The 60,948-nt window shown below is 42.8% G+C and overlaps 2 protein-coding genes across 4 annotated transcripts; one reads left to right on the top strand and one right to left on the bottom strand.

Moving 5' to 3' along the window:
• The first annotated feature begins 533 nt into the window (after positions 1-533).
• On the top strand, positions 534-17,241 carry LOC140486853 (claudin-16-like). 3 transcript variants are annotated; one of them, XM_072585908.1, is made up of 6 exons: positions 534-786; positions 892-1,014; positions 7,418-7,553; positions 11,527-11,691; positions 12,665-12,729; positions 16,317-17,241. In XM_072585908.1, the coding sequence occupies exons 2-6, from the start codon at positions 922-924 to the stop codon at positions 16,548-16,550; spliced, it is 693 nt and encodes a 230-aa protein (XP_072442009.1). In that variant the 5' UTR covers positions 534-786; positions 892-921; the 3' UTR covers positions 16,551-17,241. The 3 variants fall into 3 exon arrangements, with proteins under 3 accessions (XP_072442009.1, XP_072442007.1, XP_072442006.1); XM_072585906.1 differs by having other exon boundaries at positions 867-1,014; XM_072585905.1 differs by having other exon boundaries at positions 535-786; positions 887-1,014.
• Positions 17,242-22,522: 5,281 nt separating this feature from the next.
• Positions 22,523-55,513, bottom strand: LOC140486852 (claudin-16-like). Its single transcript, XM_072585904.1, has 5 exons — positions 55,230-55,513; positions 45,555-45,657; positions 26,561-26,725; positions 24,970-25,161; positions 22,523-22,893 (listed from the first exon to the last, which is right to left on the bottom strand). The coding sequence occupies exons 1-5, from the start codon at positions 55,341-55,343 to the stop codon at positions 22,805-22,807; spliced, it is 663 nt and encodes a 220-aa protein (XP_072442005.1). The 5' UTR covers positions 55,344-55,513; the 3' UTR covers positions 22,523-22,804.
• Positions 55,514-60,948: the final 5,435 nt, after the last annotated feature.

The raw sequence follows: 60,948 nt of genomic DNA, 5'->3' as shown, positions 1-60,948 counted from the left end.
TGAGAGAAATCATTTAAGTGCTGTTGAAAGTATTAACATCGATGCAATTTTTTCAGGTAAGGTATGAAGATTTAAAGAATTAAAGCAGGTTAGATAGGGTTCATGTACTGATCAGATCTGATTTAATTGAATAACTGAAGAGGCTGAATGATCTCCTCTTGTTCCTGTGAACACTGTTTTAGCAGCTCTTTATTTACAAATACACGTAGGTTCCGTTCAAATAGTGGGATATTTTAGATATTCCCAGCAAGCTTCTCATGTTCTGAAGTCGCCATAACAAGGGTGACCTCTTCCCTTCATTGCAGTGTGCTGCTAGGGGGCTTGAGGATTGAACCCAATATTGTCAATTCTCAAAGCTCAGTTCGCATCTGTCAAGGAGTGCAAATTGTAAATCTTGGCCAATGAGCCCTGCTGTGTTTTGGCCTCTCGCTCCCCCTCCTGAGTACACTGTACCTCTCACTGGAATTGTTCACAAATCTCCCTGCTTACTCGCATTTTCTAACGACCTTTCAGGTTTGCTTTGTTTGGCTGTCGTGAAGTACCATCATTTGCCTGGTATGCCCCTAATGGCTGGCTCCAAGAGGAGTGCATGAGGTGAAATGTCAAGCTGTTCTCTACGTTATAAACCATTGGATGCAGAGAATGACATTACGCTTCTGATCTCCAGTGTATTTCTTTTTGTTTCTTGGAGTTAATCGCGCGAAATACTCTTGGAGTCTAGAGAACGCCAGAATTACAGCAGCATTCCTTAACCCAAGAAACCTCCGAGCAGGCTGAAGGTGCCAGGTGAGGTGATAAGTGAAGCAATTTTAGCACATTGTTCCCGATATTTATTGTACTGCCACTTTTTGTTTATTTTAACGCAGTGTTTTACACTTTGTTGCAGGATAGGCTTCACAACAGGGTCACGGAAGGTTAATTATGGGGGTCACAAGCCTACAGGTCTCTTCTTTAGCTCTCGGAATGTCTGCTCTTGCTCTGCTGATTATCTCGAACCTTACAGACTGCTGGAGGGTGAGACACTTCATGATTTGGTTTAACACCGTCATTAAATACAACAATAGCAGTCAAAGCTCTGGATGCTGAAACCTTATTATAAAGGGCAATCTGTATTTTTTTCATGTTTAATTAGCTTAAAGAATGGTCTCAGTTTCTTCTGGTCATAGAGTCATACAGCACCGAAACAGGCCCTTCAGCCAAACTCGTCCATGCCAACCAGGTTTCCCAAACTAAGCTATTCTCATATGCCTGTTTTTGGATCATATCCCTCTAAACCTTTCCTATCCCTGTACACATCCAAATGTCTTTTAAATGTTGTAGTTGCCTCCATCACATCCTCTGGCAGCTCATTCTATATACTGTACAGACAATCCTCTGTGTGAAAAAGTTGCCCCTTAGGTCTCTTTTATTCTTTCCCCTCTAACCTTAAACTGATGCCCTATAGTTCTCAATATCCCAGCCCTAGGAAAAAGACTGAATGCATTCACCTTATCCATGCCTCTCTGGACCTTAAACACCTCTATCAGGTCCTCCCTCAGTCTAAAGAAAAAGGTCCTAGTTTGTCCAACCTCTCCCTATAACTCACATCATTGAGTCCAGGCAACATCCTTGTAAATTTCTTCTGCACTCTTTCCAGGTTAATAACATCCTTCCTATAGCAAGGTGGCCAAAACTGAACACCATACTCCAAGTATGGCCTCACCAACGTCCTATATAACTGCAACATAACTTCCCAACTTTGAAACTGAATGCGCTGACTGGTGAAGTCATTTCAAAGACATTTGGACAGGTGGATGAATAGGAAAGGTTTGGAGGGATTTGGACCAAATGGACTATATAACTTAGGAAACTTAGTTGGCATGGACAAGTTGAGCTGAAGGTTTATTTCCTTGCTGTATGACTTGATGATTCTATATGTTAATATTCTGACTGATATTGAGCTCAGTTTTGAAAACTTCAGTTGCCCCATTAGCCCTAATTTTAACACAAAAGTTCCAGACTTCTGTTATCCTCCATAGGTACAAATTCTCCCTAGTTTCTCTCCCAAAATGGCCTGACTCTCGTTTTAAGATTATTTCTTATTGTTGATTTGCCCACCAGAGGAGACACTTGGGTCAAATCACCCTATTTATCCAAGAGTTAGTTCAATGTTTGCAAAGTTTTCCAACCCACCCACTCACTTTTTGTTTGAAGAGCTGCTGGATCTCAGATGTAAATCTTCTTTTTGCTAGTTGGAACTTTAGTCCTGTTGTCACAGCTTAGCTTTAAGTCATAACCCAGAGTTTTTCTATTTGGAACAGCGTGGAACTATCTCACAGCTGCTCCTGGGATTGCAGGCTTAAAGATTTATAGATTTGGATAATTACATGAATAGGAAAGGTTTGGAAAGATATGGACCAGGAGCAGGAAGGTGGGACTGTATTAGTTTGGAGTTATGTTCGGTACGGACTGGTTGCACTGAAGAGTCTATTTCCATGCTGTATGACCCTATGACTCAATCATGAATTGATGCTGTTCAATTGAACTACTAACAGATTTAAAAAAAAATTCTGCATTATCTTTAAGGCTAATCCTGATGAAGTGACTCTCTTGAAGAAACAAATGCTGATCAGCAATTGAAAAAAGTCCCTAATTTATGGAAACAATATTAAGCTAATTTTAAGCTCAGTTCAGCCCCTTGAACCTACTGGTCTCAGCATTGAACTGACAGTCTCCTGTCTTAACCCATTCCTTCCCAGGACCTCAAATCTGTGGAGTTTCTCATTAAACACAGTATATTATCCCCCGTAACATGCTTACTGTTACAGAATCAGTACTTTCCAATTGATGCGCATTCTGTCATACAGTCATGTCATAGATGGTGTCCTGCTTTGTAGGTTTGCCATTTGCTTATATTTGTAATATTTTAAGAAACAATAAAAAGGCACATGCCATCTCTGTTCTGGAATGCAATATGCAGGAGAGTGTTCTGGGCATAACTCTGTCAATTCCCTTCCTTCAATCATCACCACGATCTACACCAAAACCACCATGGGCATCATAGATCCATCGAGAAGAGTAAGTCATGCAAGTGGCATGATGGCTCAGTGGGTCGCACTGCTGTTTCGCAGTACCAGGGACGTGTGTTCAATTCCACCCTCAGGTGACTATCTGAGTGGAGTCTGCCATGTTCTCTCTGTGTCTGTGTGGATTTTATTCAGATGCCCTGGTTTTCTCCCACAATCCATTGATTAGCCATAGTAAACCCTCCAAAGAATATCCCATCCAGACCCACTTCTGGATGGGATACTCTTTGGAGGGTTGGTAGTGCCTTGATGGGTTGAATGGCCTGCTTCCCCATTGTAGGGGTTCCGTGAAGTTCTATTGAAGTGCACAGAATTTAAGTCTCTCACCAATATATTGAAATCATCTTCAAGCTGGAACGGGTTCCAGCAGCAGCTCAGTTTTATACGATTCTGCTAATGTACTAAGACATCCAAGGTGCATTGTCAAGCAGCTTTTAACACTGAGCTGAGTAAAAAGATGTTCAGGCAGGTGATCGAAATCTGTGGTTGCAGTGGTTGGTTTGAGGATTATTTTAAAGGAAGGCAGAGAGGTAGAAAGGCAGAGGGATTCAGGATCAGAATTTTAGACTCTGGGAGCTGACGGCAAGGCTGACAGAAGTTGAGGATGTTGAGCGGACTTGAATTGGAAAAATGTCGGACTCTTGAAGAGTTGTGGAGCAGAATAGAGATTGTAGAGACAAGATGGGATTTGAATACAAGGATAAGGTGTCAAAATTTAGAAATAGAAAATGCAGTCACAAAACTGTTGCAGCAATGCTACAAGTCAAGCTCACTAAATGAAAAAAAAATAACTGCGGATGCTGGAATCCCAAAACACAAACTGGAATTGCAGAAGAAACTCGGCAGGTCTGACAGAATCCATGGAGAGAAAGCAGAGTTAATGTTTTGGATCTCGTGCCCCTTCTCCAGAACTCTTCTGAACAGATCCTACCCAGCAGCAGCCCCTTTCTTTATCATTTAATTTATCATTAATTGTGCAATTTATGACTCCAAACAAACAAAAAATCACAAGATGCTGTCCTTCTGTGCAGCTGTGTAGCCAGACAGTGCAACCACATGTTGTGTATCAAGCCATACATTCCAAGAACAACCTAGATTCAGTAGTATTCAATTTGTGAATGGGTCTCAGTGCAATGGAAAACCTCCAGATTCCTCACTCCTAATGGCTAAATGATGGAAAATGTAGATATTGGCAGAGGACAGGCTTAAGTCAAGGTTAAACTGCCTCACTGATGGGCTTATGTCTGATAAGTAGCTACTTAGAATCCCAAGAGCGTGGAAACAGGCCCTTTGGCCCAACAAGTCCACACTGATCCTCCAAAGAATAACCTACCCAGACCCATTTCCCCCTCCTCTATATTTACCCCTGACTAATGCACCTAACCTACACATTCCTGAACACCATGGGCAATTTAGCATGGCCAATCCACCTAACCTGCACATCTTTGGATTGTGGGAGGCAACCAGAGCACCCGGAGAAAATCGGAGATTGTGGGAGAACGTGCAAACTCCACACAGTCAGACGCCTGAGGCGGGAATTGAACCCAGGTCTCTGGCGCGATGCCACCGTGCCACCGTGCCGCCCACATAAGCGAGGTACCAGGTCTTCAAGTTCCTGCTGGAGAGCACGCCCAGCTAGACATCAGGTGGGAACAGCCATAAGCATTATTGTGATGCCATCCACAGTGGGATAGCCAGCAGACGCTCAGACCCACAAATGAAGGACAACGCAGGGGTTCTAGGTATTTGTATAATCCGTTCGACAGTCGGCGTACTTGGTAGAGGGAGGGAGGCAGGAAATTACCAGCACGAATTCTTCCAAAAGCAGAAACTTTGCATTTATGCCTGAAAAGTTTCAGAAGGATCACAGCCTGCCTGGAACTGCCATCACTCACCAATAGAACAGCAGGTGGACCTTAAGCACTTTCATCTTCATTGGACTGTGAAATGGAACTAAAGAGACAGGAAAGTGTTGCAAGGCTCCCCCCGTGACTGAGGCAGAGCAGAAAATACTTCATTTTATGTATTTCCCCGAATTGCTACTTAAATCTACATTCCACTGTAAATCTAGAATGGGCCCATTGTGCAGCAGGATGCATTTACTTAAATCTCCTCTAGGTGAGGCTAGAGCTCGGAATTTATTTAACGATTAGATTTCTCTCTTGGAAAGGAGGAGACGTTTTCTCTCTGAGTTTGTGGATTTCTCTTCCCCTGAAAATAGTCAGGGCTAGGTCATCAAAGTTATTTGAAGCTGAGATGGATTTTGATAGAGACGGGAATCAAGGGTTAAGGGGTACATACTAAAGTAGAATTTCCAAAACAACCAGATTATATAATAACTTATTGACCAGGTTCAAAGAGCTGAATGACACTTTCTCCAATGTCCTATGTTTCTATATCTGTTGCAGATCTGATATGATTTGATTTGATTTATTATTGTCACAGATACTAAGCTTTCTAGGCAAGTCATACCTTCTGTAACTACATCAGGGTCTTACAGCACAGGATGCAGAATATAGTGTCACAGCTACAGAGAAGGTGCAGAGAAAGACCAACTCGAACATATGAGAGGTCTGTTCAAAGGTCTGGTAACAGTGGGGAGGAAACCGTTCTTAAATCTGTTATAGAGTCATATTGGTATATGTTGGTACATGTTTTCAAATGTTTGCATCTTGGACTTGACAGGAGAGGTTGGAAGAAAGTGGGAAGGGTCTTTGATTATCCTGGCTGCTTTCCAGAGGCAGTGGGAAGTGTAGTCAGAGTCAATGGATGGAAGACTGGTTTGCGTGATGGTCTGGGCTGTGTTCACAATTCTCTAAATCGTGTTCCAACCTTTTCAATGACGTAAATTTAATTTCATTATAAACATATATTGGTGTATTTTCAGCTTATTGAGCAGTTTATTATTGCTGAGCATTGCTGGGACCGGCTATTACTCTCAGTTTGGATTAATTGCTGTTGGGTGTAATGTGGATATATCAGTTTTAGCCCAGGAAAGCATTGCCTAGTGCACAAGTCTCATATTTTGTCCCATTTCCCTTTCTAGCCAAGTGTAGCTATTCTGAATGAGTTGGTGCTGTTTTTTTCTGCTATAATCCCATGCATGATAGGAACTGAACCGAGACAATCTGCGCTTGCATTATTACCCCGTACGGTCAGGTAGATGAAGGAAACTTCTCTCACTTTGGTTTGGGAATGTAAATTCATACTGGAGATTGACAGTCGGCGTACTTGGTAGAGGGAGGGAGGCAGGAAATTACCAGCACGAATTCTTCCAAAATGCTGGAAATCTGAAATAACAATTTAAAAAGGCTGGTGAAATATAGCAGGTCAGGGAGATGCTGCCTGACCGGTTGAGCTTTTCCAGCCTTGGTTCAGCCTTAGATTATTATTGAATTTGTTTCCCAGGTAGAGTCAAGGACTGATCACCATCCAGCTGGAGTGGCATGTGCCAGCAGTCAGTGAGTTCATGGGTCTAATGATTGAACCCGACCATTAAAACAGTCTGGCTTCCTCCAGGCCCAGGTGATGCCAGGATCATGCACCTGTTCAACCTGACCCACCCCTCCAGACTGACCCACCTTTCTGAACTGACTCACCCCTCCAGACTGACCCACCCCTCCAGACTGACCCCCCTCCCCAGACTGACCCCCCTCTCCAGACTGACCCACCCCTACAGACTGACCCACCTCCCCAGACTGACCGACCTCCCTAGACTGACCCCCCTCTCCAGACTGACCCATCTCCCCAGACTGAACCCCCCTCTCTAGACTGACCCACCCCTACAGATTGATCCAACCCTCCAGACTGACCCACTTCTCTGGATTAACTCCAGCCTGTAGTCTTACCCATTCCCCTACTGTCTGACTGTTTCACATAGTCTGATCCCTCCCCCCAGCCTGAGCCTGTCCCCACAATCGGACCCCTCCCCACAGCCTGACTGTCCCCCATAGCCTGACCCTGCCCTGACAAACTGACTCCTCCCCCACAATCTGACCTGTCCCCCACAATCTGACCCATCCCCCTCAGACTGACTCCTCCCCCACAGCCTGACTCCTCCACTATAGCCTGAGCCTCCTCCCCCCCCCCCCCCCCCCAAACACACACAGCCTGACCCCTACTCTCAAAGTTTGACCTCCTTCCCCTGCTGTCTCACCCTGACCCCATGGTCTGATACCTCCTCTTGTTTCTGAGGAAGAGGCAAGATTTCCACTGTCCTAATTTGAATGGTAATTATGAAGTTGATTTGATGACTACAAAGTCAATAACTGGGGTCACGCATGACATATAACAGTGCCTGAGCAAAAGTCAGAATAATGAAAAGCCTGATTTCATGTTATGTTCCTCCCCAGAGTGATGCAAAGGATCCTCATTCTTCTGTTGGCTTGAGTTGGCGTTGCCGAGGCCTGTGGGGTGAATGTATCTATGACATCACAGCAGCTTACTGGACCTGTGATATGCCAAACTCCGTTCTCGGGCATCTTCCCAGTAAGTCAGCTACTCTCTCTAACCGTATCCCCTGTGCTACACGGTGGGCCTGGGCCTGATATTCCTGTGACACAGGTTCAAATGCTCAGAGCAGGTTTGAAGGGCTGAGTGGCTTACCATTGGTTCCTGTATCCCCGTGTTTAGAAACAGCAGACAGGCTGCATTAACACTCCCTGCCCATTGGTAAATAAATTGGTAATTGGAGTCTGTGACCTCTTTAAATGACCTGTGCTCTTCAGTGCAGCTCTGCTATCTGTTGCTGAATTATCCATTTTTTTCTAATTAGGTAAGTGTGAAGTGCTGCATTTTGGAAAGGCAAATCAGGGCAGGATTTACATACTTAATGGTAAAGTTCTGGGGAATGTCGCTGAGCAAAGAGACTTTAGAGTGTAGGTTCATAGCTCCTTGAAAGTGGAGTTGCATGTAGACAGGATAGTGAAGAAGGCATTTGGCACGCTTTTGATCAGTGCTAAAAATCACACAACACCAAGTTATAGACCAACAGGTTTAATTGGAAGCACTAGCTTTCGGAGCAGTGCTCCTTCACCAGGTGGTTGTGGAGTAAAAGATTGTAAGCAAAAGTTTACAGTGTGATGTAACTGAAATTATATATTGAAAAAGACCTGGATTGATTATTAAATCTCTCATCTGTTAGAATGACCATGTTGGTTCCAGTTCTTTGTCAGTGCATTGAGTATAGGAGTTGGGAGGTCATGTTACAGCTGTATACAACATTGGTTAGGTCACTTTTGAATACTGCGTTCAGTTCTGGTCTCCCTGCTACAGGAAGGATGTTGTTAAATTTGATAGGGTACAAAAAAGATTTACATAGATGTTGCCAGGGTTAGAGGATTTGAGCATAGGGAGAGGCTGAATAGGTTGGAGCTGTTTTCCTTGGAGCATCAGAGGCTGAGGGATGTCCTTACAGAGGTTTATAAAATCATGAGGGACGTGGATAAGGTAAATAGACAAGGTATTTTCCCTGGGGTGGGGGAGTCCAAATCTCGAGGGCATAGGTTTAGGGTGCAAGGGGAAAGGTTTAAAAAGGACCTAAGGGGCAATCTTTTCACTCATAAGGTGGTGCGTGTGTGGAATGAGCTGCCAGAGGAAGTGGCGGAGGCTGGCACAAATACAACATTTAATAGTTATTTGGATAGGTACATGAATAGGAAGGGTTTAAAGGGATATGGGCCAAATGCTGGCAATTTAGGATATCCAGTTGGTATGGATGAGTTGGACTGAAGGATCTGTTTCTGTGCTGTCCAACTCAATGACTCAATCTTTTAAACTCTTAAAATTTAAACAAGTTCAGTTAACTGAATGAACCCAAATCCTCAGAGCAATTATTTCAATATTCCTTCAAATATTTTTCTAAGTCGTGACTGCAAGATAACTTGGAATGACAGATTTGATCCAAATCTTAACTAGAGATATGGGGCTTGAACCCACAATCCTGAGATTATGAAATCCATTCTTTACCAGTTAATTGAGCCAGGCTATAAAGAGAAAACCTGCACAAAGCTTTTTCAATTTGACAATTTGTTCAAATCTATTTTTATTTATTTATAAAATAATATGCATTGGTGGTTAAAGTCCAAGTTAAACTGGCCATTTTGAAACATTGAACTGGCCTGGAGGAGGCCACCGTCTCACTATCTTGGGGAGAGAAGTTGTATAAGAGTCACTGCTCCTGAGGCTTCCCGGTCAATGGGCAAGAACACCCAATGTTTAATCTTGCTGTGACCAATAGTATCATAACGGTATCATAATATTCTAATTCCCAAGTGCAACATTAATATTGCTAGGTCTTCTCTCGATATTGTCCAGCCTGGAAAATTTTCTTTCCTTTTTCCTTCTTAGAAATTATAGAATTACTACAGAATGGAAACAGGCTATTTGACCAATCATGTTCACACCAAACCTCAAAAGAGCATCCCATCCAGTAATCCTGCATTTCCCATGGCTAATCTACACATCTTTGGACTGTGGTAAGAAGCCAGAGCACCCAGCAGAAGCCCACACAGACAATTACCCCAGGCTGGAATTGAACCCAGGACCCTGGTGTTGTGAGGCAGCAGTACTAACCACTGAGCCACTGCACCACCCTGTTCTTGTTCACACCTGGCTATGGAATTGATAAATGTGTTGACTGTAGCTATACCTAGAGCAACCAGAGCAGTATTGAAAAAACTCTATTGCCCCAACTGACCTACTCCAGCCCCTATATCTTGTGCAGTTTGATAAATTTAAAGTTTCTCTCTCTCTCACTCTGGGTAGTATTTTACCATCCTATAGGACGTTCTGGTGTTGTGCTAGAAATGAGACCACCAGGTCACGAGGGTGGGTGCGAGGAAGGGAGGAAGTGCTGAAATGGAGGTACCATGTTTACAGGGCTGGCAACACGTGGGTTAGAGGTTTCACACATTGAGGAATCAGAGAGGCTCAATAAGCATGTCTTTGAAGACATGACTGCAGCTCCTGGACGGGTGCCATCTTTTGCAGCCATGTGCTTGGTTATGTGACCCTGTCTCTTTTCCTTTTCCATGTCCAATTTTACCGTCAGCCTACTGCTCTTCTGGGTGTGGCTTCACTTGTCTCCTTCTCTCATTAGAGAACTCAAAATCTGAGCCCGTACGACCTAATCTTAAATGAAATGAAGAGATAGAGTCCTACAGCACGGAAACAGACTCTTCAGTCTAATTAGTCCATGCCAACCCAAACTAATCTCAAACTAAACTACTCCCACCTGCCTGCGCTTGGTCAATATCGCTAAACCTTTCTTGTTCATGAATTTATCCAAATGTCTTTTAAACGTTGCATCTGTACCCATATCCACCACTTCCTCTGGAAGTTCATTCCACACACAAACCACTCTCTGTGTTAAAATAAAAATTGCTCCTCATCTCTTTTTAAGATTTTCCCTTCACACCTTAACAATATGCTTCCTAGTTTGGAAAGTCCCCACCCTCTGGAAAAACGCTGTCATTCACCCTATCTATGCCCCTCATGATTTTATGAACCTCTATAAGGCTACCTGTCAACTACCTATGCTCCAGTGAAAACTTCCAGTCAATCTAGCCTCTCCTTATAATTCAAATCTTCCATTCCCAGTAAGACATTGTGGTAAATCTCCTCTGAACCCTTTCCAGCTTAATATAATCCTCCCTATGACAGAACTGGATACAGTACTCCAGAAAAGGCCTCACCAACATCCTGTACAGCCTCAACATGACATCCCAACTTCTCTACTTAACCTACCCTTGGACTCAACATATGAATTGCCTCTGAGAGAGAACCTTCCAGTATCCTGGAAGTGTGCACCAATTTTGATGGTCCTCTTAATATTTTGCTCCGATTTCTTGGCCTCTGTGAGTTGCTATGTTGCTAACCTGAGTGTATGGTACCTCTAGCCAACAGCTATCAATTGCAATCAATTGGCTCATTAACAAACCCTATTCCCATCACCACTGGGCGTACTCCCAACCCTAAGGCCTCCAGGAGAGCCTTCAACTATGAGGGGAAGATGTTGTGGTTCCTCTCCAACAGCTCCCCTGCCATTTTACAGACCATCCACTTCCAACCCCATTGTTCTGTAGGTGGTAAGATGCTACCCTTTCCATTTCTCTGAGGAATGTCATGATGTACCAACATTGACTTGGTGTGAGTTCCTTGTACGAAGGCCGGAGGTTAAGGTCTCTAGGCCTTGTGATCTATTTCTTGTTGAAAATTGTCCACCTGGGTATTGTAATCGCTCATGAAAATTGGCACAATAAAGAGGACAACATAGAAGACCATGAGTACCCTTACACTGAAACGATTGCAGCGGTTCAACAAGGCAGCTGCCTACCACCTTCTTGGGCAATTGGTAATGGGCGATAAATGCTGGCTCAAACAGCAAACCCACGTGCAGTTATGATAAAGAGCTAACACATTCTGTGCGACAGATTGACTGTTTTCTGTTTGATGATTCTAGCTGATGTGGTGATCACCCGGGTCTTGGTAATCGTGCCTGGTGTGGCATGTATCGTGGCTGTGCTGTTCCTTGTTGGTGGGATGAAATGCACCAAGTTTGTTCCTGATGGTGGGACAGAGAAAGACAAACTGAGTCTCTGCGCTGGAGCCATCCTCTCCTTTGGAGGTGCGGTTAATTGTATGATCAAATCGCAAACCTGCTGATATCTGACCCAGTGCAAAAACTGCCTGGAATGGGCACATGCCAGGCTTTCAGTGGGTATATCTGCCAACAGGTAACAATCACAAGAATGGAGGTATTGGGTTGAATGACGTACAAACTACAAAAGAAGTCTGAAATGTACGCAGAAATATTTATATAAGGACATCCAAAAATGCTTCACCAATTGACTTAGTTTCAAAGTGTGGTCCCTACAGTAATTATGAAAATGCTAGTACTGCAGCATCAATGTAAAAGTGGCCAACAGGAAAACCTCCATTAATACATGTTTCCCTCAAAATGTGTTTTAAGTGATCCAACTAACATTCCCAGTGCTATAGTGCAGTTGTTGATCACATGCAGGCTGGCAGTCAATGGGTAAGATATTAAACACAAGCCCTGCTCACTAAGAGCCACTGGCCAATCTGCGGTCAGCAGTTGCTTTGTTGCTCAGCAGCACCATTGTGGAAATGGTGGCTGCTGCCGGTATAACCATGAGGTCCAGGATCTCTGAGGGATCACGCACAGGTGAGTGATCGGTGGAGAGGGATGGCAGGGTGGAGACGTATGTCTGTAGCAAGGTACGTGGTCTCAGAGGGCAAAAACCCATTCATTCTCAAAGCCCAATCCCTTACTGAGGGACTTTGAAGAAGGGAGCTCACTGGTAGACAACAATCTCCTGTCCCTCAAGATTCCCTCCAACAACTCGCCTACCACCAATGTCAGGCTCACCAGTCTATAGTTCCCTGGCTTCTCCTTACTATCATTCTTAAACAGTGGCACCACATTAGCCAGGACTTACCCTTTGGGCTTTCCACATGGTGAGATCCTCCACTGCCGCTGGCAGGATGAGGGCCTTCCCAAACCTAGGAATCTGATGCGTGTAAAATATTTCAATATATTTTGTTTAATGGGAAGCTTTCCTTTTCTTTCCAAGTAGGTATTGTCGGCAGCATTGGCATGACTTGGTACGCAGCTGAAACTATCGTTAAGTACAGGTTTGAGGTACGTTTCATCTCTGGAAGCCATTCTATACTTAACGTTCATGGACAGCCATTGTCAATGCCCCAAGAATTTGCAAATGGACTTGCTGTCAAATTTCACGAGTCTGTCAGTCATAGAGTCATAGAGATATATACATGGAAACAGACCCTTAGACCCAACCCATCCATGCCGATCAGATAGCCTAACCTAATCTAGTCCCATTTGCCAGCTTTTGGCCCATATCCCTCTAAACCCTTCTGATTCATCTCCCCATCCAGATGCCTTTTAAATGTTGTAATTGTACCAGCCTCCATCACTTCCTCTGGCAGCTCATTCCATACATGCACCACCCTCTGTGTGAAAAAGTTGCTTCTTAGGTCCCTTTTAAATTTTATGCCTCTCACCCTATGCCCTCTAGTTCTGGACTCCCCCACCCCAGGGAAAAGACTTTCTCTATTTTCCCTATCCATGCCCCTGATTTTCTAAGCCTCTAAGGTCACCCCTCAGCCTCCGACGCTCCAGGGAAAAGAGCCCCACCCTGTTCAGCTTCTCCCTGTAGCTCAAATCCTCCAAACCTGGCAACGTCCTTATAAACCTTTTCTGAACCCTTTTAAGTTTCACAACACCTTTCCGATAGGAGGGAGACCAGAATTGCACACAATATTCCAAAAGTGGCCTTACCACTGTCCTGTACAGCCACAACATGACCTCCCAACTCCTTTACTCAATGCTCTGTCCAATAGAGGAAGGCATACCAAACGCCTTCTTCACTATCCTATCTACCTGCGACTCCACTTTTAAGGGACTGTGAACCTGCACTCCAAGGTCTCTTTGTTCGGCATCACTCCCCCAGGACCTTACCATTAAGAGTATAAATCCTAATTTGATTTGCCTTTCCAAAATGCAGCACCTCACATGAATTTAACTCCATCTGCCACTCCTCAGCCCATTGGCCCATCTGATCAAGATCCCATTGTACTCTGAGGTAGCCTTCTTCGCTGTCCATTACACCTCCAAATTTGGTGTCATCTGCAAACTTACTAAGTATACCTCCCATGTTCAAATCCAAATCATTTATATAAATGACGAAAAGCAGTGGATGTAGCACCAATCCTTGTGATACACCACTGGTCACAGGCCTCCAGTCTGTAAAGCAACCCTCCACCACCAGCCTCTATGATTAGATTAGATTAGATTCCCTACAGTGTAGTAACGCCCTTCAGCCCAACAAGTCCACACCGACCCTTCTTCGACCTTCAAGCCAGTTTTGTATCCAAATGGCTAGTTCTCCCTGTATTCTGTGAGATCTAACCTTGCTGCCTGACCTGCCGTGTTTTTCCAACACCACACACTTGACCCTGATCTCCAGCATCTGCAATACTCATTTTCTCCTAACCTTGCTAACCAGTCTCCCACGGGGAACCTTGTCAAACAGCTTACTGAAGTCCATATAGATCACGTCTACTGCTCTGCCCTCATCAATCCTCTTTGTTACTTCTTCAAAAAACTCAACCAAGTTTGTGAGGTTGACTTCCCACGCACTAAGCCATGTTGACTATCCTTAATCTGTCCTTGCCTTTCCAAATGCCTGTAAATCCTATCCCTCAAGATTCCCTCCAACAACTTGCCCACCAGCGAGGTCAGGCTCACCAGTCTATAGTTCCCTGGCTTGTCTTTACCACCCTTCTTAAACAGTGGCAGCACCTTAGCCAACCTCCAGTCTTCGGGCACCTCACCTGTGACTATCGATGATACAAATCAAACGGGATTTTGTTAAGGTACTGACACCCATATGTAAAAGTGTGTAACATCAACATTAGAGCATAGGAGATGTATTTAAAGAAAGAGGTGTGTAACCAGCCATGTTTTACTGTAGAGACACTAACACAAACAGACTTTTGCAGAATGCAACTCCTACCTGCACCAACACATTCAGGGAAGGGCAGCAGCCACTTGGTTCCAACAGCACTGTTCAATTTCCAGCAGCAAGTGTAGCACAGGAAAGCGATGCAACTGATTCACTGACCCATAGTCCCATCAGTAACGGTTTACTGATAGTCTAACCTTTCATATCAGGTCAACCTGAATACAGGACAAGATTCATTGGCACCATCCCTAAACATACCCTTACTGCCGTACAGGATAACACTCTTTCAATGCCCAGCTGTTTTCTACTTGCTGCAGTTTCATTGCAGCTTCTCAAAGACTGATATTTAACAATGAACAGCCTTCCCCTTTAAGTTCATGCCTCCTGGCAACTGGATGCACAAACTCAGTTTGTTTTGGCATTGTCTGGGGCTACAAGCTGCTGCAGGGAAGGAGTTCGATCTAGCTCAGTTTCTGGACCATGGCAAATGCAGTGTGTTAAAGTACGTTTTTAGTCTGCTCTGCTTGTTAGCATTATTCTTTTAAGCTTCTCTTTGTTCATTGCGACAAAAAAATTCTGTGTTTGCTTATTTATTCAGTCCTTTATTCCTGGCCACAATGGCATTGGGCAAGTTTTATGAGCCATTTCTGGAAGTTACAAGTGTACAGATTTCAGACCACAGGGTCGAACCTTTATTAATATACAGCTATAAATTGGTGATCCTGTACCCTTGTCCAATTCGATCTTAAAGAATTTTACATAGAGCAGCAAAATACCGCAGATGTTGGAAATCTGAAATAAAATCAGCAGAAAGTGCTGGAAATGCTCAACTAGTCACACAGCAGCTGAGAGAAAGAGAATTGATTTTCCAGCTCTGCATCCTTTTATCTGTATTTGATATGATAATTGTTTAAATAGTCACACATTTTGACACTGCTGGATCTCTGCAAGTTGCTGGCTTTGTCTGTGCCACATCTGCTTCCTTTTGCTGACCTGAACCGTGCACAGCTCCTGAAAGTCTGTCACAAATTCATAGAGTCATACAGCATGGAAAAAGACCCTTCAGTCCAACCAGTCTATACTGACCATAGTCCCAAACTAAAGGAGTCCCACCTGCCTGCACTTGCCCCATATTCCTCCAAACGTTTCTTATTCATGTACTAATCTAAACATTGTAACTGTACCCACATCCACCACTTCCCCGGAAGTTCATTCCACACACGAATCACTCTGTATGTAAAACAAATGCCCCATATGTCTTTTATAAATCTTTCTCCTCTCACTTAAAAATGTGCCCTCTCATCTTGAAATCCCCTACCTTAGGGAAAAGGCAGCAGTCTTTAACCTTATCTATACTCCTCATGACTTTATAAACCTTTATGTGGTCACCCCTCAATCTCCTATGCTCCAGTGAATAAAGTCCTAACCCATCCAACCCCTCCTTATAACTCAAACCCTCCATTCTCCGTAACCTACTGGTAAGTATCTTCTGAACCTTCTCCAACTTAATAATATCCTTCCTCTAACAGGATGATCAGAACTCAACACAGTACTCCAGGAGAGTCCTCACCAATGTCCTGTATAATCTCAACATGACGTCCTAACTCCTATATTCAAAGATCATCGCAAGACCAATGTGTCAGTTTAAATGGTGCTGATCTAAGAACCAAGGCTTGTTTTTGATGGAGGAGTTAGTACTCACTATTTCTGTGACGAGCTTCTTTTTGCACCCTCTCTGCAGGTTAGCTTTGGGGTGCCTGGAATCACATATGAGCTCGCCTATTCTTACTGGCTGGCCTCTACTGGAGTGTTGTGCATGTGTCTAGCTGGAGTCCTGCTCGTGTCAACGCACTGTCCCAAAATCAACAGATCCAGCGAAGGGAAGAAGAGAAACCCCACATTCCGATTTCTAACTGACCAGAGCAAACATGCCTTGCCAGCATCCTTACCTGATATTGGTAAAACATACGTCTAACAAGAGGTTCAGTAAGGCTGAAATTTCCAGAGATCTCACTGTTTGCAGTATAATGCTATGCTTGTGTTTATCTGGCCACTGAGAAATATGTAGTGGAACTTATTTTGCATTCAGTCATTGACATAGGGTTGTACAGACATTTTGGTCCAATTAGTCCATGCCGACCAGATATCCCAACTTAATCGAATCCCATTTGCCAGCATTTGGCCCATATCCCTCTAAGCCTTTCCTATTCATATACCCATTCAGATGCTTTTTAAACGTTGTAATTGTACCAGCCTCCACCACTTCCCCTGGCAGCTCATTCCATATGCTCACCCTCGGTTCCTTTCATACCTTTCTCCTCTCACCTTAAACCTATGTCCTCTAGCTTTCAACTCCCCTAACTTGCAAAGACAACCTTGGCTATTCACCCTATCCATGCCCCTCATGATTTTATAAACCTCTATAAGGTCACCCCTCAGCCTCCGACAATCCAGGGAAAACAGCCCCAGCCTATTCAGGGTCTCCCTATTGCTCAAATCCTCCAACTCTGGCAACATTGTAACTTTGATTGTACTGTCAGGTAACAAACCAGTTCTAGTAAATGCACACTTCCTTGATAAACAAACTGGTTTGGCTAACTAAATGTCAACAGTCTGTCTGGTTACAGTGCTGTAGTTTGGAAGGAGATATGGTATCTAATAAATGTTGATCACACAACATTCATTTAGTATTCCAGTTTGTTGTATTTATATGAAACCCCAGGTTTCACATATGTGCTGTATTGCCTAACAGCCATGCTGAAACTGAGACCAGCAACCTGAGAGTTATTTTAACACACTGGTTTTACAAAGACCTCTGACATCAAGATAACATTTGCCTCAGAGTCCCTGGTAGTCACTGGAAATCAGGGAAAATTCTCCAGTTACTGGGATCACGTGGAAGCGGAGAGGCTTGGGTGACTGGAAGTCAATCATCTCAGCCCCAGGACACCACCATCGCTCCTCAGGCTAGTGTCTGAGAATGAACAATTTCCAGCCCCTTCAACAACCTCATAACGTCATCCCCAGGACACTGCAGTCGCTCCTCAGGCTAGTGTCTGAGAATGAACAATTTCCCGCCACTTCAACAACCTCATAACGTCATACATGGGGATGTTCACCAATGATTGCACATGGTTCAGTTCCATTTGCAACCCTCTGGCTATTGAAATAGTTTTTGTCTGCGTGAGGCACATCCTCGACAACACAACAGGTTGAATTGATAAAAAGCAAGTAACATTTAACAGGTCAGTATCAGCAACGAGCATCTAACCATTTCCCCCAAAGTGAAAATAGCATTGTCAAATCCATCTTAAACACGGTGGGTATAGAGACTGAATTGGACCAGCTATATGGTTGCTAGAACAGGTCAAAGGCTGCAAGTTTTCCTGTGAATATTTCAATTCCTGACTTCCCAAAGTCTATTCACCATCGACAAGGCACAAGTCAAGGTCGTGATGGAATTCGTGTTACTCGCCTGGATAAGTGCAGTTCCGAGAGCACCAAGAAATTGAACCAGATAATGAGTGAAGTACTTTGACACAGTGGCTGCATTATCACTGACAAATTAATGTGTCAATATTTGTTTTTAAATCACAAGATATGTATGGAACTGAAAGAATTTTTATTCAGAGGGATTAACTTTAGCTGAACAATATTCTGTTCAAGTGTTAATTGGTGCAAGTGTGAATAACAGTGGAATTGATGTCACATTAAGGGAAACCATATAAACACAGAAGTTGTAACAACACACCTTCCCTCTGATGCCAGTTGCATTTCCCCCCCTCCCCCCCCGCCCCGTGCCCCTCCCCCCACCATGGCCTGGTGGGTAAATGCATGCACCATTGCCACTCTAAAACATGAGTACAACATCTTGGGATCACTTCCAACTGAGACATTAGTAGGGAGAGGCCTGTTTTGAACTTTTGTACAAAGCAAGCTCAGGGCATCAACAATTTCCTGAGAACATGTGATGAGAGGCACAAAGAGTGTCTTCTGAACCGAGCTAGAAATCGATCTGCCAGCCGTTCAGTCGGAGACTAGTGGCATTCTTCACACACAGGCCAAGGAGAGGAACAACCAGCCCGTGTCAGCATTCCCAGTGGCCATCCAGTGACCCTCATTGAAGAGAAGGCTTGGGTTGACATCACAAGTTCAAAGACAAATAGCTTTAGAGTTCAGACTTAACATTGAGGTCGTTGTGAAACCAAACACAAGGAAGAGCTAAATCTGATGGTCAGATGAGTAGAGGCCAATTTTGTAATGAATAATAAAAGTGGGATGTATCATTTGTTAGATTGGAAATACACACTCCAACAACACAGTTTCTTTGGCTGCCATTCCTTCACAACAAACTCTGATGCTTGGAAAAAAAGTGTAGAGCAGGAAAATTCACATCAATCCTTACTTTAATCTTCATATCTGGAATCTGTCATTGCTGTTACATGCACATGTTTGAAAAGTATTGCAAAAATCACTTTCCTAATCTATCAGTACAGGAGACATGTCGTACCAAAAGTCAAAATAACATTTCGCTTTCTAATCCACAGGAAATTTACTGGGTCACAAAGACATAGGTCAACCAGTCAGTCACACAGGGAAAGGAAGCTAAACAAAAACTTCCATGATTAAGTTTAATGCTACGCGGATCGGTTGACATAGTCTTTCCCCAGACAATACTCCGTAAATATTTTCCAGCATTCCTTTAGATGGTGCTTCTTTTACACACAATTCTAATCCCCTGGAAGGCTATTCTCATCAAATCCCATTTCCGCTGGGTGTTCTAGTTTCTTCCTACGGTCCAAAGATGTACAGTTTTAGTGGATTAACTGTGGTCACTACATGAAGTGGATGGGATGCTCTTCAGAGGGTTGGTTCAGACTTGATGGGCTGAATGGCCTCTATCGGCACTGTAGGGATTCTAACATGGGGTACTGATTGGTTTTCCAGAGGACGAAGACATGTATCTGCAGGACAAATGGGTCTCATTAAAATTACTGAGTCCTATTGTCCTAACGACTGTCTGTTTTATTCCTGCTGGAATGGCACAGTTTCTGAAAGGTATCCCCACCTTTTTGCTCACTGTTACAGTCAGTGAATGAACAGCGATGACCGTGCCAGGCAGAGAGGCCCTCAGACACAGGAGCAGGTTCGCTGTGGGTCACCAGTAGAAATGCAGCATACACAGTTCCCATCGGCTCTGCAGCAAAGGAACACATTTGTCCCACATTTCATCAAATGAATTTTGGCCTACTGTCCCCCTAAATTTCCTGCACGCCTCTTTGAGTCACAGTCCTCAATCTAAAGGCTAACCCCAGGGCATACTGAGGATCATAGGCAAAGGAATTCTTCAGAAACACCTTTCAGATTGATCTGTCAGTCTGAGACCAATATAGATATCCCCCGCTTTTTGAAAGTTTGCTTTACGTCACTTCACCTTTACAGAAGACCAACATTAGTACCTGTTTTCGCTAACTGAAAGAAATCAAAAAGGATTTTTGCTTTTATGAAGACAGGCAAAAATAGCATTCAATGCTTGTTCTGCAGAGAGCCATTGCTTCTTTGCTTTACACCATTTTGGCGTATGAAAGGTTTCACAGGAACGCTCTACTTTTGGATAGCGTGGGAGTCCTGTAAAGTCATAGTGTCATGCAGCACTGAAACAGACCCTTCAGTCCAGCTCATCCTTGCCGACCATGTTTCCCAAACTAACTTAGTCCCATTTGCCTGTGTCTGCCCCAAATCCCTCTAAACCTTTCCTATCGTGTACCTATAGAAATGTGTTTAAATGATGTATCTGTACCTGCATCGATAACTTCCTCTGGCAGTTCATTCCAGATATGACCATTAGTGGTTTCACACCATTTGTGTGAAAAAGTTGCTCCTTGGAACCTTTTTAAATCTTTCTTCTCTCACCTTAAAATTATGCCCTCTAGTTTTGAACTCCCCACCTTGGAGAAAAGACTTTTGCTATTCAACTTGTCAATGCCTCTCATGATTTTATAAAACTCTATCTGGTCATCCCTCAACCACCTACACTCCAGTGAGAACAGTTCCAGTCTATCCAGCCTCCTCTTATAACTCAAAACCTCCAGTACCGGCAACATCCTGGTGAATCTTTTCTGCACCCACTCCAATTTAATAATACCTTTCTCATAGCAGGATGACCAAACTGTACACACAGCTGGTATTCTCCAGCAAATGCAAGGCATGCCTTCCAGGATATAAATAGTAGTCACTCAATTTGCATTGAAGTTAAAATGTACTCCTGGGAAGCAATAACAGAGTTGATCAAACATCTCCAAGCAGAGTCAGGTTTCCTGAGGTATATGCTGAAAATGTGTTGCTGGAAAAGTGCAGCAGGTCAGGCAGCATCCAAGGAACAGGAGAATCGACGTTTCGGGCATAAGCCCCTCCTGTTCCTTGGATGCTGCCTGACCTGCTGTGCTTTTCCAGCAACACATTTTCAGCTCTGATCTCCAGTATCTGCAGTCCTCACTTTCTCCTTCCTGAGGTATATCCCTGGCAAGGCTGTTCTCCCTGTAAGCATGGAATCAACACTAAAACCTCACAACAGGACATTTCTCAAAGTCCACCACTCTGCTTGTAAAGAATTCGGCTCCTGCTGGGGGTAAATTTGCAGAAAATCAGTCACCTTTTCAAGGCACTTCTGAGAGCCTAATCACTGTGTGAGCCTAGACATTAAAGGTACTCATGTATTTGGCCTTGAAAATAAGTCGAACTCCACCTCTCAGACCCATGCACTTCACAATAGGAGAGCTGGCTAAGTAGGGATCAGAAACAGGATCTCTGGCCGAATTGTTATTCATTAGCTCAAGGATACTGGAGATCTTCACTTTGTCTGAAAAATGCCCACTGACTGAGGGTTACATTTAAAGACTGGGAGATACCTGTAGCTCAGTACAACAACAGGTGGTGTATTTACCCACTGAAGCATTGAGAGGATCCAAGGGATGAGGAAGAGAGAAGCAACCACTAATGGTGAGTTTACAGAGCTCTCTGTGGACAACACAAGTGTTCTCTTGAATTAGCAGCAATTAATAGCGCAACATGATCCACATTACCTGATATTCTGGATGTAGGTTTTTCTCGCTGAGCTGGAAGGTTCATTTCCAGATGTTTCATCACCCTTCTAGGTAACATCTTCAGTGGGCCTCCAGGTGAAGCACTGTTCACGATTCCTGCTTTTTATTTATATGTCTGGGTTTCCTTGGGTTGGTAATGTCATTTCCCAAACATATAAATAGAATGCAGGAATCATGAACAGTGCTTCGCCCGGAGGCCCACTGAAGATGTTACCTAGTATGGTGATGAAATGTCTGGAAATGAACCTTCCAGCTCAGCGAGAAAACCTACATCCTGTACCTCAACCTGAGTTACAAATCTTCTCAAAACTCACTGTTACCTGATATTTTTTAACTCTCTGAGAAAGTCAAAGAACCCAATAATAGAAATATATCCTCACTTTATTGAAATCAAGTCTCAATATACTGTTGCCGATATCAACTCTTTTCATAGCGACTTAAAGAACAATGCACCTTTTCTGAGTTGCTCATTCCATCCTCCTGAAGTCTACAGAGTTTGGCATTGCATAGTTACTGCTAGCAGATTTACCCTCCTACTCTTTTCAGCCTTTACTATATTTGTACTTTCAGAGAAAAGTCTCGAAGTAGCATTTTGCAAATAGTACAGATTACTTACCAGTCAAATCTTTGCCCTTGACAGTGATTGGCATCAAGGTTCAAGAGACCCTTTCTACCCTATGGGCAGCAGTTTTCAGGATATTTCTGCTTCATTACCTTCCTTAACATTCCATTGAACAATTAGCATGTCCATTCATTTACAACTTACTTCAGGCACTACACAGATGTGAAGTATAAAACTCTGACACTTTCCAAAGGTTTGTTTTATTCTTTTTGTCACGTGATATCAGGCTTTTCATCACAACTACACGGAAAGGATTTACTAAAACAATTTATTCTTCTAAATAGAAATTTGTGATTTCACTTGATGATTGCATTTGACTAAACTACATCAGGGCCTCCACTTGGCGATTCAGTGTTACACAACGAGACAATTCAATAGCACTGACAATTAAAACCAGCTGCAATATGTAGCCTTTCACCTTATTTTTAAGGATATCATATGTCCTTGACAGACAGGAGAAGCTGCTGTATGGAACTCTGGTAGACAGTTCTAGAACAGAAGCTTCTAGACACGCGAATCCATGGCGTACATTTTGCCAGTGGCTGTTCTCCCATACTGATAGAAGGATAGATTGTATCGGGCCGTTCTCAAATCTGTTCGAGGAAATAGAAAAAAATAGAAAGAGTGCACGGGGTTAATTTTCCTCTTAGGTTAGGCCAGTTCCTAATAACCTCAAAAGGTGCAAGCAGAAAATTGCACAAGGAGCTGTCCCGATTATTGAAAAACATGTCCCGAATCTCCCATCAGAAGTCCTGTCTAATGTCAGTGACTCCCTCTAAATAAGCATGGGCAATAATAATATGAAACTGCCTTTGAGTATTTAATACAATGTCTTTCCCATAATTTGTGCCACAGTAATCATGAGCTCAGAAACGGTAAGCACTTCTACTGTGCAGAGTTGCTCTGTGTACTGAAGGGATGAATTTAGATTATAAGGTCATAAGAATCAAATATGGAGTAGATCATTCAAACCTTAAAGCTGGATTCACCATTCAGTGAAATCATGACTGATCTTCCATTTCAACTCCACCTTCCCATAATAGGTACGCTTAATACTCCAAAGTGGATGGATAATTGTCTTCAATATGGTCAACTCCATCTCCAGGTCGGAGAATTTCAAAGATACACAAGACAATTCTCCTTAGCTCGGCCCCAAATGGCCAAGTCCTTTAAATTTTAAGTTTCAAAGTGTCCCAACGAGAATTGAAACAACAGCAGGAAAATGCAATATTTTCTTTTTCTTGACAATGTCGCAAAATTTAAAGACTTAAAACAAAAACAAAGAGTCCCTCCTTCAGAAATGTAATGAGCCAGGCAGCTAGGTAAGGTTACAGGTACGTTTGAGTTTTCTGATACCAACTGGTATTGGAGTTGTAACCATGGTCTGGAAGAAAATGGGGAAAGAAACAACACGAGTCTGTATCCCTGACTGTAATCCAATGACAACAAGTGTAGATTTTTTTTTAATCCAACTGTTCAAATGTGTTATAACACACATCTGGAGCAAAGCGAGATTTGAACCTTCTGAGCCAGTGATAGAGATATAAACACTGCACCACAGGAGATTTCCATGACTGTGGCTGTAAACTGTGAGTGTGCCTGCATGTGTACGTGGGTAAAGCATCTGATTGTCTCTTGTTAAATAGCCTGTTGACAGTTATCGTCGCTGGTTGTCCCATGAGGAAAGGTTGGACAGGCTGGGCTTGTTTTCACTGGAGCTTTAAAGAGCAAGAGGTGACTCGATCGAAGTTCATAAGATCCTGGATTGTCATGTTTCCTCTAATGGGTGAATCCCCAGAACTAGGGAAAATTGTATTAAAATTCACCCTTTTGAGGATAGAAAGAGGGGTATTTCTTTTCTGTCACGGAGATGTGTGTCTTTGGAACTCTCTCCCTTAGGAGCAGGGTTCTTTCAATGTTATTAAGGTAGAGATAGCTAGATTCTTGTTAGGCAGGGAAATCACTGTTTATTGTGGGAACTGTTGGGAATGTGAAATCTGTAACACAACTCAGGTAAGCCATGATCTTAAATAATGGTGAAGCAAGTTTAAACAACCAAACACTCTGCTCCTGGCCCTAACTTGAATCCCTACAGCGCAGAAACAGCCCATTCAGCCCATCGATTCCACACAGACCCTCTGAATAGCATCCACCCAGACCCACCCTCTTATCATATCCCTGTAACCCTGCATTTCCCATGGCTAATCCACCTAACCTGCACATTAGATTAGATTAGATTACTTACAGTGTGGAAACAGGCCCTTCGGCCCAACAAGTCCACACCGCCCCGCCGAAGCGCAACCCACCCATACCTCTACATCGACATCTACTCCTTGCCTAACACTATGGGCAATTTAGCATGGCCAATTCACCTGACCTGCACATCTTTGGACTGTGGGAGGAAACCGGAGCACCCGGAGGAAACCCACGCAGACACGGGGAGAATGTGCAAACTCCACACAGGCAGTTGCCCAAGGGTGGAATCAAATTCAGATCTCTGGCACTATGAGGCAGCGGGGCTAACCACTAAGCCACCATGCCACCCAGAGCAAATGCTAACACGTGGGGAATGTCTCAAAGATGAGTGGTGCTTGAAGAACAAGACTCAGCACTCTTAACAAAGAAAGAGGGAACATTAACGTGGACACGGTACATTTGGTTCAGCTTACCTCTGAAAAGATAAAGGCAACAGGTTAACATGATAGAAGCCAAGAAGCAGCCTGTTGACCCAGCCATTCCCAACCAGCAAGACCAACCGAATTCATACTGGATTCCTAAAAAGACATTCTGCAGTACCAGTGTCGCTCTCTCCACATACACATCCACGGCATACCACACAGAACCGATCATTCCTGGAATTCCTGCAGATAGACAATAACCATGTCAGTACAGTATATCCCATCTGATTGAGGGCTTACCAATGACAAGAGGCAGTTTTTGGATGACAAGAACCCCATGTTTCCACCCCACAATCTTCTACTGCCCGACCAGGTGGAATTCTAACTGTCAGCCTCATTGTCTTTCCATTAACAACCACATTTTCTTTTCATAACCAATAATCTGTCTTCTTACGACAACTGGGTACATCTTTTCACCTGCTGTTTCTTCAATGGTGATCTTGACCACCCTCAACACTGACAGAATCTTAACAAGCTTAAAAAACATCAGGAAGGGCTCTTTTGGTGCAGTGATAGTGTCCCTCCCTTTGAGCTTGTTGATCAAGGTTCAAACTTCAATTGCTCTAGAGGTGCATAATAATATCTCTGAACAGGCTAATTAAGAAAGTAGCTGGAAACTGAAAATGGCAACCATGACATTTTTAAAAATTGGCTTTGAGGAAACTAAGTTATAACAATGGAATAGCATTTTAAGGTCTTACTCCAAAGCCTGATCATTAGATGGACAAGTTTCAAGTCAACCAAACTGCTCCTCTCTATCCAATTGGTTTTAACTTGCTGTTGATGCTTGTACAATAAATCGAAGGGTAATTTATGTCATCACATCAATTGTTTTGGCTGTTACATAAAAATTCTCACAATGTCTTTTTCAGGTAATAAAATATATATATAAACTATTTCCAACAATTTCTTTCCCTATCTCCCCAAATTGGTATCTTCTGCTGGATTATAATCCTAACAATTTGGCCATAAAACCATTCTGACTCCTATCAAGAAAACTTAAACTTTCGGATTGATGTTATTTTAATGCATCAATCATAAAAGCCAGGCTTGTAAGCCATTACACTATTTGACAATTGAGGTAAAGCTACCGTAGTCTTACCAAGGCTGCACTCTTATTACAGAAAGGCATCCTGTGGTAGTTTAATTTGAAGGTCACCACACCTCAAGCAAGGGGAGAGGTCGAGAGATCTTCATGGTAACCTCAACTAGTTGAGGAATTGAACCCACATTGCTAGCATCCTTCTGCACTGCATCAAGCCAGCATTCAAGCTAACTGAACGCCCAGTTGTCAATTGAGGACATAGCCACAAAACTTAATGGTGTCTTTAACAAATGTCTACAGTGTGCAGGAGGGATAGAAACCAAAACTGACTGCTGTTACCACTCACTATCTAGAATAGTTGCATACCTATAACCCAAAGCCAGCTCACCAAGCATAATCAGTAACAATACAACTTCCTAGCCTGTACTGCACATTCCTGCCCAGACCAGCTGCACTACTAGGAGATTACTCTGCAATTATACGATCGAACACCTTTAAAAAATATGTTATTAAACCAGTCAAATTAATTAGACTTACCTCCTATTCCAAAAATGAATCCTGCCATGTAACAGATCCTTAATTTGATCTGAGGTTCATCTCTTAGAATCTTCACACAGTCCAATCCAAACATTAATATAATAAGTGCAAAGCCTGCCAGAATGTCTGCTGTAATCATTAACGCTCGAGTGAGCACTATCTTTACTGTAGAAAAGGGAGGAGATAAAGAAAGAAATATACGTGTGTTAGTAATCACAAATGTCTCAAAAAAAGCAGACGCGGGTGGGCTCATTCATAGAAGAGCCATACAAACAACTGTGGGTGTTATTCCACAGCAGTGTCTTGCACATTCTTAACAGAGTTCTGTCTCCTGGCTACAGATAACCTTCTCTTTCTTATCACTCATTCTCAGCCTGTGCTGGCATTGGCAACATTTATTGCCCATCCCTATTTTGCCTGAAAAGGAGCTATGGCATTTCCTTCGGGTACATGTCCTGGTTGGGTACAGCTAAGGGTTTTGCTAGCTCACTTCAAGGGACAGGTAAGAGTGAGTTAGGTCAGTGATAGTTTGGAATCACTTATGGTCCAGTTTCCTTTTCGAAAGAACAGAGGTGAAGTGCCATGACAACAGATCAGAATCCCAAAGTACTTACGGACGTACTGAACTTTCCATGCCAACATGGGGTCTTTAAAAGTGAAAAAATAGCTGTCGATGTAAGTTCTGTGACTGATAGAATTGTGTGTGACCCCATGGAGTGTCATACCTTATTCAAGCAAACCTCAAGAGACAACATGACGCTGACTATCCTACATCCCCCTCCTCCTACTGCAGAAAACCATCTCCTGCATCATTATATTTGTTACCCTTCCAGAGATAAACTAAAAAGGGGTTAAAGGCCTTGGTATGTGTGTGTTAATGAGGCAAAAATGAGGAGTGCAGATGCTGGAGATTAAAGTGGAGAGTGTGGTGCTGGAAAAGCACAGCAGGAAAATCAACGTTTTGGGCAAAAACCCTTCATTCGGAATGAGGCTCATGAGCTGATGGGCTGGAGACATAAATGGGGGGTGGGACTAGGGGCAAGGTAGCTGTGAGTGTGATAGGGAGATGGAGGTGGGGGTAATGGTGATAGGTCGGAGTGGAGGGTGGAGCGGATAGGTGGGAGGGAAGTGTTAAGTGGGTGCATTTGTGTGCTGAGAAAGCCACAGCTTTAGAGCTGCCGTTAAACACCTCTACACCGCAGGTAATAGAGAAACAATTCTCTCTGGCTCTGGGAGCTGCCACTTTTGAAAGGAACCAGATCAAGAAATGTGCAAACTATCTGCAAATAAGCCAAGGATCTCAAAATGGATGTTCAATGACCAGCGTTAATGCTATGAGTGCTATCCACGGTAACTATCATAATGTTCTACTATCTATACTTCATAAATAACACTGAGACTGAGCCATATAGCTTTTCTAAACCTTCTTTTTGGACACACGTCTTCTTTCTAAACTGCATTTATGTTGTTGCATTATGATTTTATCTCACATTTAGTCATTAATAAACACACTCTTGTTAACACAAGATGGCCATGTTAAATCGGTTCCTTTTAAAATATAAATTAATGCGGTCTAGGAGGGTGTGTTGGTAACAATAAGGATGTGATCTTTCTAAATGAACCTTGTTGCAACTATCTAAGAGAGGCAGTGAATGAAGACAGGTAGTCACTTTACCTCTCCTCAGCCAGGAGTTTAACCATTAGGGGTATCCCATTTGGAATTGTAATCTTTTCAGAATCCTTGTCTGGGGTCTGGTCATAATCTGATTTGATTTGATTTGATTTATTATTGACACTTGTACCTCAGTACAGTGAAAAGTTTTATTTTGTGTGCAGTTCAGGCATATCATAACAAATAAAGATCATAGAGTGACTGAACAGAGCGAGGAATACAAATTTACAGCTCCAGAGAAAGTGCACAAAAAGCAAGATCAACACTAGATTTGAAATTTGAGAGGTCCATTCAGCAGTCTAATAACAGCGGGGAAGAAGCTGTTCTTGAACCTGGTATGTGTGTTTAAAGCTTTTGTATCTTCTGCTGGTGGAAAATATTAGAATAGGTTATAACCAGGATGGAACAGGTCTTTGATGAGGTTGGCTGTCTTTCAAAGGCAGCAAAAAGCATAGATGGAGTCCATGGATGGAAGGTTGGCGCGTGTGATAGACTGGGCTGTGTTCACAACTGTCTCTAGTTTCATCTGGTCCGGGGCAGAGCTGTTGCCATACCAGGCTGTGATGCATCCATACAGAATGCTTTCTATGGTGCAACTGTAAACGTCAGTGAGAGTCCTTATGGACGTGCCAAACAATAAAGTGCCCACGTCTTGAACCCACAGACAAGAATTAATCATTAGAGTTGGTAAATTTTAATTTAGAAGAATTATTAAAAGGGGAAAGTGCACAAGGCTTTCCACTGGTACAGTATAGAAATTCCCAGTGCATTTTTAACTCAATTAGAGAAAGCTACTTTTGAAGATATGGGAGTTCTGTACTTTGAACAGTGAAAAAAAATCCAACAAGGTACTTGGAATTATAATTCTACCCAAAAAGCAGGGAAACCCCAATTTTAAAAGAGATGGCTGATGGTATACATGTGGAAACTGATAAACCAGATGGAGTAGTGATGGAGGGATCAAAATAGTAGCGACAGAAATTAGAATTTCAAGAAAAAGAGAAGGAACGAGAAAGAAAGAGAAAAGGAGAAGAGAGAGATAAATAAGAACAATAAGAAAGAGCAAGGAGAGAGAATTTCTGGAAAGGGAATTTGAACTAAAACAGCTTGAACGGAGGAGTAGGAATCTTAATGAAATCCGGATTTAGTTCCTAAGTTTAAGGAGTCAGCAACAGGAGCCTTCCTTTTATGAATGGAAGGACAGGTTCAAGGGCTTATTCCTGCTCCTTTTTCTTATGGTCTTATCCCTTCCAATCAGCTGGCTAGTCTAATATTGTCCTTTATTTCTGCAGCATAAACCTCGCAAAGATTATTCCATCTTGCCCAAGGAAAGAGACCTTGCTAACAAGCCAATAAGAAATAGCTATCTAAGCAGGTACCAGTACTGGAGGAGCACCATCTGAAATTCTGTCCCCTCAGGAAAGGGCCTGACCAGACAAAGCTGGAAGTTGAAAGGCTAAAGCATTTTCTTTTGACCAATGGGTGTGGACATTTACAACAGAAAGCACTTGTGTGAAATAAGTCTCCCTCAGGAGTTCAACGACTCCATTCCCTTCAATAAAAAGCACAACAGTGAATAAAGAGACCTTGGAGTGCAGGTTCATAGTTCCTTGAAAGTGGAGTTGCTGATAGACCGGATAGTGAAGAAGGTGTTTGGTATGCTTAGCTTTATTGGTCGATGTGTTGAGTATAGGAGTTGGGAGGTCATGTTGTGGCTATACAGGACATTGGTTAGGCCACTTTTGGAATATTGTGTGAAATTCTGGTCTCCGTCCTATAGTAAGGATGGTGTGAAACTTGAAAGGGTTTAGAAAAGATTTACAAGGATGTTGCCAGGGTTGAGCGGTTTGAGCTTTAGCGAGATGCTGAATAGGCTGGGGCTATTTTTCCTGGAGCATCAGAGGCAGTGGGGTGACCTTATAGAGGTTTACAAAATCACAAGGGTATGGATAGGGTAAATAGACAAGGTCTTTTTCCCAGGGTGGGGGAGTACAAAACTAGAGGACATAGGTTTAAGGTGAGAGGAGAATGATGCAAAACAAATGATGTGATCTGTATTGACTTCATTAAGGCGCTCAACAACCTTCCTTCTGGGAGACTGGTTAGCAAGGTTAGATCTCGTGGAATACAGGGAGAACTAGCTAGTTGGATACAGAATTGGCTCAAAGGTAGAAGACAGAGGGTTGTGGTGGAGAGTTGCTTTTCAGTCTGGAGGCCTGTGACCAGTGGAGTGCCACAAGGAACGGTGCTGGGTCCACTACTTTTCATCATTGATATAAATGATTTGGATGTGAATATGGGAGGCATGGTAAGTAAGTTTGCAGATGACACCAAAATTGGAGGTGTAATGGACAGCAAAGAAGGTTACCTCAAATTGCAATGGGATTTTGATCAGATGGGCCAATAGCCCAAGCAGTGGCAAATGGAGTTTAATTTAGATAAATGTGAGATGCTGCATTTTAGAAATGCAAATCAGGGCAGGACTTATACCCTTAATAGTAAGTCCTGGGGAGTGTTGCTGAATAAGCAGACCTTGGAGTATAGGTTCAGAGTTCGTTGAAAGTGGAGTTGCAGGTCGATAAGATAGTGAAGAAGGCAATTGGTATGCTTTCTTTTATTGGTCAGTGTATTGAGTACAGGCGTTGGGAGGTCGTGTTGTGGCTGAAAAGATATTGGTTAGGTCATTATTGGAATACTGTGTGCAGTTCTGGTCTGCCTGCTATCAGAAGGATATTGTGAAACTTGAAAGGGTTCAGAAAAGATTTTTTTAGATTTTTTTTAGATTACTTACAGTGTGGAAACAGGCCCTTCGGCCCAACAAGTCCATACCGACCCGCCGAAGCGCAACCCACCCATACCCCTTCACTTAACACTACGGGCAATTTAGCATGGCCAATTCACCTGACCTGCACATCTTTGGACTGTGGGAGGAAACCAGAATGCCCGGAGGAAACCCACGCAGTGTTTACATGGATGTTGCCAGGGTTGGGCGGTTTGAGCTATAGGGAGAGGCTGAATAGGCTGGGGCTGTTTTCCCTGGAGCATCGGAGGCTGAGGGGTGAACTTATAGAGGTTTGTAAAATTATGAGGGGCATGGATAGGGTAAATAGACAAGGTTTTTTCCCCAGGATAGAGGAGTCCAAAACTAGAGGGCATTGGTTTAAGGTGAGAAGGGAAAGATTTTGAAGAAACCTAATGGTGACATTTTCACAAAGAGGGTGGTGTGTGTTTAGAATGAGCTGCCACAGGAAGTGGTGGAGGCTGGACAATTACAACATTTAACAGGCATCTGGGTGGGTACTTGTTTAGGATCAGTTTAAAGGGATTTGAGCCAAATGGGACTGGATTTATTTTGGATGTCTGATTGGTATGTATGAGTTGGAACAAAGTACCTGTTTCCTTGGTGTGTATCTCTGTGACTCTATGACCATAAATGTGGGGATGTGATTATACAGCTGAGACCCCAGATGGGGAAAATGCAAAGGCTGTGTCACATCAACAGCACAAAGTAATACCACTGCTGAACAAGTTGGGACCCTATCTAGAGGGTGAGGGTGGCAGTGAGGGGTTGAATTGGAGGGTCATATGGATAAGGCACAGATTGAACTTCCCCCATTACCTGGCTCAGCTATCCAGCAAAAGTGGACTCTTAATGCACTGAAAAGACTAAAGAAGGCTGCTGACGGAACTGAAGGTTTTTAGATGGTAATCAGCCAGGCTGCACCACCCTGGGTCTACATGGTGTGGATGGGAAAGAGGCCGGGGTCCCATGGGGCAACATTACTATAGGCCAGACCCTGAGAAGCTGACCCAGATTTAAGAGGAGATTAACCTATTGTCCGAGGACGCATGGATAGGGCCCAGCAGCAGTAGGTGGAGTTCCCCAGCTCCTTATGCCAAGCCAGCTGGTTCCACATGGCTGTGCATTGACAACTGGAAAGTTAATACAGTGTCCAGAGCTGAAGCCCGTGATTATACCGACTGGCTGATTGCACTGATTGGATGGATAAAGCAACCTACACATCAAGAGAGATTTACTCAAGAAGTGCTGGCACATTCCCTTTACTGCCCATGGAAAGGAAATTTCTGCTTTCATTAACTCTAGACAGGTTATCCCAGTGTCAAGTCAAACCATTTGGATTTGAAGTGGCTCATCCACCTGTCAAAAGCTGCTGGTCCAGACAGTGACAGGTTTAGCTAATAGTTTAATGTCCGTAGATGAATTGCCAGTGTACAGCAGTACCTGGGAAACTCACTTGGAGCAACTGAAAGGGCTGGACAGGGTGAGTCCAGGATGAGTACGTCACAGGACTGTGCTGGGTAAAGCACTGCTCCCTATTCCCACAACGATATGGGAATTCATGAAGATGTTGGAAAAGTGCGTGGATTCTCCTGAATGTTCACCCCAAACCTCAGCAAAAGTAGTAAGGACTGAAAAATTCCAATTAGTTTGGAATAACTAGAGACTATTTTAAGAAGTGCGATGGGCTCGGAGATCCAACCCTAACTAAACATTTAAAGTAGCCATTTACACAAGAGACATGATGTTAAAGGCTGTCTCACTTTAGGAAGACAAGTCTAGAATGGAGAGATTTAAATGCATTTCTACAAAAAAAACTCAGGTTTGGTGCTCCACAGTGGAGAAGGAAACATTTGATATATTGCTGGCTGATAACCATTTTAAGATTTATCTTCAACATTGGTGTAGGAGACCAGAGTCTAAACTGACTACAGCCCTTTAACTTTTGTGAGCAATATTAAGAGCCAGGATTCCAGATTATTTCACTGATGCTTGTTCCTTCCCACCAACACATTACCCACATTGATTGTAATTGCAGACAACCTGTCCAAAATCTCTTAGAACTGAAAGGATAAAATGGCCAAGACAAAGAGAATAAATGTGTATGTGTGAGCCTGCTTTATATATTTAAGTAATTTTCATCCTTTGAAATGAAATGTGAAAGGATCTCATTTTATTCATCCTGCCAGGAGCAATGCAATGATAACACTCCAGAACCCCAGAGTACTAATGGACATGCTGAAATTTTAATTCTGACATCTATTTTTTAAAAAAGGGATTAGCTACAGCCAAAAGATAACTGCAGGTGTAAATTCACAACGACTGTCTGGTCAAATCCTTCCTGAATCCATTGAATGTCGCACTTGTGCCAATTCAGGGAAACTTCAAACAGAAAGCCTAACAAGGAGGAGATACAAGAGGCTGATTACCATCTCCCCTCTCCTGCAGACAGGTTGACACTTTACCCTTCCAGGGATATACAAAAAAGCAGAGTTACAAAGTCAACTGCAAATCAGGTCAGTGTGTTAGTGCTGAAAATGTGTTGCTGGAAAAGCGCAGCAGGTCAGGCAGCAACCAAGGAGGAGGAGAATCGGCGTTTCGGGCATGAGCCCTTCTTCAGGAGCCCTGAAGAAGAGGCTCATGCCCAAAACGTCGATTCTCCTGCTCCTTGGATGCTGCCTGACCTGCTGCGCTTTTCCAGCTACACATTTTCAGCTCTGATCTCCAGCATCTGCAGTCCTCACTTTCTCCTCAGTGTGTTAGTGGCCTGACACACTAATATGGTGACTTTTGTGTTATAAAGGTCACAACTTCCAAACTGCAATTAGACACCCAGACATTGCAGGTAAAAGAGGTAAATATTCTCCCTCATGTTGAGTGGCAGCTACCATTGAAAGGAACACGGGCAAAATTATTTAAGTCGACCTGTAAATGAGCCAAGGACCTTAAAGTCAATTTTCAACTATGAATATCAATGCTGCCAGTACCATTCAATGTAACAGCTCTAATGTTCTATTAGGCAAAAGGTGAGGACTGCAAATGCTGGAGATCAGAGCCAAGATTAGAGTGGTGCTGGAAAAGCACAGCAGGTCAGGCAGCATCTGAGCGGCACGGTGGCACAGTGGTTAGTGCTGCCGACTCACAGCACCAGAGACCCGGTTCAATTCCCGCTCAGGCGACTGACTGTGTGGAGCTTGCACATTCTCCCCGTGTCTGTGTGGGTTTGCTCCGGTTTCCTCCCACAGTCCAAAAATGTGCAGGTTAGGTGAATTGGCCATGCTAAATTGCCCGTAGTGTTAGGTGTAGGGGAATGGGTTTAGGTGGGTGCGCTTCGGCGGGTCGGTGTGGACTTGTTGGGCCGAAGGGCCTGTTTCCACACTGTAAGTAATCTAATCTGAGGAGCAGGAAAAACGATGTTTCGGGCAGGATCCCTTCATCAGGAATGTTCTATTGTCTACTCTTCACAAGGACTCAGAAACTAATCTGTGTATCTTTTTAACTTCTTTTTTGGACTTTGGTCTTATCCTTAAAAACCATGTCCATGTGGGTATTGTGCTATTATTTCTGCTTGCATTTACTTAGCTCACCCTTTTGTTAACTCAGGAAAAAAAAACTGCCTAAATTGTTTCCTTTTAAAACATAAATTCACTTGGTCTGAGAGAAATGTGAACACGAGGGAAGGGGCATTTTCAAAATAAATCTTATTGTGACCAACCGAGGAATAAAGAAGGAAAGCCAATTCATCTCTTCTCATCTGGGATCTTAACAAGTTGGAATGTCCTGTCAGGAACCATAGTAGATTGAGGAACCTCACCTAGGGATTGTAATTAACATCTCCGTGTAAAGAAGTACAGGTTGGTAGCTTTGGCACACCTTCACCTCTAAGTCTGGAGGTTCTTTATTTAGGTCCAGTTCCAGAGGCCTGAGTATACACTATGGGCAGACACTTCAGTGCCATACTGTGAGTGTGCTACATTAGAAGTTAAATCTCTCCTAGAGCCTCATAAGATCCCCATGCCATTTTTCAAAGGGGAGTGGGGAGGTCTCCCAGTAATCTAGCAATAATTAAGGACTAATAGTTTGGAGTTGTCTGAACTTCATTTCCAATAAATCCTACCCATCTTTTGGCTCCAACTGTTGTTAAAACCCTCATCAAGCCCAGAAGTTAGCAGGCCTGAGAGAGTTCTTGAAGCTGACATTGGATTCTGGTGTCCAGGAAGAGAATACATCATCCTGGGCTTTAACTCTTTCGAATTGTTCATTGGTTAAGCAGTTCACTTAACATTCTAATGTGCACTGTTTTAATAGTCATTACAATTGATCAGTTAATAACCACATTAAATATCACACTGAAGAAACTTGACAAGATTGGGTTAAGGCAAAGCTGTCCATTACCTGAAGAAATGGGAATACATTTTTTTGGAACCTAGAGAGATCACCTTGGATTTTCAACTCAAAATCTGGAGTGGGGATTAAACCCACAACCACTTGATTCCAAAATGAGAACTCTATTAGCAAAGCCAATCAGACAGTGATTTGACTTGGTATTTCAAATGGAATAAAGTCTTCCCAGTAATAATGCACACTGAAGCATACCACACACACACACCAAGCATTCACACATGACCTTGGTTAGATCGGATTTTTGCCCTGACTTGATTATCTGATTTATTGTATAATCATGTTTGCTTTATTCTATTCCAAGACATTCTCAGGTCACATAATGGCCATTGAAAGTCATTAATTGTGGAATATAACACCATCAGTTCTGGTAATCATGCTTTAGAAAGGATTTGAGGTTCTTTGAGGTGTAGAGGAGCTTTAACAGAATGGACCTATGATTGAGAAACTTCAGGTACAAGATTGGATTAGAGAAACTGGGTTGATTTCTCTTGAAGCTGTTATGACTAGACTCAGGTGAGGACCTCAGATTATTATGGTTCTAGGCAAATACACCGAACATTACACTCCCCGGTGAAGAACAGCAAACTGGTTTGTCATAACAAGGATTATTTCAAAAGATCAAGTTCTAAAGAAGGATAAATCAACTTGAAACTTTAATGCTGTTTTCCCTTCACAGATGCTTCCAGACCTGTTGAGTTTTTCCAGCAATTTGTCTTCTTGGCTGTTTATTTGAAAAGATCTCTGCTTCTGAATGTCTTTCTCTCGGGCCTACTGAATTTACATTCTAAAAAGAACCAAATTAAAGAGGCTTTCTTGAGTTAACAAAAGAGTGAGTTTAATAGTTGCCATAAATGTTTATGCAACACACAGACACAGGTTAGGAATAAGAAGTGAGTCCAAACAACATTTAAAAGTGTGCAAATCAGTGTCTGTAAGTCATTTACGGAGAATAAACAGTGGAATATTGATAGTCGATTTCCGAATTCTTGGTCCTTGCAGTTTAAATGAACCTCTTTTGTCATGTTTCCTTTTGACAGTGATTATTTGGCAGCACTCAAAGTGAGAGAGTCCTTCTTGTTCTGTTTCCATTTGACTGGCTTGTTGGCTACTTAGTGTCTAATAGTCAGAGCAAGAGCATCCTTTTACCAGCAATGCAGGGCTCACTAACGGGTAGTTCTTTGACTGGGACCTGCACAGCATACATGCAAGTGGTCAGACTGAGACTAATACACGCAAACCTCCTGAGAGGAGGAGATAATCAGCTTCCTTGTTATCTCTTCCTGTTCTCTCGCTCTCTTCCTTGACAGTCGACAGATGTGACAATCCATGGATTCCTCAAGAAGTCTTTACCAGACAGCATTGAAATTAGATCCATGGGAAATTTGTTTGTCCATGGCAGTTCTTTCTTAAAAATACATTTTGGAAATAAAAGTTAAAAATGTCCAAAGTACATGATCACATTGATCCATGAACTTCCCCATAGGAAATGAAATGAAATCAATTCTTATTTCATTATGAAGGGTGCAAAAGAATTAAATATTGAAGATAAATCACACACACACACACACACACAAACACACACACACACACACACTTCCAACTAGATCTCTTTATGTTCAGAATGGGGCATTTGTAATTCCATTTGATTTCCAGAAAGGTGGATAGTTTCTCAGGATGTATGGTTGAAGGAGAAAACTCTAACAGAATGCCCTGATAAACTAAGCCTTAAATTTTTCACAAACATTCATGGTCAGTAAAGACTGTGGTCTCCTGCTCCCAATCTTGGAGTGTTTGAGAGCTCATAATAACTATCTTTACTGTGGATACTGTCTCTGCTGCTTGTTTAGAGTTTTGGAGAAATCCTCCATTAGTCTCTCTTTGTTCTGGCTTTGTCCTCTTGAGAGAGGACACACCTATCCTTCACTGATGGCTACTTTACATACTTTGTTAAAGTTTAGAGCTTCAAGTGCAAGCTCAGCTTTTCAAAAACATATGAAATGAATTTTTCAGTCCATACCCCTTCTGTTGTGTTGCTGTAGTAGGTCTGTCACAAGTGCTTTTTCTCCCCTGATCTGGGCCTCAGTCAGATAATTTGCTTCCTAAACCTCTCTATGAGACAAGTTTTAAGGCTTGCCAAATATTGAGAGGGACACTAACATGTAGGTTCCTAAGCAGTGCTGTTTTTCAAATGTTCTCACAACCTCACGAGAATCACTCTTGGAATTTTGCAACATATTTTAGTATGGAGACCTCCTCCTCTGTTCTAAAAGTCTCTTCTTGATTAGTTTCAGAGGCCCTCGCGCTTGGTGACCGTGAGCTAATACAAATGGAGTAAAACTAGTGGACTCATTGAGTGAGGCCCTTGTGACAAACTAAAAGACATTCTAGTCCTTTATCCAAGTCAGTCAAGTACTTAAGGCCTGAGACCTGATCATTGTTCATAGGGTCTGATGGTACCTTTCTAATGCTCTCTGTGCCTGTGGGTTTTACACTGAAGAGTTCCTTTGGGTCAAACTCAGGTTAGCCATGACTTCCTGGGATTGTTTAGATGGGAAACTTGAGAGGTGATCTGACTGGATCATAGTGGCCAGCTCATAAAATCGGAGAATTGGGACAACGGCCCACCACCATCTGGACAAATATGGATCTCAGGGGAATTACTTCTGGGAAATGTCTATCACAGAATGGAAATAACTTTACTCAGTTTATAAAAGTCATTTTGTGGGACATGGGTATTGTGGGCTGGCCAGCATTTATTGCTCGTCCCTAGTTGCCCTTGAGAAGGTTGCCCTTTATGAACAAAGAACAGCACAGCACACAAACAGGCCCTTTGGCCCACCAAGACTGTGCCGACACACACTGCCTTTCTAAAAGCCTTTGGCCTCTAAACTGTTCACATCCCTCTATTCCCTGCCTATTCATATATGTGTGACGATGCCTCTTAAACATTGTTATCGTATCTGCCTGCACTATCTCTTCTGGCATTACATTCCAGGCACTTATCGCTCTCTGTAAAAAAAACCTTGCTTCTCACACCTCCTTCGCACTTGCCCTCTTTATCTTAAACCAATGTCCCCGAATAATTGACATTTCTACTCTGCTCCAAAGCCTCTACAGCCTTCTGGTAGTGTGGCAACCAGAACTGTACACAATATTCCAAACCTAGCCTAACTACAGTTCTCTGTACCTGCAAGAACATCAGTAAAGTGATGGAAGATGTCATCGACAATGCGAGCAAGTAGCATCTGCTCAGCAATAAACTGCTCAGTGGCATTCAGTGTGGGTTCCACCAGGTCCACTCGAATCCTGACCTCATTACAGCCTTGGCTCAAACATGGAGAAAAGAGTTGGATTCCAGAGGTGGGGTGAGAGTGACAGCCCTTTGACATTTGATTGAGTATGGCACCATGAAGCTCTAGCAAAACTGGAAACAATGGGAATTGGGGGCAAACTCTCTGCTGGTTGGTGAGGCCATTTGTGGAGCACTGTGTACAGTTCTGGATGCCCTGCTGTAGGAAAGATATACATAAGTTGCAGAAGTTTCAGAAAGGATTTACCAAGATGTTGCCAGGACTGAAGGGTTTGATTTATGAGGAGAGGCTGGGTAGGCTGGAACCTTTTTCACTGGATGAGGGGTGACCTCAGTAGAGGTTTTTACAATCTCAAGGAGCATGTATAATGCGAAAAGCAAAGATCTTTTCCCTAGGTTGGGGGATTTCAAAATTAAGTGCATATTTTTAAGATGCGTTGAGAAAGATTTAAAAACGACCTGAGGGCAACTTGTTCACACAGATGGTAGTTCATGTGTGGAATGAACTGCCAGAGGAAGTGGTAGATGCAGGTACAGTTACAATACATAAAAGACATGAGGCTAAGTACATGAATAGGAAAGGATTGGGGGGGATATGGACCAAACACAGGCAGATGGGACTAATTTAGTTTGGGAAACTTGGTTGGTATTTGATTAGAGGGTCTGTTTCTATCTTGATGACTCTATGACTCCATAACATACCTTGCCAATTTTTATACTCACTGCCCCGACTGATGAAGCAAGCATGCTATATGCTTTCTTGACCACCTTATCCACTTCTGTTGTCGCTTTCAGGGAACTGTGGACCCGTATGCCTAGGTCCTTCTGTACATTGATCCTACTGAGGGTTCTGCTATGTACAGCATATTTTCCTCCTGCATTCGATTTTCCAAACTGCATCACCTTATATTTTTCCGGATTAAGCTCCATCTGCCATTTCTCTGCCCAAGTCTCCAGCCTATCCATATCCTGCTGTAACCTCTGGCAATCCATAGCTTTCCCAACCTTGGTGTCATCTGCAAGCTGACTAATCAGGCTGCCCAAATTCGCCTCCAAATCATTTATAAATATTACAGACAACAGGGCTCCCTGTATTGACCCCTGTGGAACACCACTGGTCACAGAGTTTCAGTCTTAAAAATATTATTCCACTACTCTCTGTCTTCTATGACTAAGCCACTTCTGTATGCATCTTACACAGATCCCATGTGACTTCACCTTTTGTATTAGTTTGCTATGAGGGACTTTGTCAAAGGCCTTGCTAAAGTCCATATTGACAATATCTACTGCCCTGCCTCATCAATCATCTTTGTCACTTCTTCAAAAAACACAAGTAAGTTTGTGAGACATGACCTTCCCCATGCAACGCCATGCTGCCTTTCATTAATAAGTCTATAATTTCCAAATGTGAGTAAAATTTATCCCTAAGAATCTTCTCCAATAATTTCCTTACCACAGATGGAAGACTGACTGATCTGTAATTTCTGGGATTATCCTTTGTGCCCTTTTTAAGTAAAGACAAAAACATTGGCTATTCTCCAGCGCTCTGTGACCTCTCCTGTGACCTCTCCTGAAAAGGACACAGAGATTTCGTACCAAGCCCCGGTCTTTTCCTCACCTGCTTCTCAGCCTTCTGAGATAGATCCCATCAGGTCCTGGAGAATTGTTTATATGTTTTTAAAACACCCAATACCTCCTCTTTTATATCAACATGCCCTAGAATATAAACAAACCCCTCCCAATATTCACTATCAACCATGTCCTTCTCCTTTGTAAATACCAATGCAAAGAATGTTTTTAAGGACCTCACCCACTTCCTCTGGCTCCATGCCAAAATTGCTTCCTTTGTCCTTGAGTGGACCTACCTTTTCCCAGCTACCATCTTGCTCCTAGTATATGTATAAAACACTTTGGGATTTTCTTTAATCCTGTTTGCCAAGAACACTTCATAGTCCATTTTAGTCCTCCTAATTCCTTGTTTATGTTCTTTCCTGCTATTTTTGGATTCTTCAAGGGCTCTGCCTGTCTCCAGTTTTCTAAATCTTACATGGGTCTCCTTTTTCATTTTGACTAAGCCATCATTATCCATCAGTTTCAATGGGATGCGCTGGTCCTGAACTCGAATCAACTGGCCCTTAGAAGATTCCCATGTGCCAGAAGTGGGCTGACCCTCAAACAGCCGACCCAATATATATTCCCCAGTTCCTGCCTAATATTGTGGTAGTTAGCCTTCCCCCAATTTAATACTGTTGTCTGAGAACTACTCATGTCCTTATCCATAAATAACTTAAAATATAAAGAATTATGGTCATTCTTCTCAAAATGCTCCCCCACTGCAACTTCAATCTCCTGGCAAGGCTCATTCCCCAGTATCATGTCTGGTATGTCCTCATCTCTCGTTGGACTGTTGATGTATTGTTTCAAAAGACCATCCTGGACACATCTAACAAATCCCCATCTAAACCATCCAACCCCCTGGCACTAAGTGAGTCTCAGTCAATGTAAGAGCTGAAAAATGTGTTGCTGGAAAAGCGCAGCAGGTCAGGCAGCATCCAAGGAGCAAAAGAATTGATGTTTCAGGCATAAGCCAATATAAGGGAAGTTAAAATCGCTCATCACAACAACCCTGTCATCTTTACGTTTCCATAAACTGTCAACGTATCTGTTCCTCTGTCCATTGACTGTGGGGTGGCCTGTAGTGCAATCCCTTCTAAGTGATTGCACCCTTCCTATTCCTGAATTCTACCCAGATGGCCTTGCTGGAAGAGCACAGGGTAGGGGTTTGTGGAGGGATCCCATGCTGTCCATTAACACCTCACTGAAAGTTGACATGGGAATCACAGATAAGGGGTTTATTACAGTTCAGGTTTTCCCATAAACTGGTAGGTGGGGCATGGTCTGCAATGCTTTGCTCCATCCCTCTGGCTGTAAAACTGCCGGCTGATGTGGGTTCAGGTTTTATTGACATGCCCAGCCATCAGGATTGTGTGAGCTCTCTGCAATATGATGTCCTGGCAGGTCCACTTCCCAAGACATCACTGAGCACTTGTCATTTACAGATCTGGGAGATCTACCTGTCTTACCAGCACCTCATTTTTAATGGATGGGAGTTCTTCAACCTCAGCTTCAGTCTGAACGAGTGACTTTAACATTGAGGCAACCTTTTAGGCGACTACCATAGAAGTTCTATTCATTAATTCCTTGGGATCATCTAGATTCCTGACAATGGTTTCAGATAGACCAACTGGAGGCAGTTCCTTTTGCAAGGCCACCTCAGCCTCCACTGGCTGAGCTTGTCTGGCCATCGAATGCATGATGACGTCTTTGGCGAAAACACCAGGCTCTTTCTCCTGCAGTTGCTTTATCTCCATGATCTCAGTGGACTTCTAAGAGATCACTTGGGATGCCATTCCATTTGATCCTGCCAAATCATAGCTGAGGACCAGGTTGATCCCATCCACCGGCAGCTTAGTGAAAATTCTCACTGTCATTGGTCCCAATACAAGCTTGCACTCCAGATGCACCCAGTAAAGTTCCCCTCCTTTCAGTCCCTTTTACCTTGGCACTTGTTGTATTGTCATGTGGGAGGATCAAGCCTTTTTTCAGCAGTAGAATTTGACTGGCTCCAGTATCATTTGTTCACTTCAACCTAGAAAAATATGGACATCCTTCCTTTGGATTCAAAATTGTATTAACTCTCAGTGAGTTGTTTAACCTTATCTGCATTCTCAAGAGTAGCTTCGCATAGATTCAATGCTGTAGTCACAACCATTGCCTGGTCTGCTATGCTTTCAGACTGACTGCTATTCTCTGCCGAGGTGCTTGTGTCCCAGTAAATCTCACTGACTTTTCCTGTAGCCTCCAACAGTTGACCAGGACATGTCCTACTTTACTATAATTAAAACACCCACAGCTTCTCGGTCTCACCTTTCATTTCATCACCAGCCTTTTTATCCTAAGAAAGGCTCCAGCCTTTCCCTCTCTCCTAATTGTGCTCAGTGTTCTCCAACTCTATCCTTTCCAATTGCTTGGGGATAACTATGAAAGGGGTTTTGAAACAAAGGTTTATGGATCGACTCATAGTCATCAGCCAGTGTAGACTCAGTCATTCTCTTTTCCTCTATCTGCCTTTCTAGTGGGAAGGCTATGGAGTTTTTGAATTCTTCAAAGATAATTGAGTTTGAGTGCCCTCTGTATTGAATGTTCGTACCTAGTAGACAAAAGCCTTTCACATTCCTGGTATAGCCATGCTATTTCCTGACAGTACAGAATTTTTGATAATGCAGCACCAACACTATTTGATGCACATTTGAGGTATCCCTCTTCACTACCTCATAAGCAGTGGCTCTCTGCACAGAGCAAAGAAAGCAAACTTGGTGCACTCTTCCCAAAAGCTTACCCTGCAGCAAGAAGGAGCACTGTTGAACATGGCCCCACTAGCTGATGTGCTACCATTTGAAAGTAAGAAACAAAGCTTTTTACTTCTGCCTCCTCATGCTTTGGAATCAGATGATCAAACTGAGTTGCATCTACCCTCAAGCCTGAGCCAGTGGTCTCTGCATTGGACATAGTAGTTTTCTTGCTCACCAGCTCAAGCTGTATTATCACCAACTCCTTTGTCATTTTTTCTGAAATTCTCTCCTTCCACTTTTCTCGTTTTTCCATTTAGCCCTCTTGTTCTCTCTGTCCCTTTCCACTCCTCTCTCTTTTTAACTGTAAAACATTTGCTACCTTATTTATTTATGCAACCTTTTTAGTATTCTGAAGTGCTCTTGTGCACAACTGTAAGGTTTTTATTTTTTTTCCTATCGCCAAATTATCCATGGCATTTTATTTGTCCATTAACCACCACCAGTAAATCACTCATGTTTCCAACTGATTAATTTCAATGCAAAGCCCACGAAGGGTAATACAAACCATTAAAGGCGAGGGAGAGGTCGGGAGAGACAACGAGGTAATGCTGTCCCTTTTAAAATTTCAAGTTTATAGACGAATTTCTAATCCTATTTCCCTCACTAAATCTTTCAACAGTCCAAGGGACAGAACTTTCAGATCAACAAAGTAACTTCCCCATTTCTATTATGAACACACTACCATTGAATGCAGACATCTTTAATAATGCAAACTCAAGAAAGCTTTTTGTGGTTTTCACTTCACTTTTTTTTTAAAAATGGTATCAAAGTGAAAACTTATCTGCTGTGTAATTCTTTAGATTTGTCTGTCAAACCCCCAAATAGAGCATTCCTTCTTTACTCATCCACTTCCTTGTTTGGTTACAATAAGATTTATTTGAAAAGAAATCCCTCCTTCCCTTGTCAATGCCTTTCTCAACAAACTAAATAAATTTATGTTTAAAAGGGGCAGTTTAACCAAACTTTTTTGAGTTTAAAAAACAACACAATTCTATTAGTCACTAAATGCAGAAAACAAAATGCAATACACATTCACTAATCTCAAAAATAAGTCAAAATTTAAAAGATATGCAGATTGGTCTCTCTTGTCATTTATGAAGAGCAGATGGTGGAACTTTGGTAGTTGAACAGTTGATTTTGGAATTTTTAGCTTTTGCAGGTTAATTGAAATCCTTTCATCCTGTTTTGTTTTATTCAATGGCAATTGATTGATAATATTCAGAGCAATAAAGTCTTTCTTGTCCTGTTTCCTTCTGACTGGCTTGCTGAGTAGTTTGCATTTGCCTGTCAGAGTAAGAGAGTTCTTTTACGTGTAACACAGGGGTGGCAAATGGGTGGTTCTTCATCTGTGACCTTCACAGCACACTAGCTCTTGAACTCAAGCTAGTATACAGGAACCTTGGTTCACCGGCATACCTTCTTCCACTTACATACACAGGACAGTGTTGTGGTCCATTTTTGACCTTTTTTCTTTTACATGCCTTGTAAGGGCAAAACACATCGAATATTTGCAAGAGTTGACTTTCTGCTGAGAAGGGCAAGAGCGTTAGCCCTTTGTTATCACTTCCTGTTATGTCTCTCTCTGTGTTCGAAGCTTCCCTCACATACCATAGTTACTGCCATGTGATTGGACCCAGATTGGAAACCATTATTGCCAATATTGCAAGAGAGCACTGAATTTACATTTGGAGTCTCTTTTTTTTTGTCTTTTATAAACTAAAAATGCTTCGGAATTAAAAGTTTTAAAATGTCCATGGTACTTTTGGGTACTGAACTGTCATCGTGTTAGATTAGTGTTCAATTTGTTAGAGATGTGCAAAACTAAGACATCATGAAGCAAAATAGACAAAGAAATAATATTCACAATGACCACTTGCATAAAGACTAGGGGATAAGGATTCAAGAGTTTTGTGACAGAGTTACAAGTAGGTTGATGTGTAAGAAATTTATTTTGCAGCCGGTGCTAATATCCTGGAACTGGCTGCGCACGAGGGTTATGAAAGCAGAAACAAGAAATTGGATGGTCACTCACAAATCCTACAGGGATCGAAAAGGGGAATGGGACTGACTGAATTGCTCCATGGAGATCACCATTGATGCAATAGGCCAAAAGGCCACCTTCTGAGACTTAAAGATGCTATGACAAGGAAAACATGCAGTACCTGGATTATTTCACAACCTGAAGGACTTTCGCATTAATGGAAACATGTTCCATTTTTCACAGACTACATAACTCCACAAAGAACAATTCTAATTGAGCCATCACCTTATCCAAGGGCTATTAGTGTTACTGATTACATTTTATATTGATGTGGTCAGCCCAGCCCTCTCCAGCACTTTGGCCAATGTACTGCTGGATCATTGCAGCAGGCACTTGATCTTCTATAGCTACTTACGTGGATGTTCTGCTAATATGGAGTCATATTGATCGCATGTTCTGATTCCGTCCATGGAGTTTGTGACGCACTCCCACCACAAACCCCTGCATTTCTGACTGACCTGGGAATGGGAGCCAGAAAAAGAATTAGGATCATTTGTGTCTATCTCTATCAGTCAGTGTGATCTGTTTATTTACCACTCATCTCTGCCCCAGGGTGAGTTTGAGCATGAGCTCATCTTACCAAGAGATTAGTTTGCTCACATCTACACTCACATCCAGTTCACGATATAGAATCTTGGACTTCACGCTCTACATGAACTTCCTCACACTCTCGTTACTCCATCTTATTCTCTTTATGCCTTCATTGAATATATGCATTCATAAGAATTTGTTGCACATTCTAATTGCCCTTGAGCTGTGTCCCTTATGAAGCCACATCGAAGGACAACTTGAGGGAGTGGGAGTTGGATTTAAGAGCTGATCATATTGCTGTGGGTCTGGAGTCACGTGTAAGCCAGACCAGGTGAGGATGGCAAATATCTTTCCTGAATGGACATTAGTGAATGAAATGTATTTTTTTAATGTTTATTGAAGACATTTTCATGAACAATATTGCTGAGGGTAACTTTCAATTTCAGGTTCATTGACTTTATTAATTAATTGGTGAATTTGTGCCCATGTCCCAGAAAATCAGGCTGACCCTATGGGTAACTAATCCCGTGAAATTATCACAACACTACTATGATCCCTGACACAGTTCTCTATTTTTGTTCTCATCATGCACTTAGTCAGAGAGCTGGGGAGGAGAGAGAGACATTTCCCTCATTGCAGAGTAGCAGATCCATGGCAATAACAATTATCCCCCTGGTCAGCACCGTCAGAATATGTTTGCAATGATTAGCTCAAAATAGTTCACAATAGCACTCATTTCATTGATTAGAACAGAATTATATATCGTGTGCTGCCAGTAAGTCCACACCAATGTGTGAAATTCTCACAAGGTTGAAATCGCTTCAGATATTTATATGCAAAGATTTATTTTCCGATTCTTTTGCCGTTTACCATGGATCAATATCAATGTATTCTTAAGGAAGTTGTGTAACACTAACATGTATTACTTCAGTACTGTTTTGCTGGGCTCTGGGGAAGACTGCAGTGATTTTTCAAATGGAAGCTAGTCTTTTCAAGTTTGAAATATTTTTGTGCTTCAAGGTTTGGACTGATCAGATTCACGTATGCTTTTGTATTTGCAGAATTATGTTTGCAGATACTTTCTATTTTGCTCAAAAAATGCACAATCTGCAGGCAATCAATGCATGCAATATTTTACAAATTCCACTTTAGAAATAGAACCAGCCTGACTCAAGATTGGGATACAGCCAGACTCTAACCTCACACCTTTAATGCATTGTCTGAGTTGAGATGTCACCTTTTGTTATAAAATCTTAAGTTATCTCAAGAAGGTAACTTAAAAGAAGTTCTGGGATTTGCATATTAATGAACCAAAGCATTCTAAAAGATGAAAGACTTAGCAACAATCCAGGTTTGTTCAATTTGTCATTTCAGTTGCATGACACTGTAATGTTTTGCTATAAATTCTGTGTCTTATGTCCTTATTCTCCACAACCACCTGATGAAGGAGCAGCGCTCTGAAAGCTTGTGCTTCCAAATAAACCTGTTGGACTATAACCTGGTGTTGTGTGATTTTTAACCAGGTTCAAGGAGCAACTCGCTCAATTGCTGAGCTTTCATTTGCTGAGCATAATGCAAAATTTAGAGACAGATAAATGAAGGTGCAATTGGGTTACTTAAGGTGATGAACGGAATCGATGGCAAAATTAGAGAGAAACTATTACCTCTGATGTTCAAAACACAGGAGTATAACCTTAAATCAGAGCCAGATTGCCCAAGGTGAAAACAGAAAAAACTTCCTCATTCAAAAGGGAATGGAAATCTAGAACATCTCTTCCAGGAAGGGTGTCTCTGTGGTTAGGACTGCTGCTTCACAGTACTATTGAACCTGGATTCAATTCCATCCTCAAGTCACTGGCTGTGTGGCGTTTGTACATTCACCCCATGTCTGCGTGGGTTTCCTTCGGATGCTCCAGTTTCCTTCCTCAGTCCAACAATGTGCAGGTCAGGTGGATTGGCCTTGCTGAAGTGCCCATAGTCTCCAGGGATGTGCAGGCGAGGTGGATTCACCATGGGAAAAATGAGATTACGGGGATAGAGCAGGGTGTCTGGGATACTCTTTGGAGGGTCAGTGCAGATTCAATGGGCTGAATGGCCTCTTTACACACTGTCGGGATTCCATACTATGAGAAAGCTGTTGAGGCTGGGGTGGGTCTATTGAAAATTTAAGAACCAAAACAGATTTCGTTTGTCGGCAAGGGATTAACGTCTAGAGAACTGAAACATTCAGATGGAATTAATCTGCAAATTAGACATGATCTTATTGAATGACAGAAGAAGCTTGAGGAGCTGAATAGCTAACTTTTGTTCTTATGCCCCAGTGTCTTTGAAAATATCTACTCCTTAAAAAGAGAAGAAGGAACTAGAACATAGAACAGTACAGGCCCTTCGGCATTCAATGTTGTGCAGGCCTTTTATCCTACTCTAAGATCAGACTAACCTACATACCCTTCATTGTACTATTTTCCATGGGCCTATCCAAGAGTTGTTTAAATGTCCTTAATGTATCTGATTCTACTACCACTGCTCACAATGCATTCCACTCGCCCACCACTCTCTGAGTAAAAAACCCACTTTTACCATCTGCCCTAAATCTTCCTCCAGTTACCTTAAAGTTATGGCCCCTCGTGATAGTCATTTCTGTCCTGGGATAGTCACTGACTATCTATGCCTCTCAACATCTTGTACACCTCTATCAAGTCACCTCTCATTCTTCTTCGCTCCAATGAGAAAAGCCCTAGCTCCCTCAACCATTCTTCATAAGACACGCCCTCCAGTCCAGGCAGCATCCTGGTAAATCTCCTCTGCACCCTCTCTAAAGCTGCCATGTCATTCCTATAATGAGGCGACCAGAATTGAACACAATACTCCAGGTATGGTCTAACCAGGACTCTATAGAGCTGCAGCATAACCTCTTAGCTCTTAAACTCAATTATCCTGCAAATGAAAGCCAACACGACATACGCCTTCTTAACAACCCTAACACCTGGGTGGCAATTTTGAGGGATGTATGGACATGGACCCCAAAATCCCACTGTTGCTCCACATTTCCTAGAATCCTGCCTTTAACCTTGTGTTCAGTATTCAAATTTGACCTTCCAAAGTGAATGGCTTCACACTTTTCCAGGTTGAACTCCATCTGCCACTTATCAGCCCAGTTCTGCATCCTGTCAATGCCTCTTTGCAACCTACAACAGCCCTCCACACTATCCACTACTTCACCAACCTTTGTGTCATCAGCAAACGTACTAACCCTCTCTTTCACTTCCTCATCCAAATCATTTATAAAAATCACAAAGCATGGAGATTCCAGAACCAATCCCTGTGGAACACCACTGCTTACCGAGCTCCAGGCTGAATACTTTGCATCAACCACCACCCTCTGTCTTCTACGAGCCAGCCAATTCCTTGTTCAGCCAGACAGGTTTCCCTGTATCCCATGCCTCCTTGCTTTCTGAAGGAGCCTACCATGGGGAACCTTATCAAACACCTTGCTAAAATCCATGTACGCCACATCCAATGCTCTACCTTCATCAACGTGTTTTGTCACATTCTCAAAAAATTCAACAAAGTTTGTGACGCATGACCTACCCCTCACAAAGCTGATTATCTCTAATCAAACTATGGTTTTCCAAGTAATCATAAATCCTGTCTCTCAGAATCCTCTCCAATAATTTGCCCACCACTGACATAAGTTGAGAGTATGGTGTTGGAAAAGCACAGCAGGTCAGGCAGCATTCCAGGAGCAGGAGAATCGACATTTCGGGCATAAGCCCTTCATCAGGAAACCACTGACATAAGACTGGTCTGTAATTCCCAGGATTATCCCTATTCCCTTTGTTGACCGAGGGAATAACATTTGCCACCCTCCAATCATCTGGCACTACTCCAGTGAACAGTGAGGACGCAAAGATCATCGCCAAAGGTGCAGCATTCTCTTCCTTCACCTTCTGTAGTAACCTCGGGGATATCTGTCTGGCTCAGAGGATTTATCTATCCTTACGTTTTTCAAAGTTTTCAGCGCATCCTTCCTTCCTAACATCAATCTGTTCTAGAATATCAGTTTGTCTCACACTGTCCTCAGAGACATCAAGGTCCCTCTCAGTAATGAATACTGAAGCAAAGTTTTCATTCAGGACTTCCTTTACTCCCTCTGAAACCTGGCGCAAGTTCCCTCCACTATCTCTGATTGGCCTTACTCTGGTTATTCTCTTGTTCCTCATGTAAGTGTGGAAGGCCTTAGGATTTTCTTTAATCCTACCCCCAAAGCCTTTTCATCCCCCCCCCTTCTAGATCTCCTAAGTCCAGAGGTTTGGGCGGCATGGTGGCACAGTGGTTAGCACTGCTGCCTCACAGCACCAGAGACCCGGGTTCAGTTCCCGCCTCAGACGACTGACTGTGTGGAGTTTGCACATTCTCTCCGTGTCTGCGTGGGTTTCCTCCGGGTGCTCCGGTTTCCTCCCACAGTCCAAAGATGTGCTGGTCAGGTGAATTGGCCATGCTAAATTGCCCATAGTGTTAGGTAAGGGGTAAATGTAGGGGTGCGGGTGGGTTGTGCTTCGGCGGGTGCGGTGTGGACTTGTTGGGGCGAAGGGCCTGTTTCCACACTGTAAGTAATCTAATCTAATCTTCAGCTCCATCCTGGCTACCTTGTAACCCTCTATAGCCAACTAAAGAGAAAGAAAAGCAAGCAGATGTGAAAAATGAAAAAATGCTGGAGTAAGTAAAGGAAACCAGAAACATTGAAGAGTGTTAGAAATAGAGAGGCTGCTTTTCTATTAAATAACAACAACCTGCCTTGACATAGCAACTTTAGCATGGAGAAAATATCCCAAAGTGCTTGTAATTAAAGGTATTACAATACTCTAAAGAGTTCAGAACTGTAACCACACATCCAAAGAGTTTAGAAGATAAGAATATGACGAGGCTAAAGGGTGTAGCCGAGGGAAGAGGGACATTCTGGATGTTCACATTCACCAAGTTGAGTAAAGCTGGTCATTTGACGCTAGTGGATTTCCAGAGGCAGGAGCAACAATCAATTCCATCAGGGCTTGTTGCAGAGCATGAGGTCAAAACTAACCAATCAAGAAGACTGTCATTTCCCTGGAGCTGCCAGTATGTTGACAGATTATATGTGCCCATTGTAGTCATAGAATCATAGAGTCATAGAGATGTACAGCATGGAAACAGACCCTTTGGTCCAACCTGTCCATACCGACCAGATATCCCAAACTAATCGAGTCCCACCTGCCAGCACCGGCCCGTAACCCTCCAAACCCTTCCTATTCAAATACCCATCCAAATGCCTCTTAAATGTTGCAATTGTACCAGCCTCCACCACTTCCTCTGGCAGCTCATTCCATACACATACCACCCTCTGCGTGAAAAAGTTGCCCCTTAGGTCTCTTTTATATCTTTCCCCTCTCACCCTAAACCTATGCCCTCTAGTTCTGGACTCCCCCACCCCAGGGAAAAGACTTTGTCTATTTATCCTATCCATGCCCCTCATAATTTTGTAAACATCTATAAGGTCACTCCTCAGCCTCCGACCCTCCAGGGAAAACAGCCCCAGCCTGTTCAGCCTCTCCCTGTAGCTCAAATCCTCCAACCCTGGCTACATCCTTGTAAATCTTTTCTGAACCCTTTCAAGTTTCACAACATCTTTCTGATAGAAAGGAGACCAGAATTGCACGCAATATTCCAACAGTGGCCTGACAAATGTCCTGAAAAGCCACAACATGACCTCCCAACTCCTACACTCAATATTCTGACCAATAAAGGAAAGCATACCAAACGCCTTCTTCACTATCCTATCTACCTGCGACTCCACTTTCAAGGAGCTATGAACCTGCATTCCAAGGTCTCTTTGTTCAGCAACACTCCCCAGGACCTTACCATTAAGTGTATAGGTCCTGCTAAGATTTGCTTTCCCAAATTGCAGCACCTCACATTTATCTGAATTAAACTCCATCTGCCACTTCTCAGCCCATTGGCCCATCTGGTCCAGATCGTGTTGTAATCTGAGGTAACCCTCTTCGCTGTCCACTACATCTCCAATTTTGGTGTCATCTGCAAACTTACTAACTGTACCTCTTATGCTCGCATCCAAATCGTTTATGCAAATGACAAAAAGTAGAGGACCCAGCACCGATCCTTGTGGAACTCCACTGGTCACAGACCTTCAGTCTGAAAAACAACCCTCCACCACCACCCTCTGTCTTCTACCTTTGAGCCAGTTCTGAATCCAAATGGCTAGTTCTCCATGTATTCCATAAGATCTAACCTTGCTCATCAGTCTCCCATGGGGAACCTTGTCGAACGTCTTACTGAAGTCCATATAAATCACATCTATTGTTCTGCCCTCATCAATCTTCTTTGTTACTTCTTCAAAAAACTCAATCAAGTTTGTGAGACATGATTTCCCATGCACAAAGCCATGTTGACTATCCCTAATCAGTCCTTGCCTTTCCAAATACATGTCCATCCTGTCCCTCAGGATTCCCTCCAGTAACTTGCCCACCACTGAGGTCAGGCTCACCACTGGTAGGGACTTGTTGGGCCAAATGGCTTGTTTCCTCGTTACTGCTCAAACTGCAGATTGTTTGACCTCTTCCTGCAGGAGAGGCTCCGAATTCACATTCACATTTGTGCACGACATTACTGCACATTTCGTTTAGACATTCCTCCCCCTTCATTTCCTCCTTTCCCCCTTCATTGAAGCCTGTAAGCCACACCAACGTCATGTTCCACTGGGATCCACCTGGCCAAGTAGCCATTCCTAAAGCTTCAACGATCTGCCAGCAAAGCTATTCAACTGGAGGAGGGGAGGTGAGACGATAAAACCTGCCACCAGGGATCACTGCACAACAAGAGCAGCAACCCAGACTAATTTGTATTGCCAGAGTTCTGAGGCCTGACTGGGAGAGGTTACTACAGTGGAGGGATTGTATTGCTGAGGTAGCAATCCCAACTCCTGGGCTGGGAATTCCACCGCAGTAGCTGGGGACTGTTAAAGTAAATTAATTAATAACCATGGAATAAAATGCTAGCCTCAGGAATGTTGATCCTGAAACTACTGGATTGTTGTTAAAGAAAAGAAGCATCTGGTTCATTAATGTAGCTCATGGAAAGAAATCTTACCTAGTCTGGCCTACATGTGAGTCCAGGCACAGACAAGGTGTTGGCTCAGGCTTACCCTCTGAAAGGGCCCAAAAAACCATTCATTTGGATGGAATGGCTACAGAAAGGCTAAATGAGGCCTGGAGCTCCTTAGCTCACAGCAATGCGTGTGTACATATACACCAATGGATTGCAATGGTCCAATGGTGACCTCTTTCTCAAGGGCAGTTTGGGATGGACAATGAATACTGGTCTTGCCATTGATGTTCACGTCCATAATTTTTTAAAAAATCAACTAACTCTGAATTGACTGGGAATGGCTGATCTAGATGTCTTTGTGGTTCAGCAGGTCCATACCAGCCTCTACTCAGACTTGCTGGATTCTTGAGAGATCTGAGTTTCTTGTTTGCTCCTTTCATGAATTCTCCACAGGCTTCTCTTCCAGTCACATGCAGTTGAGAGTGTTGATGGAACACTTTCCCCTCAACTTCTACCAATGAGCTGGACGTATTTAACAGTCTGATATCCATAGGCAGCAAAAAGACTTTCAGAGATTTACAAAGATTTTATGCCAAATCTAAAGTTTAACACAAACACCAGTTTCTACCTTTCCCTGCTGGATCCATTCTCTGTCCAGAAGCCAATTCCTCACTGGAGTAGGGCCCAGCTCATTTATTTTTCAATGATTTCACCACTAATTGAACTAAGCATGCAATCAACAAATTGCAAATATTGTCCTCTAGGTGCAGGGTAACAGGGACAGAAATCAATAAAGGGGAGGAAGCAAGAGACGGTCTAACTCAAAATAATGTTGGGGAGGGGAGATAATGCACTCCAACACCCTGATGCCCACCTGTCTCTGGTGGGCATGGCATGCTCCCTCTCCAAGATCAGATGGGCATATACATAGCCACAGAAAAGAGGCAGGTAGTTAGAACTACAAACTTCTCCAAATCCCACTGCCTGGATCACTGGGCTTTAGCAAGATGTGCCATCACAACACCCCTTAACCAGGATGTATTAATGGAGCTAGGTCTGGCATTGTGCCAGACCCATTAGTCCAACATTTTAGCATAGTTTTATGACAAAGGGCAAGTGTTACACAATAAGTACAACTTGCGCCATCATCAGAACATATGTTAGGAACAAATAAAGGCCATTCATTGCCTCTGGCATGTGCCAGCTTCTTAAGCCGTAAACAGACCATTCAACAAGGGTCAATCACATTCTTCCAGGCTTCTAAATGCAAAAAACATTAGTGCGGTAACTGTTGAAGTCCAATTCAGATCTTTTCACTCTCTGAGCTGCAAATGTAAGATTGCCTTTTTAAACCTCATGTTCCCAGCCAATCCTCCAGGGTGCTCTGCACTGAGTTGAGCAGAATACTTTGCAACTCCCATCCTGGTGACCAAGGCTCCTGATTTGCAATTTGTGTCGATAAAGAGGCAGAATTCAGTCAAATCCTCAAATGCAGCATGCAGTTCTGGAATCTGCCATTCTAACGGATGGAATTCCATTCAGGAATGGGCCTAATGAAGGCAGGTGGAATTGTATAATGCACCAACATCCTCCCAACACCAAAAACACTAGAAGCAGGCCCAGATCCCACACATCACTTTACAGAGTTACTTGTTCGCTCATATACAGTGGTTTTGTTTATGTAACTTCCACAGAGTTCCAGCAATAGCCCTCCTTAACAGGGCACAGTGATGATTACATTCCAACTAAACAGAAGCCACAGGGTTCGATTTGTGAATCTGAATGAGAGGGAACAATCACAATTGTATCACAGCAACAGAGCATTGAGTTTTTCCACAAGGCTGATGCAGAGGAGGACCACCAGGAACCATCCTCACTTATCCATCACTTTCCACATCATTGCCATTGCCAATACATTGCGTCTAAAATAAAACGAATTTGCTTTTGTCGTACCCAGGACGCTTTCCAACCTTTTTATTACTTTGGTGCAGTCACAGCCAGAATTGGGGGTGGGGGGTCATTTCGACATAACAAGATCCCACAAGCAGGCAATGAAATGCATGATAGATCTTTACACCCTGAGAGGGCAGAGGGAGCTTTGCCTTTAACAGCACACTAAGACACAGCACCTTTGACAATACAGCACCTCACTCAGTACTGGCACTGCAGACTCCATCCTATCTTGTGTAGCTCTGGAGAAGCACTTGAACCTTTTAACTTTGTAACACTCAGCAGTGTGACAGAAAATAGAGTGGTTCCAAATGCAATCAAATTAAAGCAACCCACTATTTTAGAATGCCAATAGCACAGAGCCTGGTGTTTAACATAAAGGAGTTTGTGGAGTTTTGCTGGAAAAGACAAGGGGATTTTTTTTTTCCAAAGCCAGTCATCACTTGCTTACCTCCAAACTATCATCAGCATTTACCATCCAACAATCTGTCCAGGTAGCCACAATCAAGAAGAACGTAGACACAAAGGCCAAAGTGAAGGACATAATTTGCAGCATGAAAATCATCTTCACCTTAGGCTGAGGCACTTGCGAGGAAAGAATGTTCAGCGTCAGAATTTAACAACAAAGGTGAAATGGATTCACAAACAAAACGAAAAGCCACTTGAATTTACAAAAGAAAAAAATAATCTTTTCTTTTGGAAAATATAACTTGAAAGGAAACGTTTGCTCAAACATTACCTCCACTCGACACACTCAGGAGTCATTGTAAATAATCAGTCACTTCCACAACCACAGAATCTAATTATTCTGAGCTCTCTGTGTTCAGAGACCCATAAAAATCAAATGGGCGACCGGAAATTTTGACTTGACGGCTGGTTGGAGCTGGAAAAATCCAGGCAGCCCCTCACCTATTACCCTCTTACTTGAATATTTATGTTCTCTTTAGTAAGGTGTTAGTTTTCACCTATTACAGCAGCTTTGTGGTCATAAAATGTAACATTTAACTCTTCAATTCACTCCCAGAAGTATTTGCTTATTTTTGCCAGTTCTGCCTCCTTCCCACCCAGTTGTTTCATTAGTTATGTTTTCAGGAGCAAGGACAACTCCTGGTAGCTCACTCCTGCACTGCTCGTCTGGGATTCAGTGTCAGTGGGACATTGAGGCCTCATCCACTGTTGTATGGGTACACCAACCCTATCAGCAACAGCCACAGACTCAGTCACACACACAGTGGCTCTGCTGGCCATCAGCAGCTGTAGAATGTTGTTCAGTCACAACCTGTACCCTCATGGCCTAGCATCTAGCAAAGAGATCAGTGGGGTAGCACGATGGCTCATTGGTTGGCACTGCTGCCTCACAGTGCCAAGGGACTGGATTCGATTCCAGCATCCTAGACTGTGTGGAGTTTGCACATTCTCCCTCTCTGTGTGGGCTTCCTCTGGGTGCTCTGGTCTCCTCCCATGGTCCAAGGATGTGCAGCTTAGGTGGATTGGCTATGGGAAATCACCCAAAGTGTCCAGGAGAGCAGGCTAGGTGGAATAGCCATGGGAAATGCAGGGTTACAGGGATAATGTAGGGGCAGCATTAGGTCAGCTTGTGATGCTTTTTGGATGGTTGCTGTGGACTTGATGGGCCAAATGCCCTGCTTCCACACTGTAGAGATTCTATGTTTTAATGAAGAGTGCAAGGAGCAGCACCAGTTAAACCTGGTAAAGCTATAAACAGGCCCACATGCAGCAGAAACAGTATGCAATAGAAAGAGTTAGACATTCCATGATCAACAGGTCAGCTGTAAGCTCTGCATTCTGTCTTGAGCAACTCACTTTAACACTTGAAGTTTGATGCCCAGCCCACAATGATTGCTTCCCAATCCCCCTCCCTTGTTCGCTCCATCCAGCCACCTCTATTCCGGCTTGCTTGTGAATTGCCTGTTTACTTCAGTGTGCAAGATATTCCAGATTGCTGCATGACACATGCACCTGATGAGACACTTTCACTCAAAATCTCATTGGACCTTGATTGTTTCTGGCTTTTGACCGTTTTTGAAAATGTTGTAATCTTTCCTTTTAAGCCAAAGTGAGCATTCTCATTCGTGCCTGCTATGAAATGCATTTACATAATTTCTTTTTGTAATTTAATCTGTACATTGACTCTGTTTATAACTGTAGGTGCATTTGTGCCATCAGCAAACTTGATTATGTGACATTCCACCCCCCACCCCTCCCCACCCCCATCAACTCATTAAGTAATAAATATGATGAATACATGAGGCTCCAACACACAGCCCACTGGGGCTCCACTAGTCACATCTAACCAATTACTGTCCCTGCCCATTATCCCAACTGACAGTCAGCCAATTTTCCCAGGAAAACAAATCACCTTCAGTACTATGATATCTGACCTTAGCTAACGGAGGCTGATCAGGGATTTTAATTGAATGACTTCTGTCCACCCGTTTATGTAACATCCATAGAGGTCATTCCCCAATCCACTCATTAGGCAGCTCACCCAAAAACTGCTTGTGAGTGAGGAGTTCACAATAAAGTTACTTGTGGCTCACTCTAATGTGGTTCTATTGAATTGAGCGGCCTTCGAGATTTTTCATTTTTGTATCACTTGCAGATTAGTCTCTTTTGGCACCATAGGATATGGCCATCACTGGCAAGACCAAGCTTGTTGTCTACTCCAAACTGAGGGAGTGGCGAGCTTGGGGTGGTCTGCTGCTGTTGATGGGGTGCAGGTCCACCTTATGTTTCCTTTTTATTCTTCTTTTCAAAATGGACAGTATTGCAATTATGCTCCATTTGCCAGTTTCTTCCCCCCCCCCACCCCCACTCACTTAACTTGTGTATATTGTTTTGTAGTTTCCCTTTGTCCTCTTTAAACTTTTCTTCCCTTCCTATCTTTGCATTATCAACCAACCTGGCAACCATACCTTCCATTTCTTTATCTAAGTCATTTATATAAATCCTGGATCATTGAGGTCCCAGCACCAATCCCTGTGGCATATCAATCATAACATCTTGCCAAACTGGAAAAGCCCTAGTCTCTGCTTCCTGTTAGCCAGTCAATGTTTGATCCAGACCAATACTCTACCCGCTACACCATGAGAGCATTTTTCTCAATAACCTTTGATGTGGCATTTTATCAAATCTCTTTTGGAAATTTAAGAACAGTGTATCCATCAGTTCGCCTTTATCTAGATTATGTGTTGCTTTCTCAAAGAGCTCCAATGGATAGGTGAAACATGATTTCTATTTCACAAAACCATGCTGATTCTGTTTGAACTTATCTAAGTGTCCTGCTGCAATTCCTCCAAAATTTACTTTAAGATAGGTGTTCAAATAACCAGCCTGTAGTTCCCGGCTTTCTATCTGCCTCACCTATTGTGTAAGGACATCTGTAATCTGTTACACTAGTAGACCTTTCCTGGACCTATGAAGCTTTGGTAGATTAAAATGAATTTCACAAGTCACTTCTTTTAGATGTTAGGATGAAATTCATCAGGACCTGAACACTTGTCAGTCTGCAACTCCAACAATTTGTTCCATAGCACTTTTCTGGTGATTGTAAATTTCTTGAATTGCTCCCTCCCTTCCATTTCCTGATTGATTGCTGCTTTAGGATATCACTAGTATCCCTGTATTGTGAGGAACGATGCAGAGTAACTGTTCACTTCAACTGCCATCTCTTTATTTGCCTTTATCAATTCTCCAGACACACTTTTGATAAAATCAACATTCACTTCATTTACTCTTCTTTTTACAATATTTATAGAAATTCTTTCTATCAGTATTCATGTTTCTGGTTAGCTTTCTTCCGTGCTCTAATTTTTCCCTCATTTTGAAAATAATACCTTTTTTATTATATTCTGTCTAATCTTCTGAAATAGCATCTGACTTTCCATAATTAGACCTTTCCTCTTTAAATTTGATGTGTCTTTCAACTTTCAATGGGTAAAGGGTCCATCGCTTGGAATTTATTTGCTCATTTGCAATGCATCTATCCTGTGTATTCTTAAATATTCCCTTAAATGTCTGTCGTTACATCTCTATTGACCTATTCTTTAACCGAAATAAAACAAAGAACTATGGATACTGGAGATCTGAAACAAAGATAGACATTGCTGCATAAAGTCCACAGATATTACCACACTGTGGGAAGAAAACAGTATTTTCTTTATCAGATGCCCTGGACTCTAAATGTTAACATTGTTATCTCCTCACAGATGTGGCCAGATCTAATGAGTTTCTTCAGCAGTTTCTGTTTTATTCATTAACCCAGTTTGCCAATTCACTTTAGCCAGCTTTGTGCTTTCATAGACTCATAATTGCCCTTATGTGAATACTACAATATAGTCTCGGACCCACACCTCTCTACTCAAAACTGAATGTAAAATTCAATCATATTACGGCCACTGCTATCTAGAGGCACCTTCTCTAGGATACGATGTATTAAGCCTAACGCATTGCATGATACCAGATCTTGTATACTCCACTGTCAAGTTGGTTCTAAAATATGCCAGACTAAAATATGTCCTGTAAGCAATGGATGAACTTTATGCTGAAGGCGCTGAAGAGGTTTAGGTCTGGAAAAGTTCTCTAAGCAAATCACCAACAACCCTAATGCTTTATGTTAGGTATGGCTTTAACCAGCCAGGAGATTTCCCCTCGATTCTCACTCACTTCAGTTTTACTAGGGCTCCTCAAGGCCATATGCTAAATTTCCCATAGTGCCCAGGGATGTACAAGCTTGGTGGATTAGCCATGGGAATGAAGGGCTACAGGGATATGGAAGAGGGTGGGGTGAGTCTGGGTGAGATGCTCTTTGGAGGGTCAGTGTGGACTTAATGGGCCGAATGGCCTGCTTCCACGTCGTAGGGATTCTGTGATTCTTTGACTCTATTTGGTGAAATGCTATCTTGATGCCAAGGGTAGTCAGTCCCATTTCATCTGTGAAAGTCAGTTCCTTTTCGCTTGTTTGGATGATGTCTGAAATGAGGTAGCCTGGGTAGAACATGAGTAAGCAGGCTATTGCTGAACATGTGCTGCTTCATCACAGTATTAACAACACTATACATCACTTTGCTAGTGATGAAGAGTGCACTGATGGAACAGCAATTGGTGAGATTTGATTTGGACTGCTGTTTGGTGGATAGGCATTTTATAAATGCTGTATTAGTCTCAAAACTGGGGATGGAGAAGGTTTTAGAAAGAATTGGCTTTTCTGATAGAGAGGATCTATGTACAGGATGGAGGGAATGGGGAGGGAAGTGGAACAAAGTGGATAGCTGGCAGAGGCATGATGGGCTGAATGGCCTCCTAGAATCATAGAGTATTAGAGATGTACAGCACAGAAACAGACCCTTCAGTCCAACTCGTCCATGCTGACCAGATACCCTATGTTTATCTAGTCCCATTTGTCACTACTTAGCCTATATCCCTTTAAACACTTCCTATTCAAATACCCATTCAGATGCCTTTTAAATGGTGTAATTATACCAGCCTCCACCACTTCCTCTGGTAGCTAATTCTGTACATGCACCAGCTTCTGCATGAAACAGTTGTCCCTTAGGTCCCTTTTGTATCTTTCCCCTCTCACCTTAAACTTATGTCCTCTCGTTCTGGACTCCCTTACCCCTAAGAAAAAGATCTTGGCTATATACCCTATCCATTGCCCTCATGATTTTATAAATCTCTATAAGGTCACCCCTCAGCTTCCAACACTCCAGAGAAAATAGTTCCAGCCTATTCAACTTCTCCTTATAGTTCAAACCCTCCAACACTAACAACATCCTTGTATATCTCTTTTGTACCCTTTCAAATTGAACAATATCTTTCCTATAGCAGGGACACCAGACTTGAATGCAGTATTTAAAAGTGGACAAACCAATGACCTGTACAGCTGCAACATGACCTCCCAACTCTTGTGCTTAATGCACTGACCAATAAAGGCAAGCATACCAAATGTTTGGTACCCTTCTATGTGCGACTCCACATTTAAGATTGGAATCAGAGGAACTAATGAGATGGGTCTCACAGCTGAAATTATTGTATAGATGAAGATATGGCGAAACAATAGAGAGTTTTAAACCCAAGAGTGTGAGTTTTAAATATAACATGAGGGAAGAGAACCCTGTTGTATTCTTTTTTCTCATCCCTGCTAATGA

Source organism: Chiloscyllium punctatum, chromosome 16 (assembly GCF_047496795.1).
Source record: "Chiloscyllium punctatum isolate Juve2018m chromosome 16, sChiPun1.3, whole genome shotgun sequence".
In the NCBI taxonomy this organism is placed as follows: Eukaryota; Metazoa; Chordata; class Chondrichthyes; order Orectolobiformes; family Hemiscylliidae; genus Chiloscyllium; species Chiloscyllium punctatum.
This window is presented reverse-complemented; position numbering and strand designations above follow the sequence as displayed.

Coding starts and splice junctions, on each gene's coding strand:
- LOC140486853 (XM_072585908.1), top strand. CDS start 922: ATGGGGGTCACAAGCCTACAGGTCTCTTCTTTAGCTCTCGGAATGTCT. Junction 1,015..7,417: donor ACCTTACAGACTGCTGGAGG/GTGAGACACTTC, acceptor GTTCCTCCCCAG/AGTGATGCAAAGGATCCTCA. Junction 7,554..11,526: donor CGTTCTCGGGCATCTTCCCA/GTAAGTCAGCTA, acceptor TGATGATTCTAG/CTGATGTGGTGATCACCCGG.
- LOC140486852 (XM_072585904.1), bottom strand. CDS start 55,343: ATGATTTTCATGCTGCAAATTATGTCCTTCACTTTGGCCTTTGTGTCT. Junction 45,658..55,229: donor ATGCTGATGATAGTTTGGAG/GTAAGCAAGTGA, acceptor TCCCATTCCCAG/GTCAGTCAGAAATGCAGGGG. Junction 22,894..24,969: donor TTGCCTTTATCTTTTCAGAG/GTAAGCTGAACC, acceptor TTCCTCGAACAG/ATTTGAGAACGGCCCGATAC.